This window comes from Hyperolius riggenbachi, unplaced genomic scaffold (assembly GCF_040937935.1).
Source record: "Hyperolius riggenbachi isolate aHypRig1 unplaced genomic scaffold, aHypRig1.pri scaffold_151, whole genome shotgun sequence".
NCBI classification, from domain to species: Eukaryota; Metazoa; Chordata; class Amphibia; order Anura; family Hyperoliidae; genus Hyperolius; species Hyperolius riggenbachi.
In genome coordinates, this window is record NW_027152365.1 from 48,585 (window position 1) to 120,673 (window position 72,089).

The window sequence follows — 72,089 nt, forward strand, 5'->3', positions numbered from 1 at the left end:
CTGTACTGATCCTGCACAAGTACAGCAGAACCTGTGCAGTAAGCCTGAGCTGCTTGTACATCAGTGGCTCCATGCTACTGTGCATGCAGCTCACTGACCCTCCAATGACTTGTCAGTAATCTCATTGGGGCTGTACTGATCCTGCACAAGTACAGCAGAACCTGTGCAGTAAGCCTGAGCTGCTTGTACATCAACGGCTCCATGCTACTGTGCATGCAGCTCGGAGACCCTCCAATGACTTGTCAGTAATATCATTGGGGCTGTACTGATCCTGCACAAGTACAGCAGCACCTGTGCAGTAACCCTGAGCTGCTTGTGCATCAGTGGCTCCATGCTACTGTGCATGCAGCTCGGAGACCCTCCAATGACTTGTCAGTAATCTCATTGGGGCTGTACTGATCCTGCATAAGTACAGCAGAACCTGTGCAGTAACCCTGAGCTGCTTGTGTATCAGCGGCTCCATGCTACTGTGCATGCAGCTCGGAGACCCTCCAATGACTTGTCAGTAATCTCATTGGGGCTGTACTGATCCTGCACAAGTACAGCAGCACCTGTGCAGTAACCCTGAGCTGCTTGTACATCAGTGGCTCCATGCTACTGTGCATGCAGCTCACTGACCCTCCAATGACTTGTCAGTAATCTCATTGGGGCTGTACTGATCCTGCATAAGTACAGCAGCACCTGTGCAGTAAGTCTGAGCTGCTTGTGTATCAGTGGCTCCATGCTACTGTGCATGCAGCTCACTGACCCTCCAATGACTTGTCAGTAATCTCATTGGGGCTGTACTGATCCTGCACAAGTACAGCAGCACCTGTGCAGTAACCCTGAGCTGCTTGTACATCAGCGGCTCCATGCTACTGTGCATGCAGCTCACTGACCCTCCAATGACTTGTCAGTAATATCATTGGGGCTGTACTGATCCTGCATAAGTACAGCAGCACCTGTGCAGTAAGCCTGAGCTGCTTGTACATCAGTGGCTCCATGCTACTGTGCATGCAGCTCACTGACCCTCCAATGACTTGTCAGTAATCTCATTGGGGCTGTACTGATCCTGCACAAGTACAGCAGCACCTGTGCAGTAACCCTGAGCTGCTTGTACATCAACGGCTCCATGCTACTGTGCATGCAGCTCACTGACCCTCCAATGACTTGTCAGTAATATCATTGGGGCTGTACTCAGCCTGCACAAGTACAGCAGCACCTGTGCAGTAAGCCTGAGCTGCTTGTACATCAGTGGCTCCATGCTACTGTGCATGCAGCTCACTGACCCTCCAATGACTTGTCAGTAATCTCATTGGGGCTGTACTGAACCTGCACAAGTACAGCAGCACCTGTGCAGTAAGCCTGAGTGTCTTGTGCATCAGTGGCTCCACGCTACTGTGCATGCAGCTCGGAGACCCTCCAATGACTTGTCAGTAATATCATTGGGGCTGTACTGATCCTGCACAAGTACAGCAGAACCTGGGCAGTAAGCCTGAGCTGCTTGTACATCAGTGGCTCCATGCTACTGTGCATGCAGCTCACTGACCCTCCAATGACTTGTCAGTAATCTCATTGGGGCTGTACTGATCCTGCACAAGTACAGCAGAACCTGTGCAGTAAGCCTGAGCTGCTTGTACATCAACGGCTCCATGCTACTGTGCATGCAGCTCGGAGACCCTCCAATGACTTGTCAGTAATCTCATTAGGGCTGTACTGATCCTGCACAAGTACAGCAGCACCTGTGCAGTAAGTCTGAGCTGCTTGTACATCAACGGCTCCATGCTACTGTGCATGCAGCTCGGAGACCCTCCAATGACTTGTCAGTAATATCATTGGGGCTGTACTGATCCTGCATAAGTACAGCAGCACCTGTGCAGTAAGCCTGAGCTGCTTGTACATCAGTGGCTCCATGCTACTGTGCATGCAGCTCACTGACCCTCCAATGACTTGTCAGTAATCTCATTGGGGCTGTACTGATCCTGCACAAGTACAGCAGCACCTGTGCAGTAACCCTGAGCTGCTTGTACATCAGCGGCTCCATGCTACTGTGCATGCAGCTCACTGACCCTCCAATGACTTGTCAGTAATATCATTGGGGCTGTACTGATCCTGCATAAGTACAGCAGCACCTGTGCAGTAAGCCTGAGCTGCTTGTACATCAGTGGCTCCATGCTACTGTGCATGCAGCTCACTGACCCTCCAATGACTTGTCAGTAATCTCATTGGGGCTGTACTGATCCTGCACAAGTACAGCAGCACCTGTGCAGTAACCCTGAGCTGCTTGTACATCAGTGGCTCCATGCTACTGTGCATGCAGCTCACTGACCCTCCAATGACTTGTCAGTAATCTCATTGGGGCTGTACTGATCCTGCACAAGTACAGCAGCACCTGTGCAGTAACCCTGAGCTGCTTGTACATCAGCGGCTCCATGCTACTGTGCATGCAGCTCGGAGACCCTCCAATGACTTGTCAGTAATATCATTGGGGCTGTACTGATCCTGCACAAGTACAGCAGCACCTGTGCAGTAACCCTGAGCTGCTTGTACATCAGTGGCTCCATGCTACTGTGCATGCAGCTCACTGACCCTCCAATGACTTGTCAGTAATCTCATTGGGGCTGTACTGATCCTGCACAAGTACAGCAGAACCTGTGCAGTAAGCCTGAGCTGCTTGTACATCAGTGGCTCCATGCTACTGTGCATGCAGCTCGGAGACCCTCCAATGACTTGTCAGTAATCTCATTGGGGCTGTACTGATCCTGCATAAGTACAGCAGAACCTGTGCAGTAAGTCTGAGCTGCTTGTACATCAGTGGCTCCATGCTACTGTGCATGCAGCTCGGAGACCCTCCAATGACTTCTCAGTAATCTCATTGGGGCTGTACTGATCCTGCACAAGTACAGCAGCACCTGTGCAGTAACCCTGAGCTGCTTGTACATCAGCGGCTCCATGCTACTGTGCATGCAGCTCGGAGACCCTCCAATGACTTGTCAGTAATATCATTGGGGCTGTACTGATCCTGCACAAGTACAGCAGCACCTGTGCAGTAACCCTGAGCTGCTTGTACATCAGCGGCTCCATGCTACTGTGCATGCAGCTCACTGACCCTCCAAGGACTTGTCAGTAATCTCATTGGGGCTGTACTGATCCTGCACAAGTACAGCAGCACCTGTGCAGTAACCCTGAGCTGCTTGTGTATCAGTGGCTCCATGCTACTGTGCATGCAGCTCACTGACCCTCCAATGACTTGTCAGTAATCTCATTGGGGCTGTACTGATCCTGCACAAGTACAGCAGCACCTGTGCAGTAACCCTGAGCTGCTTGTACATCAGCGGCTCCATGCTACTGTGCATGCAGCTCACTGACCCTCCAATGACTTGTCAGTAATCTCATTGGGGCTGTACTGATCCTGCACAAGTACAGCAGCACCTGTGCAGTAACCCTGAGCTGCTTGTACATCAGTGGCTCCATGCTACTGTGCATGCAGCTCACTGACCCTCCAATGACTTGTCAGTAATCTCATTGGGGCTGTACTGATCCTGCACAAGTACAGCAGCACCTGAGCAGTAAGTCTGAGCTGCTTGTACATCAGCGGCTCCATGCTACTGTGCATGCAGCTCACTGACCCTCCAATGACTTGTCAGTAATCTCATTGGGGCTGTACTGATCCTGCACAAGTACAGCAGCACCTGTGCAGTAAGCCTGAGCTGCTTGTACATCAGTGGCTCCATGCTACTGTGCATGCAGCTCACTGACCCTCCAATGACTTGTCAGTAATCTCATTGGGGCTGTACTGATCCTGCACAAGTACAGCAGCACCTGTGCAGTAACCCTGAGCTGCTTGTACATCAGTGGCTCCATGCTACTGTGCATGCAGCTCACTGACCCTCCAATGACTTGTCAGTAATATCATTGGGGCTGTACTCAGCCTGCACAAGTACAGCAGCACCTGTGCAGTAAGTCTGAGCTGCTTGTACATCAGTGGCTCCATGCTACTGTTCATGCAGCTCGGAGACCCTCCAATGACTTGTCAGTAATATCATTGGGGCTGTACTGATCCTGCACAAGTACAGCAGAACCTGTGCAGTAAGTCTGAGCTGCTTGTACATCAGTGGCTCCATGCTACTGTGCATGCAGCTCACTGACCCTCCAATGACTTGTCAGTAATCTCATTGGGGCTGTACTGATCCTGCACAAGTACAGCAGCACCTGTGCAGTAATCCTGAGCTGCTTGTGCATCAGTGGCTCCATGCTACTGTGCATGCAGCTCACTGACCCTCCAATGACTTGTCAGTAATCTCATTGGGGCTGTACTGATCCTGCACAAGTACAGCAGCACCTGTGCAGTAACCCTGAGCTGCTTGTACATCAGTGGCTCCATGCTACTGTGCATGCAGCTCACTGACCCTCCAATGACTTGTCAGTATTATCATTGGGGCTGTACTGATCCTGCACAAGTACAGCAGCACCTGTGCAGTAACCCTGAGCTGCTTGTGCATCAGTGGCTCCATGCTACTGTGCATGCAGCTCACTGACCCTCCAATGACTTGTCAGTAATCTCATTGGGGCTGTACTAATCCTGCACAAGTACAGCAGCACCTGTGCAGTAAGCCTGAGCTGCTTGTACATCAGTGGCTCCATGCTACTGTGCATGCAGCTCACTGACCCTCCAATGACTTGTCAGTAATCTCATTGGGGCTGTACTGATCCTGCACAAGTACAGCAGCACCTGTGCAGTAACCCTGAGCTGCTTGTGCATCAGTGGCTCCATGCTACTGTGCATGCAGCTCACTGACCCTCCAATGACTTGTCAGTAATCTCATTGGGGCTGTACTGATCCTGCACAAGTACAGCAGCACCTGTGCAGTAACCCTGAGCTGCTTGTACATCAGTGGCTCCATGCTACTGTGCATGCAGCTCGGAGACCCTCCAATGACTTGTCAGTAATCTCATTGGGGCTGTACTGAACCTGCACAAGTACAGCAGCACCTGTGCAGTAAGCCTGAGCTGCTTGTACATCAGTGGCTCCATGCTACTGTGCATGCAGCTCGGAGACCCTCCAATGACTTGTCAGTAATCTCATTGGGGCTGTACTGAACCTGCACAAGTACAGCAGCACCTGTGCAGTAAGCCTGAGCTGCTTGTACATCAGTGGCTCCATGCTACTGTGCATGCAGCTAGGAGACCCTCTAATGACTTGTCAGTAATCTCATTGGGGCTGTACTGATCCTGCACAAGTACAGCAGCACCTGTGCAGTAAGCCTGAGCTGCTTGTACATCAGTGGCTCCATGCTACTGTGCATGCAGCTCGGAGACCCTCCAATGACTTGTCAGTAATCTCATTGGGGCTGTACTGATCCTGCACAAGTACAGCAGCACCTGTGCAGTAACCCTGAGCTGCTTGTGCATCAGTGGCTCCATGCTACTGTGCATGCAGCTCGGAGACCCTCCAATGACTTGTCAGTAATATCATTGGGGCTGTACTGATCCTGCACAAGTACAGCAGCATCTGTGCAGTAAGCCTGAGCTGCTTGTACATCAGTGGCTCCATGCTACTGTGCATGCAGCTCGGAGACCCTCCAATGACTTGTCAGTAATCTCATTGGGGCTGTACTGATCCTGCACAAGTACAGCAGCACCTGTGCAGTAACCCTGAGCTGCTTGTACATCAGCGGCTCCATGCTACTGTGCATGCAGCTCACTGACCCTCCAATGACTTGTCAGTAATCTCATTGGGGCTGTACTGATCCTGCACAAGTACAGCAGCACCTGTGCAGTAACCCTGAGCTGCTTGTACATCAACGGCTCCATGCTACTGTGCATGCAGCTCACTGACCCTCCAATGACTTGTCAGTAATATCATTGGGGCTGTACTCAGCCTGCACAAGTACAGCAGCACCTGTGCAGTAAGCCTGAGCTGCTTGTACATCAGTGGCTCCATGCTACTGTGCATGCAGCTCACTGACCCTCCAATGACTTGTCAGTAATCTCATTGGGGCTGTACTGATCCTGCACAAGTACAGCAGCACCTGTGCAGTAAGCCTGAGTGTCTTGTGCATCAGTGGCTCCACGCTACTGTGCATGCAGCTCGGAGACCCTCCAATGACTTGTCAGTAATATCATTGGGGCTGTACTGATCCTGCACAAGTACAGCAGAACCTGGGCAGTAAGCCTGAGCTGCTTGTACATCAGTGGCTCCATGCTACTGTGCATGCAGCTCACTGACCCTCCAATGACTTGTCAGTAATCTCATTGGGGCTGTACTGATCCTGCACAAGTACAGCAGAACCTGTGCAGTAAGCCTGAGCTGCTTGTACATCAACGGCTCCATGCTACTGTGCATGCAGCTCGGAGACCCTCCAATGACTTGTCAGTAATCTCATTAGGGCTGTACTGAACCTGCACAAGTACAGCAGCACCTGTGCAGTAAGCCTGAGTGTCTTGTGCATCAGTGGCTCCACGCTACTGTGCATGCAGCTCGGAGACCCTCCAATGACTTGTCAGTAATATCATTGGGGCTGTACTGATCCTGCATAAGTACAGCAGAACCTGTGCAGTAACCCTGAGCTGCTTGTGTATCAGCGGCTCCATGCTACTGTACATGCAGCTCACTGACCCTCCAATGACTTGTCAGTAATCTCATTGGGGCTGTACTGATCCTGCACAAGTACAGCAGCACCTGTGCAGTAACCCTGAGCTGCTTGTACATCAGTGGCTCCATGCTACTGTGCATGCAGCTCGGAGACCCTCCAATGACTTGTCAGTAATCTCATTGGGGCTGTACTGATCCTGCACAAGTACAGCAGCACCTGTGCAGTAACCCTGAGCTGCTTGTACATCAGTGGCTCCATGCTACTGTGCATGCAGCTCACTGACCCTCCAATGACTTGTCAGTAATCTCATTGGGGCTGTACTGATCCTGCACAAGTACAGCAGAACCTGTGCAGTAAGCCTGAGCTGCTTGTACATCAACGGCTCCATGCTACTGTGCATGCAGCTCGGAGACCCTCCAATGACTTGTCAGTAATCTCATTAGGGCTGTACTGAACCTGCACAAGTACAGCAGCACCTGTGCAGTAAGCCTGAGTGTCTTGTGCATCAGTGGCTCCACGCTACTGTGCATGCAGCTCGGAGACCCTCCAATGACTTGTCAGTAATCTCATTAGGGCTGTACTGAACCTGCACAAGTACAGCAGCACCTGTGCAGTAAGCCTGAGTGTCTTGTGTATCAGTGGCTCCATGCTACTGTGCATGCAGCTCGGAGACCCTCCAATGACTTGTCAGTAATATCATTGGGGCTGTACTGATCCTGCATAAGTACAGCAGAACCTGTGCAGTAACCCTGAGCTGCTTGTGTATCAGCGGCTCCATGCTACTGTGCATGCAGCTCACTGACCCTCCAATGACTTGTCAGTAATCTCATTGGGGCTGTACTGATCCTGCACAAGTACAGCAGCACCTGTGCAGTAAGCCTGAGCTGCTTGTACATCAGTGGCTCCATGCTACTGTGCATGCAGCTCACTGACCCTCCAATGACTTGTCAGTAATATCATTGGGGCTGTACTGATCCTGCACAAGTACAGCAGCACCTGTGCAGTAACCCTGAGTGTCTTGTGCATCAGCGGCTCCATGCTACTGTGCATGCAGCTCACTGACCCTCCAATGACTTGTCAGTAATCTCATTGGGGCTGTACTGATCCTGCACAAGTACAGCAGCACCTGTGCAGTAACCCTGAGCTGCTTGTACATCAGTGGCTCCATGCTACTGTGCATGCAGCTCACTGACCCTCCAATGACTTGTCAGTAATCTCATTGGGGCTGTACTGATCCTGCACAAGTACAGCAGCACCTGTGCAGTAAGCCTGAGCTGCTTGTGCATCAGTGGCTCCATGCTACTGTGCATGCAGCTCGGAGACCCTCCAATGACTTGTCAGTAATCTCATTGGGGCTGTACTGATCCTGCACAAGTACAGCAGCACCTGTGCAGTAAGCCTGAGCTGCTTGTACATCAGTGGCTCCATGCTACTGTGCATGCAGCTCACTGACCCTCCAATGACTTGTCAGTAATCTCATTGGGGCTGTACTGATCCTGCACAAGTACAGCAGAACCTGTGCAGTAAGTCTGAGCTGCTTGTACATCAGTGGCTCCATGCTACTGTGCATGCAGCTCGGAGACCCTCCAATGACTTGTCAGTAATCTCATTGGGGCTGTACTGATCCTGCACAAGTACAGCAGAACCTGTGCAGTAAGTCTGAGCTGCTTGTACATCAGTGGCTCCATGCTACTGTGCATGCAGCTCACTGACCCTCCAATGACTTGTCAGTAATCTCATTGGGGCTGTACTGATCCTGCACAAGTACAGCAGAACCTGTGCAGTAACCCTGAGCTGCTTGTACATCAGTGGCTCCATGCTACTGTGCATGCAGCTCGGAGACCCTCCAATGACTTGTCAGTAATCTCATTGGGGCTGTACTGATCCTGCACAAGTACAGCAGAACCTGTGCAGTAACCCTGAGCTGCTTGTGCATCAGTGGCTCCATGCTACTGTGCATGCAGCTCAGAGACCCTCCAATGACTTGTCAGTAATCTCATTGGGGCTGTACTGATCCTGCACAAGTACAGCAGCACCTGTGCAGTAACCCTGAGCTGCTTGTGTATCAGTGGCTCCATGCTACTGTGCATGCAGCTCACTGACCCTCCAATGACTTGTCAGTAATCTCATTGGGGCTGTACTGATCCTGCACAAGTACAGCAGCACCTGTGCAGTAAGTCTGAGCTGCTTGTGTATCAGTGGCTCCATGCTACTGTGCATGCAGCTCGGAGACCCTCCAATGACTTGTCAGTAATCTCATTGGGGCTGTACTGATCCTGCACAAGTACAGCAGCACCTGTGCAGTAAGTCTGAGCTGCTTGTACATCAGCGGCTCCATGCTACTGTGCATGCAGCTCGGAGACCCTCCAATGACTTGTCAGTAATCTCATTGGGGCTGTACTGATCCTGCACAAGTACAGCAGAACCTGTGCAGTAACCCTGAGCTGCTTGTACATCAGTGGCTCCATGCTACTGTGCATGCAGCTCACTGACCCTCCAATGACTTGTCAGTAATCTCATTGGGGCTGTACTGATCCTGCACAAGTACAGCAGCACCTGTGCAGTAAGTCTGAGCTGCTTGTGTGTCAGTGGCTCCATGCTACTGTGCATGCAGCTCACTGACCCTCCAATGACTTGTCAGTAATCTCATTGGGGCTGTACTGATCCTGCACAAGTACAGCAGCACCTGTGCAGTAACCCTGAGCTGCTTGTGCATCAGTGGCTCCATGCTACTGTGCATGCAGCTCGGAGACCCTCCAATGACTTGTCAGTAATCTCATTGGGGCTGTACTGAACCTGCACAAGTACAGCAGCACCTGTGCAGTAAGTCTGAGCTGCTTGTGTGTCAGTGGCTCCATGCTACTGTGCATGCAGCTCACTGACCCTCCAATGACTTGTCAGTAATCTCATTGGGGCTGTACTGATCCTGCACAAGTACAGCAGAACCTGTGCAGTAAGTCTGAGCTGCTTGTGCATCAGTGGCTCCATGCTACTGTGCATGCAGCTCACTGACCCTCCAATGACTTGTCAGTAATCTCATTGGGGCTGTACTGATCCTGCACAAGTACAGCAGCACCTGTGCAGTAAGCCTGAGCTGCTTGTACATCAGTGGCTCCATGCTACTGTGCATGCAGCTTGGAGACCCTCCAATGACTTGTCAGTAATCTCATTGGGGCTGTACTGATCCTGCACAAGTACAGCAGCACCTGTGCAGTAAGTCTGAGCTGCTTGTGTATCAGCGGCTCCATGCTACTGTGCATGCAGCTCACGCAGCACGGTCCAGAAGAGGTGCGCGGACTGATCAATTTGAGGGTCCATGGCAGCGGCAGAGGACAGCGTGAGAAGTCTCATTAGGATCCAAAAGCTTCCTTCTCCTTATGTTACCGATGTCACATATGTGTTTCTGAACCTGAGCTTTGGCTCCGCCTCTCTTTAAAGGGGAACTCCAGGCATTCTACCGAAAATCTGTTAGAGGACATGCACAGGAACAGTGCCTGGTCCATATTCTCCAGCCACCTCTTCCACCATAGCTGCCATACATCACTCCTGACAGCTGTCATTATGGGAAGGTATGAGGAGCACCTTAGATTAGCAGGTCTGCTACTCATTGATTGTTCCATAGGCTGGAGGTTACCGGGTAACCCTAAGGAGGGAGTGGCCACTGCGGTGTGACAGCATCCCTTCTCTTTAACGCAGGTTTACATTATATTAATATGAATCCACATTCCTTATTTAACATTGAAGTATACTTGAGAGCCCACTGGGTGGAGACTTCATACAAACTTGTTGGTTGTAGATGTTATCTGCATTTGTGTTGTTGATCTTCATGGTGGTCCTTGTACTGAATAAAAACTTGAAGTTAACAAATCATTTCACTTTTATAACATATCTGATATGATAAGCTTTATATTGAAGAAGCAAAGAATCCAGGAGCATCTCGCCATTATATACAAAAAAAAAACTTTGATGCTTTAATTCAGACAAAAGAAATACAGAGAGCCCAATATAGTGTAGTATGCAAAACAAGGGGTTGTAAATGATAAGTATATACTCACAAACGTGGGTTACTGCCTAGGTAACCACTGTATCGGCAGGATTAAAAGTCGCTCTCTATAGATAAGGAAAAATTGGTGATCAACACCCCCCCCCCCCCCCACAAGGGGTGGATATAAGTAATGTAAGAGTGAACAGCAGCGCCAGCAGGATAAAAGGTTCTAAAAGGATTAAATTCCTTAGGAGGTGGTGGTGGACTCACCTCCCTGAAGCAGACAAGTACAGACTAACCAGCAAGCTCATGGTGACCCAGAACTCATTGGAGTGTGTAAGGGACTACAATGGTCCTAAAAGCCCCCTTACTAAGATGTTAAGAAAAACAAAAATTTGCTTTCCTAAAACAGAAAGAATTTGCGATAATTCAGGTTGGAGTGAGCTCGAGATGTCTCCCAGGCACCACTGCTGAATATATGCAAATTAACCATTGTACCCTTAGAAGCTAAACACACCTCCAGAACCGCTGGAATGCAATGATGTGTCAGCTTGTTAAATTGTACAGAGCCATAATAATCCAACATGCATACAGCAGACAAGATACCGTCAGTTTTATGACAACAGGTTTATTAATATACCCCAAAACAAACAGTGCAACGTGTTTCACAGCTATGTTCCCGCTTCCTCAGGCAACTAACAGATAGGAGTACACAGTATAGGCTCAAGGTCACGAATAGCGCCTCTGTGTCTGTGAAACAGAGGTGCTATTTGTGACCTTGAGACTATACTGTGTACTCCTATCTCTTAGTTCCCTGAGGAAGTGGGAACATACCTGTGAAACGCGTTGCACTGTTTGTTTTGGAGTATATTAATACATCCTTGTGGAATATTTGTTTTACAAGTAGTTCTTTGACCTGTGACTGAAAACATAGCGTGCTCTTGTTTTTGCCACATTTACTTGGCCACATGGGGTGTGGCTCTAACAAGTGCTTCAAACTGAGGCCTTACTAAATGTTTGCTGTATAACAGGCAATACGTAAGCACCGTGGTTATAGTCTACCTTGTGCAATATACGGTATGTAACCTTATGTTTTGTTGTTTACAGAAGTCTAAGTAAAGAATTATCTATAGACCAATCTATCAGATGGAAAATTGCATGGTGTATTTCCAGCATAACAGCAATCCATTCAGCCCAGGTTTGCTGTCCTATTATGTTCTGTCATTTTCAGTAGAGATAGTTAATGAGATGTAAATTATTCTGCTTTGCATGCTGCTTGAAAATGGCCCAATCAGATTCAGCAGGAAGTGAATGTGATTGGTTCAATTCCAACCTGCATACAATTCAGAATGATTTGCATTTGAAATGTCCATAGTCTTGGACTACAGGAATGCAAAAGCTATGAAAAATGGAGTGCAAGGCTTAATTTAAATCATGTTCAATCCAGCTAAGTTCTGAGTGACAAACACAATTCTTGGAGGATAGAAGTACTTTGCTTCCAGCTGTCCAAGTAAAATATAAGTCACCAAACTTCAGCCATAGACCCTGAGCAAGTATGCAGATCAGGTGCTCTGACTGGTTATGCTGCAGGCTTGTTTCCAGTGTGTGATTCACACACTACTGAGGTCAGAAAGATCATCAGAGCAGCCAGGAAACTGGTGGTGTTAAAAATAAAATATGGCAGCCTCTCTTCTTGAGACTTGTGTAAAGGGACAAAATCAAGTAGAAATAGTTGATTGGCACTAGATCACAAGGCAATGTTGGGAGAAGCAGGTGCCTTGATTGTGCCTCGAGACATCATAGTACGTATTGAGTGGAAGAGCAAAAGATCCTGGGCACCAACCACAAGGATAATTTCAATGTCACCTTTACTCCATTCCCAACAATCCCGACATAAATTGCAGTCTATATGGCCTGATAGCCGTTTCACAGGTGAAAATCTGCTTTATCTGAGGCAAAAAAAATAAAAAATAAAATTGATATGCCTCTGATGAAGTGGGTTTTCACCTGTGAAACACTTTACAAGCCATATACACTGCAACTTGTCAGGATTGTTGGTAATGGAATAAAGGTCACGTTGAACTTGTGGTTGGTGCCCAGAATCTTTTTGCTTTTCCACTCTCACTTGGATAGAGGGGACTATGTGTAGCTTTCCTGTACTTCACCCTTACATTGGTACTAATATACCAGAGCTAAAGAACAATTCTCTATCTCAACTAGGAAGTAGGTAATAGAGATGGTCAGTGAAATGCAAGTAATTCTAACTTGCATGAAAATTGTATGCACCTTAGAAGTGGGCCAATTAAATGCACTTCCTATGGATTGGCCCTTTTTCAAGTTGTACTGTACAATTTGCCTGATATGTGCATGCAAGCAGAAATCCTTTCCATCTCACTGCCCTCTTGTGGTTACTTTGTTATTAAAGAGGAACTCCAGTGAAAATAATGTAATGAAAAAAAGTGCATAATTTTTACAATAATTATGTATAAATGATTTAGTCAGTGTTTGTTGGAAACAGCTGTTATTTCCCACAATGCAACAAGGCTCCCACAGTGTGATGTCATCTCCATGGTCCTGGCATCACACTGTGGGAGGGGTTTCACCACAATATCAGCCATACAGATCTGTTTGAGAAAAGGAAAGGATTTCTCATGGGAAAGGGGGTATCACCTACTGATTGGGATGAAGTTTAATCCTTGGTTGCGGCTTCTTTTTACATACATTCATTGTTGCCCACAGGGGTGAAGAGTTGATCCTTTGGAAGACAGTTTAGACTCAATACTGTAGTAATGTGTTGCTAGCCTGGAGGTGTGTTCTGTTGCTATACAGGGTGGGAAGAAATTGAGTGGTGTAATATAGCGTTATAGTGTACACAATAGATTCTTGGCAGAGTAGTTATTTACTGACCATCTCAGCCAACTTTAAAGCCAGTGTTTACCAATCTAAAAATAGAAAAGTCAGATACTCACCTAAGGAGAGGGAAGGCTCGGTCCTAATGAGCCTTCCCTCTCCTCTCCCGGTGCCCTCGGTGCTGCGCTGGCTCCCCAGTTCGCGTCCGCCGCCGCAGGGACTTCGGAGGTATTCGGGAGCACTCGGGCTTCCGAAGACGGGCCGCTCCATACTACGTACGCGCGAGAGCATCATAGAAGGCGCTCGCGCATGTGTACTATGGAGCGGCCCCATCCTCGGGAGCCCAAGTGCTCCCGAAGGCTTCCGAAAGCTCCCGAAGGCATGCGGAAGTGGCAGTATTTGACCGAACTGGTCGAATACTGCCACGGGGGATCCTGCGCGGGACCGGGCACCGGGAGAGGGAAGGCTCATTAGGACCGAGCCTTCCCTCTCCTTAGGTGAGTATCTGACTTTTCTATTTTTAGATTGGTAAACATTCACTTTAATCTCATGTGTATGAACCTTAATGTGTAGCAGAGCTGAAAACATCAAAAGATTTTATACATACCTGGGGCTTCCTCCAGCCCCATCTGCCTGGATCGCTCCCACGCCGCTGTCCTCCTCTTACTGCAGCTACGAGGACCGGGTTCCCGCTCTGCCGTCAGTCGGACTCAGTCTAACATAAGAGAAATATGCTGCTGCTGTAGAGGGCGCACTTCTGCATAGACTGGCTGTGATGATGGAATTGCGGGGATCCGGTTCCTGAAGCTGCAGGCATTGGCTGCAGCTTGGGAGTGATCCAGGGAGATGGAATCAATAAAGATTAACTTCGGACGTGCCAGCTTTTTACCTTGTGATGAAATATGGCATGTATGGTATAAGTTTTACCATGGCAACACACGTTACCCCGATAACAGGACGCTATAGCGGGTGACAACGCATACAAAGATGTGTGACGCCGCTATAGCGTCCTGTTACCGGGGTAACGCATGCAATGACGTTTGGTGGCCCACCGACTCCGAAACAGAAAAGACAAAACTAGCTGAAGGCGGGGGACCAGAGGATCCAGGAGTGACTACGAGGGCACATGATGGCTGCAGGGGGGCTGGTAAAAGCCCCAGGCAGGTGAAACTTTTTTTTTTTTCATTGGGTTTAGATTCCCATAAAATTGAAGTATTGTGGTGAAAGCGTTTTCCCCCCTCTATAGAACTAAAAAAAAAAAAAGCTATCTCTGTATTTCTTAAAGTACCTCTGAATTGGGGGAAAATACTGAATGAAGACCAATTGTGAACTAAAAATAAAAACTTTATTGTGTCACAGGAAAAAAAAGAAAACTAAACAATTTCCATATTTGGAATATTTGGCATCTCCAAACCTACAAAAAGGAAAGAGAAACAAAATAAGAAGTTGTATTTTCATACTAAAGAAGTCTCAAAGCAAAATGTAAGCTTGCCGCACTACTAAAATCATACTTGTACAGAGTAACAAGCAATAGGATGGACAAGGGGGACATGACATCACTGTGACAGGTCCCCAGGTACCGGATCTATATATAGATGGGTATACATCTGGGCCCTGTAGAGCCGGGGTCAGGAACCATTTTGGCTGAGAGCACCATAAACGCCACAGATTTAAAAATATGTCTGTGAGAGCCATACAATAGGTTTCAAACTGGGACAGTGCGCATGCGCAGCAGAGGGTTCATGTTCCTGTTGCCATGGTGATGTGTATACAGTTGATCCGCCGGGCAGCGAAAGTTTCAGCTTCTCTTGGGTTTCAGCATCATCAGCAATCTCCCAGAGAGCCAAATAGGAGAAATACAGACTAACAGCTTGTACAATTAGCTAGCTGACTTGGGGATTGATTCACTCTGTAGGATGAGATCCCCGCACTTTGGCCCAATAGGCTGCCTGTTAAGTGACAGACAGCCTATTGGGCCAATCAAAGTGCAGGGATCTCGTCCTACAAAGTCACTGGACCTGGCAGGGTCCAGACTGGGACAATTGGAGTAACTGTTCATTTTTTTATTTTTTATTTTTTTTGGGGGGGGGGGGGGGAATTGCAATTAAGTTACAGCAGTAGTGTGCCTAATTTGAAAATGTTACTTGCGCTGCCACACTGAGCTGTGCTGCTTGAGCAGTGCAGCTCAGTGAATCAACCCCTATTGATTTGTCTGTGAGCCAGATGTAGCCATCAGAAGAGCCACATCTGGCCCCCGAGCCATAGCTTCCCTACCCCTGCTGTAGAGGGTGTACAGAAGTGCACCAGGAAAAGACATACATGCAGAGTGGTGACCAGCCTTGGGCTAAGCCAGGCACTGTACATCATGGCAACATGTAAAAAGGACCAGGGCTCAAAACTCACATAGCAAGTGGCTAACACAACATCCCAAAATAAAACGGGATTGCTGGTTCCATATATCCAACAGGCATGTAGGTTAAGCAGGGTACACCGTGGGCAGGTGTAACAGGCAATCTTTTCTGGATAAAGTAGGGGGAGGCATGGGGGGCCAATACCACTGTAGAAACTTGATCTAGGAGGACCAACTGATAATTCCCCTTTACATGCCCATTGCAGGAAGACACGGATGCCCTGAAGAGGCGGTGCTGATACAGCGGGACACTGAGGTGTAACCTTTCCTATGGCCTAATGCCTGGTACACACAATGAGATTTTCTGGCAGATTCACTGCCAGATCGATTACTTCCAACATGTCCGATCGATTTTCCATAGAAGTGAATGAAAAACCAATCAGATTGGACGTGTTGGAAATAATCGATTTGGCAGTAAATCTGCCAGATAATCTTGTAATGTGTACCTCAGTGACCAATACAGACAGCTGGAATTACACAACAAACATACATATACTTACACAATCCTCTCGCTATGGCAACACGTTTATTCACGGTGCTGGGATGTTTCTATTATCTCCTATAGATGACAAATGAATATGGACATTACAATCTGCTTCATTACCTATGTAATATCCTGAATAGAGCAGCTCCATACAAATGCTCAGTCAGCGAGCTGTATTCAGGTTTCCTATTCATACAGGAAAGCATTCAGGGACCGGCACACTCACCTGGCTAATGGGGGTTCCAAGTATTCCCCCAATAGTGAGGATATAAGACAGCCAAGGCAACCACTATCACAGTAACCAATCAGGATCACTCTAATGCTCACACTCTCCCTGGGAAACTGCATCATCTAAAACAAAATAGTCTCCATCCGACAGGAAATATCCAATCTCCAATCTTCACCTCCCACCCGCTCACAACAAACTCCTCCTCCACCACCCTATTCTCCCCTCACCTCCTTCACTCCTACTACCACCGAGGAAGTCATCCACCTACTGCAGACTTCCCATACCACTACTTCCCCCCTTGACTCCATCCCTTCTGATCTACTTCAGCCTCACTTCACGGAATTGGCCCCAGTCCTCACTACCCTATTTAACCTCTCCCTATCCACAGGCACCTTCCCCTCAGACTTCAAGCAGGCCACTGTACTACCCCTGCTCAAGAAACCCTCCCTCGACCCTCGCTACCCTCCAACTACCGCCCGATCTCCCTCCTCCCCTTCGCCTCAAAACTCCTTGAGCGTCTGGTTTACAAACACCTGACCCAGTACCTCAATGCCAACTAGACCCACTGCAATCTGGATTTCGGCCTGCCCACTCAACCGAAACGGCTCTCACCAAAGTGTTCAATGACCTTGCCTTAGCTAAAGCTGAAGGTAAATACTCCATTCTCCTCCCTTGACCTTTCAGCAGCTTTTGATACAGTAGATCATCCCCTACTCCTCCAGTCCCTCCAGTCCATGGGCATTCACAATCTCAGCCTGTCCTGGCTTTCATCCTACCTCTCCAACCGCTCCTTCACGACCTCCTTCAATGAGTCCTCGTCCACCCCCAACCACTTCTCAGTGGGAGTCCACCAAGGCTCGGTCCTTGGCCCTCTGCTGTTCTCCCTATACATATCCTCCATTGGCAAGGTTATCTCCTCCATGGGTTTTAACTACCATCTGTATGCAGATGACACCCAAATCTACCTCCACACCCCTGACATATCCACCACTACCGTGGACGAGGTCTCCTCCTGCCTATCTGCCATCTCCTCCTGGATGTCCGCTAGGTTCCTGAAACTAAATCTAGACAAAACAGAATTTATGATCTTCCCACCCCAGTCAACCCTGGACCTCCCAGATGTGCAGGTCACTGTTAACCACACTACCATTCGCCCTACCTCTCAAGCCCGCTGTCTGGGTGTCACCCTGGACTCCGCACTCTCCTTCACTCCCCACATCCAAAACCTCACAAAGTCCTGCAACTTCCACCTTCATAACATCTGTAAGATTCGCCCTTTCCTGACCCCTGCCACCACCAAACTCCTCATCCATGCCCTCATAATTTCCCGCCTCGACTACTGCAATGCCCTTCTGTCTGGTCTCCCTATGACCCGAATAGCCCCACTGCAGTCCATCATGAATGCGGCAGCCATAATTATCCACTCCTCCCATCGCTCCACCAGGGCGGCTCCCCTCCATGAATCCCTCCACTGGTTTCCTATCCAGTCCAAAATCAGATTCAAGATACTGTGTCTGACCTACAAATCCGTCCACAAAACCTGTCCAACCTACATTTCCAAACTTACTCAGACGTAAACACCTAGCCGCTCACTCCGCTCTTCCAATGAACTTCGCTTAACCGCCCCCCGCATCACCCAGTCCCATGCACGCCTCCAGGACTTTTCAAGAGCTGCTCCAACACTATGGAACTCCCTACCTCCACCCATTAGGGCAGCCCCCTCCTTCAACACCTTCAAGAAGGCCCTCAAAACACACCTTTTCACTCTGGCCTACCACCCCTCACAAGTGCTCTAAACCCACAGCCGAACTCTGGTCCCTTACCTCTCGTGTCCCTACCTCTCCCTCTAGATTGCAAGCCTTTGGGCAGGGTCCTCCTCCTTTTGTGTCCTACCTGATCATGCACCTCCATTACTGTGCACCCATGCTATGCATTTGAGTGAACCTAACTTGCCTAATCTCCATGCTCCATCCAGTGACTGACTAAGCTTTAGCTTGTACTCATACTGTGCTGTGTGATCTCCATGCTCCCATCCAGTGACTAAGCATTACCTTGTCCTCATACTGTGCTGTGTGATCTCCATGCCCCATCCAGTGACTAAGCATTACCTTGTCCTCATACTGTGCTGTGTGATCTCCATGCCCCATCCCGTGACTAAGCATTACCTTGTACTCATACTGTGCTGTGTGATCTCCATGCCCCATCCAGTGACTAAGCATTACCTTGTACTCATACCGTGCTGTGTGATCTCCATGTCCCATCCAGTGACTAAGCATTACCTTGTACTCATACTATGCTGTGTGATCTCCATGCTCCCCTCCAGTGACTAAGCATTACCTTGTACTCATACTGTGCTGTGTGATCTCCATGCTCCATCCAGTGACTAAGCATTACCTTGTACTCATACTATGGTGTGTGATCTCCATGCTCCTTCCAGTGACTAAGCATTACCTTGAACTCATACTGTGCTGTGTGATCTCCATGCTCCCACCCAGTGACTAAGCATTACCTTGTACTCATACTGTGCTGTGTGATCTCCATGCTCCCATCCAGCGACTAAGCATTACCTTGTACTCATACTGTGCTGTGTGATCTCCATGCTCCCATCCAGTGACTAAGCATTACCTTGTACTCATACTGTGCTGTGTGATCTCCATGCTCCATCCAGTGACTAAGCATTACCTTGTACTCATACTGTGCTGTGTGATCTCCATGCTCCCCTCCAGTGACTAAGCATTACCTTGTACTCATACTGTGCTGTGTGATCTCCATGCTCCATCCAGTGACTAAGCATTACCTTGTACTCATACTATGGTGTGTGATCTCCATGCTCCATCCAGTGACTAAGCATTACCTTGAACTCATACTGTGCTGTGTGATCTCCATGCTCCCATCCAGTGACTAAGCATTACCTTGTACTCATACTGTGCTGTGTGATCTCCATGCTCCCATCCAGTGACTGACTAAGCATTACCTTGTCCTCATACTGTGCTGTGTGATCTCCATGCCCCATCCAGTGACTAAGCATTACCTCGTACTCATACTGTGCTGTGTGATCTCCATGCTCCCATCCAGCGACTAAGCATTACCTTGTACTCATACTGTGCTGTGTGATCTCCATGCTCCCATCCAGTGACTAAGCATTACCTTGTACTCATACTATGGTGTGTGATCTCCATGCTCCATCCAGTGACTAAGCATTACCTTGTACTCATACTGTGCTGTGTGATCTCCATCCTCCCCTCCAGTGACTAAGCATTACCTCGTACTCATACTGTGCTGTGCGATCTCCATGCTCCATCCAGTGACTAAGCATTATCTTGTACTCATACTGTGCTGTGTGATCTCCATGCTCCCCTCCAGTGACTAAGCATTACCTTGTACTCATACTGTACTGTGTGATCTCCATGCTCCCATCCAGTGACTAAGCATTACCTTGTACTCATACTGTGCTGTGTGATCTCCATGCTCCATCCAATGACTAAGCATTACCTTGTACTAATACTGTGCTGTGTAATCTCCATGCTCCCATCCAGTGACTAAGCATTACCTTGTACTCATACTGTGCTGTGTGATCTCCATGCTCCATCCAGTGACTAAGCATTACCTTGTACTCATACTGTGCTGTGTGATCTCCATGCTCCATCCAGTGACTAAGCATTACCTTGTACTCATACTGTGCTGTGTGATCTCCATGCTCCATTCAGTGACTAAGCATTACCTTGTACTCATACTGTGCTGCGTGATCTCCATGCTCCATCCAGTGACTAAGCATTACCTTGTACTCATACTGTGCTGTGTAATCTCCATGCTCCCATCCAGTGACTAAGCATTAGCTTGTACTCATACTGTGCTGTGTAATCTCCATGCTCCCCTCCAGTGACTAAGCATTACCTTGTACTCATACTGTGCTGTGTGATCTCCATGCTGCATCCAGTGACTAAGCATTACCTTGTACTCCTACTGTGCTGTGTGATCTCCATGCTCTATCCAGTGTCTGACTAAGCATTACCTTGTACCCATACTGTGCTGTGTGATCTCCATGCTCCCCTCCAGTGACTAAGCATTACCTTGTACTCATACTGTGCTGTGTGATCTCCATGCTGCATCCAGTGACTAAGCATTACCTGGTACTCATACTGTGCTGTGTGATCTCCATGCTCCCCCCCCAGTGACTAAGCATTACCTTGTACTCATACTGTGCTGTGTGATCTTCATGCTCCATCCAGTGACTAAGCATTACCTTGTACTCATACTGTGCTGTGTGATCTCCATGCTCCATCCAGTGACTAAGCATTACCTTGTACTAATACTGTGCTGTGTAATCTCCATGCTCCCATCCAGTGACTAAGCATTACCTTGTACTCATACTGTGCTGTGTGATCTCCATGCTCCATCCAGTGACTAAGCATTACCTTGTACTCATACTGTGCTGTGTGATCTCCATGCTCCATCCAGTGACTAAGCATTAGCTTGTACTCATACTGTGCTGTGTAATCTCCATGCTCCCCTCCAGTGACTAAGCATTACCTTGTACTCATACTGTGCTGTATGATCTCCATGCTCCATCCAGTGACTAAGCATTACCTTGTACTCATACTGTGCTGTGTGATCTCCATGCTCCCATTCAGTGACTAAGCATTACCGTGTACTCATACTGTGCTGTGTAATCTCCATGCTCCCATCCAGTGACTAAGCATTACCTTGTACTCATACTGTGCTGTGTGATCTCCATGCTCCCCTCCAGTGACTAAGCATTACCTTGTACTCATACTGTGCTGTGTGATCTCCATGCCCCATCCAGTGACTAAGCATTACCTTGTACTCATACTGTGCTGTGTGATCTCCATGCTCCATCCAGTGACTAAGCATTACCTGGTACTCATACTGTGCTGTGTGATCTCCATGCTCCCATCCAGTGACTAAGCATTACCTTGTACTCATACTGTGCTGTGTGATCTCCATGCTCCATCCAGTGACTAAGCATTACCTTGTACTCATACTGTGCTGTGTGATCCCCATGCTCCATCCAGTGACTACGCATTACCTTGTACTCATACTGTGCTGCGTGATCTCCATGCTCCCCTCCAGTGACTAAGCATTACCTTGTACTCATACTGTGCTGTGTGATCTCCATGCTCCCCTCCAGTGACTGACTAAGCATTACCTGGTACTCATACTGTGCTGTGTGATCTCCATGCTCCATTCAGTGACTAAGCATTACCTTGTACTCATACTGTGCTGCGTGATCTCCATGCTCCATCCAGTGACTAAGCATTACCTTGTACTCATACTGTGCTGTGTAATCTCCATGCTCCCATCCAGTGACTAAGCATTAGCTTGTACTCATACTGTGCTGTGTAATCTCCATGCTCCCCTCCAGTGACTAAGCATTACCTTGTACTCACACTGTGCTGTGTGATCTCCATGCTGCATCCAGTGACTAAGCATTACCTTGTACTCCTACTGTGCTGTGTGATCTCCATGCTCTATCCAGTGTCTGACTAAGCATTACCTTGTACCCATACTGTGCTGTGTGATCTCCATGCTCCCCTCCAGTGACTAAGCATTACCTTGTACTCATACTGTGCTGTGTGATCTCCATGCTGCATCCAGTGACTAAGCATTACCTGGTACTCATACTGTGCTGTGTGATCTCCATGCTCCCCCCCCAGTGACTAAGCATTACCTTGTACTCATACTGTGCTGTGTGATCTTCATGCTCCATCCAGTGACTAAGCATTACCTTGTACTCATACTGTTCTGTGTGATCTCCATGCTCCATCCAGTGACTAAGCATTACCTTGTACTCATACTGTGCTGTGTGATCTCCATGCTCCCCCCCAGTGACTAAGCATTACCTTGTACTCATACTGTGCTGTGTGATCTCCATGCTCCCATCCAGTGACTAAGCATTACCTTGTACTCATACTGTGCTGTGTGATCTCCATGCTCCCCTCCAGTGACTAAGCATTACCTTGTACTCATACTGTGCTGTGTGATCTCCATGCTCCATCCAGTGACTAAGCATTACCTTGTACTCATACTGAGCTGTGTAATCTCCATGCTCCATCCAGTGACTAAGCATTACCTTGTACTCATACTGTGCTGTGTGATCTCCATGCTCCATCCAGTGACTAAGCATTACCTTGTACTCATACTGTGCTGTGTGATCTCCATGCTCCATCCAGTGACTAAGCATTACCTGGTACTCATACTGTGCTGTGTGATCTCCATGCTCCCCTCCAGTGACTAAGCATTACCTTGTACTCATACTGTGCTGTGTGATCTCCATGCTCCCATCCAGTGACTAAGCATTACCTTGTACTCATACTGTGCTGTGTAATCTCCATGCTCCATCCAGTGACTAAGCATTACCTTGTACTCATACTGTGCTGTGTGATCTCCATGCTCCATCCAGTGACTAAGCATTACCTTGTACTCATACTGTGCTGTGTGATCTCCATGCTCCCATCCAGTGACTAAGCATTACCTTGTACTCATACTGTGCTGTGTGATCTCCATGCTCCTTCCAGTGACTAAGCATTACCTTGTACTCATACTGTGCTGTGTGATCTGGTTTTCTTGTCTTCCTGTATTGTCATATTGCTGTATGTCACCCCTAAATATTGTCTGTAACCTAAACTAATGTCCAGCGCTGCGTAATATGTTGGCGCTTTATAAATACAATAATAATAATAATAATAATAATAATAATAATACACATGTGCAAATTAATGTACAACCAACCACACGACTTGTTTGCAAGACCATTGCATACACAGCGCTGACCAACTGAACAACCAACTCATTTAAATACTGTGCACACACCATAACCCGCATTCAAAAAAACAAAAAACAAGCCGTCCAAATGACTTGTACACACGTGGCCAACCTGCCAAATAGTTGGTGAGTAGATTCGCCAGTCGGATCAGGCCAACTGCCCCGTTATCAGTGGGTAGCCTAGTCGTTTATTGCCTGCACATACGTCCAACCTATTGTCCAACAGACAACTTGGAACGATACTTGGGCAGATTGTCTGCACATGTGTACTAGCCTTAGAGGTTTTCTATCTTCTGGGTTTTTTTTTTTTAGAAAGCAAACCTGTAAACTTTCTACTTATAACACATGCTGCTGATACCTATAGTCCGTTATGCAGGCCATGTAACAAATCTGAAACAAGCTGATGAAATGAGAGAGTAATGCTAGGTACCTCCGGCAACACTGAATCACTGGAAACTGCCAATGAGCGATCTTTCTACTAAACATCTTTAGCAATGATATGTAGACAATAGCAATAGACCACAAGAAGATTACCAACGGTAGGATTGTTGAATGAAGAAGGATGCATGGGGAAATCCCGGAGAGTTTAGCAGAAAGATCATTGAAAGATCCGTACACACACGGGAGACACAGCATTGTCGTACATTGGTCATCTGTAACCACAGTTTACTGCTTTTGCCTTTAAAGATCTTTAATAGATAATTACACAATGGCCTTGATTCATAAAAGTTAGTGCGGTTCAGAGACAAATTACTACTTACTAATCAGCCCTAAACATCCTTCTGTTTAAATCACCAGAAGGGTATATACTTCCCCACAGGAAGCACGTTATAACCAATTAGGTAGAGGAAACTAGGGTCCTAGACCCACATGACAATTCTAAGAAACAAAAAAGAATAATGTAGTTCCTCATACTAGAGTATATATAAATAAATAAATAAAAAACACTTTAGAATCACCACTGCATCTTCCAAATAGGATCATCTTTATTATAAACAAAATAGGAATTCAATTAAAATCATTTAAAAAACACACACTAGGCCATCATACCCGTAATAAAGAATTATAGTCCCAGAGCAACAGCACAAAGGTCCCAGCAATTGTGTCCCACCCAATAATATGTAACCTGGTGGGACAAGGGATCAAAGGACCGCCGCTCAGACAAAAAGGGGACCACTAAGTAATACAGCAGCTCAAATTCAATCACAGCATCAGATGGAAGCAGTGACAGTGCAAACTATATATACATAGAAGTAAATAAGACCTTAGTTTCAAATGTCAATGAAAGACCACAGCAATAAAGTGACAGTGCAGGAACATTACTGAATATATGTAAACTGGTATATAACACACAACGCTGAATACCAATTAATGCCAGAAGAGGGTCAAGCATCCTAAAGTCCTGGGAAAAGTGACCTATACCAAGTAAAGACTCCCATCTGTGTAAGAAACCAGAGAACAACTCACCGTGGAAAAGGAAAAGACATAATCACTATCCAGAGTGAAGACAATGAATGGCAAGACTCAATATAAAAGACACCAGGTGTTTGCAAGTATCAGAAAGCCAACCACAATACCAGTGCAATATAAAGATAAATAGAGCGTTCCGTATAAAGAGACCTGGGGCTTACCAATAGGTAGTAGGTGCGGGCTGGGGTGGCCTGGTTCCTAAATGTTTGCAAGTATCAGAAAGCCAACCACAATACCAGTGCAATATAAAGATAAATAGAGCGTTCCGTATAAAGAGACCTGGGGCTTACCAATAGGTAGTAGGTGCGGGCTGGGGTGGCCTGGTTCCTAAATGTTTGCAAGTATCAGAAAGCCAACCACAATACCAGTGCAATATAAAGATAGAGCGTTCCGTATAAAGAGACCTGGGGCTTACCAATAGGTAGTAGGTGCGGGCTGGGGTGGCCTGGTTCCTAAATGTTTGCAAGTATCAGAAAGCCAACCACAACACCAGTGCAATATAAAGATAGAGCGTTCCGTATAAAGAGACCTGGGGCTTACCAATAGGTAGTAGGTGCGGGCTGGGGTGGCCTGGTTCCTAAATGTTTGCAAGTATCAGAAAGCCAACCACAATACCAGTGCAATATAAAGATAGAGCGTTCCGTATAAAGAGACCTGGGGCTTACCAATAGGTAGTAGGTGCGGGCTGGGGTGGCCTGGTTCCTAAATGTTTGCAAGTATCAGAAAGCCAACCACAATACCAGTGCAATATAAAGATAGAGCGTTCCGTATAAAGAGACCTGGGGCTTACCAATAGGTAGTAGGTGCGGGCTGGGGTGGCCTGGTTCCTAAATGTTTGCAAGTATCAGAAAGCCAACCACAATACCAGTGCAATATAAAGATAAATAGAGCGTTCCGTATAAAGAGACCTGGGGCTTACCAATAGGTAGTAGGTGCGGGCTGGGGTGGCCTGGTTCCTAAATGTTTGCAAGTATCAGAAAGCCAACCACAATACCAGTGCAATATAAAGATAGAGCGTTCCGTATAAAGAGACCTGGGGCTTACCAATAGGTAGTAGGTGCGGGCTGGGGTGGCCTGGTTCCTAAATGTTTGCAAGTATCAGAAAGCCAACCACAATACCAGTGCAATATAAAGATAAATAGAGCGTTCCGTATAAAGAGACCTGGGGCTTACCAATAGGTAGTAGGTGCGGGCTGGGGTGGCCTGGTTCCTAAATGTTTGCAAGTATCAGAAAGCCAACCACAATACCAGTGCAATATAAAGATAAATAGAGCGTTCCGTATAAAGAGACCTGGGGCTTACCAATAGGTAGTAGGTGCGGGCTGGGGTGGCCTGGTTCCTAAATGTTTGCAAGTATCAGAAAGCCAACCACAATACCAGTGCAATATAAAGATAAATAGAGCGTTCCGTATAAAGAGACCTGGGGCTTACCAATAGGTAGTAGGTGCGGGCTGGGGTGGCCTGGTTCCTAAATGTTTGCAAGTATCAGAAAGCCAACCACAATACCAGTGCAATATAAAGATAGAGAGCGTTCCGTATAAAGAGACCTGGGGCTTACCAATAGGTAGTAGGTGCGGGCTGGGGTGGCCTGGTTCCTAAATGTTTGCAAGTATCAGAAAGCCAACCACAATACCAGTGCAATATAAAGATAGAGCGTTCCGTATAAAGAGACCTGGGGCTTACCAATAGGTAGTAGGTGCGGGCTGGGGTGGCCTGGTTCCTAAATGTTTGCAAGTATCAGAAAGTAAACCACAATACCAGTGCAATGTAAAGATAAATAGAGCGTTCCGTATAAAGAGACCTGGGGCTTACCAATAGGTAGTAGGTGCGGGCTGGGGTGGCCTGGTTCCTAAATGTTTGCAAGTATCAGAAAGCCAACCACAATACCAGTGCAATATAAAGATAGAGAGCGTTCCATATAAAGAGACCTGGGGCTTACCAATAGGTAGTAGGTGCGGGATGGGGTGGCCTGGTTCCTAAATGTTTGCAAGTATCAGAAAGCCAACCACAATACCAGTGCAATATAAAGATAAATAGAGCGTTCCGTATAAAGAGACCTGGGGCTTACCAATAGGTAGTAGGTGCGGGCTGGGGTGGCCTGGTTCCTAAATGTTTGCAAGTATCAGAAAGCCAACCACAATACCAGTGCAATATAAAGATAGAGCGTTCCGTATAAAGAGACCTGGGGCTTACCAATAGGTAGTAGGTGCGGGCTGGGGTGGCCTGGTTCCTAAATGTTTGCAAGTATCAGAAAGCCAACCACAATACCAGTGCAATATAAAGATAAATAGAGCGTTCCGTATAAAGAGACCTGGGGCTTACCAATAGGTAGTAGGTGCGGGCTGGGTTGGCCTGGTTCCTAAATGTTTGCAAGTATCAGAAAGCCAACCACAATACCAGTGCAATATAAAGATAAATAGAGCGTTCCGTATAAAGAGACCTGGGGCTTACCAATAGGTAGTAGGTGCGGGCTGGGGTGGCCTGGTTCCTAAATGTTTGCAAGTATCAGAAAGTAAACCACAATACCAGTGCAATATAAAGATAGAGCGTTCCGTATAAAGAGACCTGGGGCTTACCAATAGGTAGTAGGTGCGGGCTGGGGTGGCCTGGTTCCTAAATGTTTGCAAGTATCAGAAAGCCAACCACAATACCAGTGCAATATAAAGATAGAGCGTTCCGTATAAAGAGACCTGGGGCTTACCAATAGGTAGTAGGTGCGGGCTGGGGTGGCCTGGTTCCTAAATGTTTGCAAGTATCAGAAAGCCAACCACAATACCAGTGCAATATAAAGATAGAGAGCGTTCCGTATAAAGAGACTTGGGGCTTACCAATAGGTAGTAGGTGCGGGCTGGGGTGGCCTGGTTCCTAAATGTTTGCAAGTATCAGAAAGCCAACCACAATACCAGTGCAATATAAAGATAGAGAGCGTTCCGTATAAAGAGACCTGGGGCTTACCAATAGGTAGTAGGTGCGGGCTGGGGTGGCCTGGTTCCTAAATGTTTGCAAGTATCAGAAAGCCAACCACAATACCAGTGCAATATAAAGATAAATAGAGCGTTCCGTATAAAGAGACCTGGGGCTTACCAATAGGTAGTAGGTGCGGGCTGGGGTGGCCTGGTTCCTAAATGTTTGCAAGTATCAGAAAGCCAACCACAATACCAGTGCAATATAGAGCGTTCCGTATAAAGAGACCTGGGGCTTACCAATAGGTAGTAGGTGCGGGCTGGGGTGGCCTGGTTCCTAAATGTTTGCAAGTATCAGAAAGCCAACCACAATACCAGTGCAATATAAAGATAGAGCGTTCCGTATAAAGAGACCTGGGGCTTACCAATAGGTAGTAGGTGCGGGCTGGGGTGGCCTGGTTCCTAAATGTTTGCAAGTATCAGAAAGCCAACCACAATACCAGTGCAATATAAAGATAAATAGAGCGTTCCGTATAAAGAGACCTGGGGCTTACCAATAGGTAGTAGGTGCGGGCTGGGGTGGCCTGGTTCCTAAATGTTTGCAAGTATCAGAAAGCCAACCACAATACCAGTGCAATATAAAGATAGAGCGTTCCGTATAAAGAGACCTGGGGCTTACCAATAGGTAGTAGGTGCGGGCTGGGGTGGCCTGGTTCCTAAATGTTTGCAAGTATCAGAAAGCCAACCACAATACCAGTGCAATATAAAGATAAATAGAGCGTTCCGTATAAAGAGACCTGGGGCTTACCAATAGGTAGTAGGTGCGGGCTGGGGTGGCCTGGTTCCTAAATGTTTGCAAGTATCAGAAAGCCAACCACAATACCAGTGCAATGTAAAGATAGAGCGTTCCGTATAAAGAGACCTGGGGCTTACCAATAGGTAGTAGGTGCGGGCTGGGGTGGCCTGGTTCCTAAATGTTTGCAAGTATCAGAAAGCCAACCACAATACCAGTGCAATATAAAGATAAATAGAGCGTTCCGTATAAAGAGACCTGGGGCTTACCAATAGGTAGTAGGTGCGGGCTGGGGTGGCCTGGTTCCTAAATGTTTGCAAGTATCAGAAAGCCAACCACAATACCAGTGCAATATAAAGATAAATAGAGCGTTCCGTATAAAGAGACCTGGGGCTTACCAATAGGTAGTAGGTGCGGGCTGGGGTGGCCTGGTTCCTAAATGTTTGCAAGTATCAGAAAGCCAACCACAATACCAGTGCAATATAAAGATAAATAGAGCGTTCCGTATAAAGAGACCTGGGGCTTACCAATAGGTAGTAGGTGCGGGCTGGGGTGGCCTGGTTCCTAAATGTTTGCAAGTATCAGAAAGTAAACCACAATACCAGTGCAATATAAAGATAGAGCGTTCCGTATAAAGAGACCTGGGGCTTACCAATAGGTAGTAGGTGCGGGCTGGGGTGGCCTGGTTCCTAAATGTTTGCAAGTATCAGAAAGCCAACCACAATACCAGTGCAATATAAAGATAGAGCGTTCCGTATAAAGAGACCTGGGGCTTACCAATAGGTAGTAGGTGCGGGCTGGGGTGGCCTGGTTCCTAAATGTTTGCAAGTATCAGAAAGCCAACCACAATACCAGTGCAATATAAAGATAGAGCGTTCCGTATAAAGAGACCTGGGGCTTACCAATAGGTAGTAGGTGCGGGCTGGGGTGGCCTGGTTCCTAAATGTTTGCAAGTATCAGAAAGCCAACCACAATACCAGTGCAATATAAAGATAGAGCGTTCCGTATAAAGAGACCTGGGGCTTACCAATAGGTAGTAGGTGCGGGCTGGGGTGGCCTGGTTCCTAAATGTTTGCAAGTATCAGAAAGCCAACCACAATACCAGTGCAATATAAAGATAAATAGAGCGTTCCGTATAAAGAGACCTGGGGCTTACCAATAGGTAGTAGGTGCGGGCTGGGGTGGCCTGGTTCCTAAATGTTTGCAAGTATCAGAAAGCCAACCACAATACCAGTGCAATATAAAGATAGAGCGTTCCGTATAAAGAGACCTGGGGCTTACCAATAGGTAGTAGGTGCGGGCTGGGGTGGCCTGGTTCCTAAATGTTTGCAAGTATCAGAAAGCCAACCACAATACCAGTGCAATATAAAGATAAATAGAGCGTTCCGTATAAAGAGACCTGGGGCTTACCAATAGGTAGTAGGTGCGGGCTGGGGTGGCCTGGTTCCTAAATGTTTGCAAGTATCAGAAAGCCAACCACAATACCAGTGCAATATAAAGATAGAGAGCGTTCCGTATAAAGAGACCTGGGGCTTACCAATAGGTAGTAGGTGCGGGCTGGGGTGGCCTGGTTCCTAAATGTTTGCAAGTATCAGAAAGCCAACCACAATACCAGTGCAATATAAAGATAGAGCGTTCCGTATAAAGAGACCTGGGGCTTACCAATAGGTAGTAGGTGCGGGCTGGGGTGGCCTGGTTCCTAAATGTTTGCAAGTATCAGAAAGCCAACCACAATACCAGTGCAATATAAAGATAAATAGAGCGTTCCGTATAAAGAGACCTGGGGCTTACCAATAGGTAGTAGGTGCGGGCTGGGGTGGCCTGGTTCCTAAATGTTTGCAAGTATCAGAAAGCCAACCACAATACCAGTGCAATATAAAGATAAATAGAGCGTTCCGTATAAAGAGACCTGGGGCTTACCAATAGGTAGTAGGTGCGGGCTGGGGTGGCCTGGTTCCTAAATGTTTGCAAGTATCAGAAAGCCAACCACAATACCAGTGCAATATAAAGATAAATAGAGCGTTCCGTATAAAGAGACCTGGGGCTTACCAATAGGTAGTAGGTGCGGGCTGGGGTGGCCTGGTTCCTAAATGTTTGCAAGTATCAGAAAGCCAACCACAATACCAGTGCAATATAAAGATAAATAGAGCGTTCCGTATAAAGAGACCTGGGGCTTACCAATAGGTAGTAGGTGCGGGCTGGGGTGGCCTGGTTCCTAAATGTTTGCAAGTATCAGAAAGCCAACCACAATACCAGTGCAATATAAAGATAAATAGAGCGTTCCGTATAAAGAGACCTGGGGCTTACCAATAGGTAGTAGGTGCGGGCTGGGGTGGCCTGGTTCCTACCGCTTACGCCGAAGCTACATCAGGGAATGGCGTATGAGCGGGACGACGCTGTTTAATTACTGTCTAAATGTTTGTAATACGCGGCCGCGTAATCAGCAATGGGAACAAGATTGGGCAAAGGGCGAATGGGATACTGATATTAGTGACATCTAGTGGTGGAATGGACTCAAAGAGAAATTGGGAAATATGCTGACATCTTGTGGTAAGATAATAAATTACAGAGACTTACAATTTCAATGCAAAGAGCATACCTATACAAAATACAGGAAAAGTAATTTGCCAAAATACACCTGATTAAAAGAAGATGACAACTGTTGATAGACATGATAACCAACATACACAAATCCCAAACATCACAACATTTATCAGTCAAATAATTAGTTTGGATTAGCAGTAATAGCAATAACACTAATAAACATAGGTAAGGTTCTTCTTCTGCTCTTGAGGAGTCAGAAGGCCTCATCTTGCAGTAAAATGTTAATTCCAAGCGCTGGGTGGTATATTATTATTATTATTATTTAGTATTTATATAGCGCCAACATATTATGCAGCGCTGTACAATGTATATATATATATATATATATATATATATATATATATATATATATATATATATATATATATATATATATATATATATATCTTGTCACTAACTGTCCCTCAAAGGAGCTCACAATCTAATCCCTACCATTGCCATATGTCTATATTATGTAGTGTAAGTACTGCAGTCTAGGGCCAATTTTTTTTTTTTTTTTTAGGGGGAGCCAATTAACTTATCCGAATGTTTTTGGAACGTGGGAGGAAACCGGAGTGCCCCAGAGGAAACCCACGCAGACACGGAGAGAACATACAAACTCTTTGCAGATAGTGCCCTGGCTGGGATTCGAACCAGGGACCCAGCGCTGCAAGGCGAGAGAGCTAACCACTACGCCACCGTGCTGCCCTATATTCAGGTCTTATAGACGCCATGTCTAATCTAAAAACATTTCCAAATAATAGGCGTATCAATGGAAAGAATTATCACAATATTATGTCACCCAACCAAACAAGTTCCACGGGTGAATATAAAGTGAAGGTCTCCTTACCTCAAGGCCCTTAACCTTCCTGGCGGTAAGCCCAAGCTGAGCTCAGGCTATGCCGCGCAGGAGGATTTTTAAGGCCCTGCTGGGCAGATTCGCATAATTTTTTTTTCGCAACACGCAGCTAGCACTTTGCTAGCTGCGTGTGCATTCCGATCGCCGCCGCTACCTGCTGATCGCCACCCCCCCCCCCCCCGCCCCAGACCCCGTGCGCTGCCTGGCCAATCAGGGCCAGGCAGCGCTGAGGGGTGGATCGGGACTCCCTTTGACGTCACGACGTCGATGACGTCATCCCGCCCCGTCGACATGGCGACGAGGGAAGCCCTTCAGGAAATCCCATTCTTTGAACGGGATTTCCTGATCAAAGATTGCCGGAGGCGATCGAAGCGGGGGGATGCCGCTGCACAGCGGCTATCATGTAGTGAGCCCTAGGCGGTGCGGAAGGCTGTCGGTATCATTTGCTGAGTGTGGAAGTTTGCCGCCGACTTCCTAATGACTGGGAAGCCTCGTAGCACTTCCTGCAAGGCAGGTCGCATTAAAAAAAAAAATTTACTGTGGCCATCTTGTGGCCAAATAGTAAAACTACACCCTAATGCATTTTTCACATACAAATACATTAGTTTTACACAAAAAATTAACTCATTACCTCCCACACCCCCCATTTTTTTTTGGTAATTAAAAAAAATAAAAAATGTACAATTAAAAAAAAAATACATAGTTAACTTAGGAACTGAACCTTTTAAATATTTATGTCAGGAGGGTACAACACTGTTACTTTATAAACTATGGGCTTGTAATTAGGGATGGACGCAAAACTGAAAAAAAGCACCTTTATTTCCAAATAAAATATTTGCGCCAAACATTGTGATAGGGACATAATTTAAATGGTTTTATAACCGGGACAAATGGGCAAATACATTTAATGGGTTTTAATTACAGTAGCATGCATTATTTAAAAACTATAATGGCCGAAAACTGAAAAATAATGAATTTTTCCCCACATTTTTTTCCTATTTTCCCATTAAAACATATTTAGAATAAAATAATTCTTGGCATAATGTCCCACCTAAAGAAAGCCTGATTGGTGGCGGAAAAAAACAAGATATAGTTCATTTCATTGTGATAAGTAATGATAAAGTTATGGACGAATGAATGGAAGGAGCGCTGAAAGGTGAACATTGCTCTGGTGGTCAAAGGGTAAAACCCCTTAGTGGTGAAGTGGTTAAAATGGCATCTGCTTTTGGGAACAAAACAATTCTCCTGGGCAAGAAGCTGACACTCTACCCTGTTATTGCCAACCTGAATTCCCTGCACGTCATCTGTGTAATACATTTTCCCGGTGCCCTATATCAGCTGGGTGCTGGCATGTAGCCCCTCCACCTCGCAGAAAGAGGCCTCTACCTTTTTTTATATCTGATAAATAGAAAAAGCCAGGGCCATTTTCTGCACGGAGCAGATCTGTGCACCAGAACCCAGATGATATGGGGTTCAGGGAATTTTATTAAATAGGCAATGTGTTTCACTTTCAAGCAGTAGTGCACCTCTGTGTTCGTTATGTAGATGCACTTAAACTTAGGCTATAGCTGCAGAGTAGCTGTTCAATTGAAATCTAAACTAGTCCTTGGTAAGAATACCTGTAAAGGGTCCAGGCAGGAAGAAAGAATAGCTATCAGGCCCTAGGCAATGTAAGTGTGGGTACATGTAAGAGTGATGTGCAGGTACTCTGCAGGGGAATGAGGAGATTCTTCCTCTATTACACATTCTTCATGCACAATCTGAGCATGGATCAGGCCCTAGGCAATGTAAGTGTGGGTACAGCTAAGAATGATGTGCAGGTACTCTGCAGGGGAATGAGGAGATTCTTCCTCTATTACACATTCTTCATGCACAATCTGAGCATGGATCAGGCCCTAGGCAATGTAAGTGTGGGTACAGCTAAGAATGATGTGCAGGTACTCTGCAGGAGAATGAGGAGATTCTTCCTCTATTACACATTCTTCATGCACAATCTGAGCATGGATCAGGCCCTAGGCAATGTAACTGTGGATACAGCTAAGAATGATGTGCAGGTACTCTGCAGGGGAATGAGGAGATTCTTCCTCTATTACACATTCTTCATGCACAATCTGAGCATGGATCAGGCCCTAGGCAATGTAAGTGTGGGTACAGCTAAGAATGATGTGCAGGTACTCTGCAGGGGAATGAGGAGATTCTTCCTCTATTACACATTCTTCATGCACAATCTGAGCATGGATCAGGCCCTAGGCAATGTAAGTGTGGGTACAGCTAAGAATGATGTGCAGGTACTCTGCAGGGGAATGAGGCGATTCTTCCTCTATTACACATTCTTCATGCACAATCTGAGCATGGATCAGGCCCTAGGCAATGTAACTGTGGATACAGCTTAGAATGATGTGCAGGTACTCTGCAGGGGAATGAGGAGATTCTTCCTCTATTACACATTCTTCATGCACAATCTGAGCATGGATCAGGCCCTAGGCAATGTAAGTGTGGGTACAGCTAAGAATGATGTGCAGGTACTCTGCAGGGGAATGAGGAGATTCTTCCTCTATTACACATTCTTCATGCACAATCTGAGCATGGATCAGGCCTTAGGCAATGTAAGTGTGGGTACAGCTAAGAATGATGTGCAGGTACTCTGCAGGGGAATGAGGAGATTCTTCCTCTATTACACATTCTTCATGCACAATCTGAGCATGGATCAGGCCCTAGGCAATGTAAGTGTGGGTACAGCTAAGAATGATGTGCAGGTACTCTGCAGGGGAATGAGGAGATTCTTCCTCTATTACACATTCTTCATGCACAATCTGAGCATGGATCAGGCCCTAGGCAATGTAAGTGTGGGTACAGCTAAGAATGATGTGCAGGTACTCTGCAGGGGAATGAGGCGATTCTTCCTCTATTACACATTCTTCATGCACAATCTGAGCATGGATCAGGCCCTAGGCAATGTAACTGTGGGTACAGCTAAGAATGATGTGCAGGTACTCTGCAGGGGAATGAGGAGATTCTTCCTCTATTACACATTCTTCATGCACAATCTGAGCATGGATCAGGCCCTAGGCAATGTAAGTGTGGGTACAGCTAAGAATGATGTGCAGGTACTCTGCAGGGGAATGAGGAGATTCTTCCTCTATTACACATTCTTCATGCACAATCTGAGCATGGATCAGGCCCTAGGCAATGTAAGTGTGGGTACAGCTAAGAATGATGTGCAGGTACTCTGCAGGGGAATGAGGAGATTCTTCCTCTATTACACATTCTTCATGCACAATCTGAGCATGGATCAGGCCCTAGGCAATGTAAGTGTGGGTACAGCTAAGAATGATGTGCAGGTACTCTGCAGGGGAATGAGGCGATTCTTCCTCTATTACACATTCTTCATGCACAATCTGAGCATGGATCAGGCCCTAGGCAATGTAACTGTGGATACAGCTAAGAATGATGTGCAGGTACTCTGCAGGGGAATGAGGAGATTCTTCCTCTATTACACATTCTTCATGCACAATCTGAGCATGGATCAGGCCCTAGGCAATGTAAGTGTGGGTACAGCTAAGAATGATGTGCAGGTACTCTGCAGGGGAATGAGGAGATTCTTCCTCTATTACACATTCTTCATGCACAATCTGAGCATGGATCAGGCCCTAGGCAATGTAACTGTGGATACAGCTAAGAATGATGTGCAGGTACTCTGCAGGGGAATGAGGAGATTCTTCCTCTATTACACATTCTTCATGCACAATCTGAGCATGGATCAGGCCCTAGGCAATGTAAGTGTGGGTACAGCTAAGAATGATGTGCAGGTACTCTGCAGGGGAATGAGGAGATTCTTCCTCTATTACACATTCTTCATGCACAATCTGAGCATGGATCAGGCCCTAGGCAATGTAACTGTGGATACAGCTAAGAATGATGTGCAGGTACTCTGCAGGGGAATGAGGAGATTCTTCCTCTACTAGACATTCCTTATGCAAGATCTGAACTAGGTTTACAGGCAACAGACAATACCTTTGTGGTGAATGTGCACAAGTTTAGGGCCAGTGCACACCAAAAAGCGTTAGAATAAATTGCAAACGCTCAGCACTTTCTAAAGTGATTTCTCAGAACAATTCTAGGCATGTGCCTAGCGATTTTCTAATCAGGTCTAGTGATTTTGAGCGTTTTGGGGTCGCTGTTTTTATTTTTGGTTACATTAGAGCTGTAACTGAACAGCTTCTGTAAGAAAACAGCTTGGTAAATCACTCTGATCTAGCGCTTTTCCACTTTCCTCTACTTAACATTGAGGCTAAATTGCCGCAGAAAAACGCAGAAATGCTGCACTAGAAAAAGCACATTGCTCTGGTGTGATTCATCCCATCCAAACCCATTAGCCAAGAGCTGGCATTTATAAAGCGCTCAGAAGCGTGCACTAGCCCTAAGTAACATATCCAATTAATTAAATTAGCAAAACAAAACATTTTCTTTTAATTGCAGTTTGAATTTATTAGGAGCCAGTGCATTCTTTTTTAAACAGTGGGCAGCAAAGTGGCATAGGGATTAGTGCTCTCGCCTTGCAGCGCTGGGTCCCTGGTTCTAAGTCCAGCCAGAGCAACATCTGCCAGGAGTTTGTATGTTCTCCCCATGTCTGTGTGGGTTTCCTCCAAGCACTCAGGTTTCTTCCCACATCCCAAAAACATACAGATAAGTTATTTGGCTTCCCCCTAAAATTGGCCCTAGACTATGACACATACTCTACATGATACATGCATAGACATAGGACTATGGTAGGGATTAGAGTGTGAGCCCCTCTGAGGGACCGTTTAATGAGAAGACAATATACTCTGTATAGTTTTGATGAGCCCCCGGCTGTCATATGCTGTAAGCAGAGTCACACACAGAAGCACTGGCCCTGCATTCCCTCATATAGCTCCACCTCCTCTCCCCCCCGGCTAGTTTTTCATGCCACCGGCTGGAAACATTTTCGGGGAGTACACACAGATTCCTGGACACCACAGCCCTGTTTAAGAGGAACATAGATTTGAGAGATGTAGTAGGAACCATTGCCGACTTGCACTCGAATATTTACTGGTCTGGCTGTTGTGCTGATCATTTGCCTGCCATCTTTTACAATCACTGATCCAGGACAAGTAGGCCAGGGGCTCAAATTACCAAAGCAAACATATCAGCATAAAAGACAGACAATTAGTATTTTTAACAAGAAAAACAATGTAGCAGCCTTCACACTCATTTTAGCTCAGGTAAGGCAAACTCGGCCCTCTAGCTGTTACGGAACTACAAGTCCCACAATGCATTTGCCTTATGAGTCATGACTGTGGCTGTCAGACTCCTGCAATGCATTGTGGGACTTGTAAACAGCTGGAGGGCCAGGTTTGCCCACCCTGCATCAGATTCCTGCCATGCATGGTACAGGGGATCCACTGTCATAGTGAACAAGACAAAGTTCTCAGTTGTGTGTTACACATGTCATGCATGGCATGCTTAATACGACCAGGTTCGCTGTCTGGAATCATTGTGCAGTCCACTTATTGGAACGGAATGGGACAGAAGCAATGCATTCACTGGCAACAGTCATGTATGAACAGATCCTATGCTTTGGACAGAGTCCACCACCCTGTCTGTTGCTTTCTGATAAATGGTCCATTTCAGTGCCAATGTGAACCTAGCCCTAAAGGACACCTGAACTGAGAGAGATATAGAGGCTGCTAGGTTTATTTCCTTTGAAAGAATACCAGGTGCCTGGTGTCCTGCTGATCTCTTTGGCTGCAGTAATGTCTGAATCACACAGCTTAAACAAGCATGCAGCTAATCCAGATAGATTTCAGTCAAAAACACCTGATCTGCTGCATGCTTGTTCAGGTTCGATAGCTAAATGTACTGGAAGCAGAGGATCAGCAGGACAGCCATACAATCTGTAAGGTGTACAACAGACAGGGAATTCCGCACTTGTCAAACTGGAGACTTTTATTCAGGACGTATCCCACATCAAAAGAAAGCTGACATGTTTCGGGCCATGGCCCTTCATCATAGCTTACAAGAAAACACTTATACCCTCCTACACAGGAAGGCTGTGGTAACGTCAAAACCTCCCACAAAGTGATGACATCATTAACCTCATCAAGGGACGGAGTCTTACCACCCAATGTTGTTGGTTAAAAACCTACAAACCCTTGATAAAACATATATAACAACATCTACAACATGACAAATATACAAACTAGAGGAACATCTGTAAGGTCTGTTCATTCCTGAACATTTGGCTTACCAAGTCCTCAGGGAATGATGTGGCTGCTGGTTTATCTGCCAGCAGCCGGTCGGCTACTTCATTCCCTAGCTTTGCTGCCTGGAGAATAAGTTTTAAGTCCAGGGCAGCCTCTCTGGGACTGGACACTGAAAATATAAAGATAAAAGGATTACTGTTTACAGATGTGAAAATCCAAGTTAGACTTACCAGTAAGGTAACTAGAGGTAAAGGTTTGCAGAACTCTGTATATGATAAAGCAGGGATTCTCAAACTGGGTGCTGTGGTACCCTAGTGCCCTTCCCAGGGTCGTCTCAGTATTCACCACCCATCCTTTGTGCATTGCCATCAGGTAATGCAGCTGCTCATTGATATACAATGGGGGGTGGGGGGGGGGGGTCACCGACTACTTGGAGGGGGGGGGATGTGCCCTAATAAGCATTGCTAGCTACTTGGAGGGGGGCAGCCTGATAAGGGGGGTCATGGACTTCTTGGAGGGGGGGGGGGGTGAGCCTTAATAAGCATTGGTAGCTACTTGGAGGGGGGCAGCCTATTAAGGGGGGTCATGGACTTCTTGGAGGGGGGGGATGTGCCCTAATAAGCATTGGTAGCTACTTGGAGGGGGGCAGCCTAATAAGGGGGGTCATGGACTTCTTGGAGGGGGGGGATGTGCCCTAATAAGCATTGGTAGCTACTTGGAGGGGGGCAGCCTGATAAGGGGGGTCATGGACTTCTTGGAGGGGGGGGGGGGTGAGCCTTAATAAGCATTGGTAGCTACTTGGAGGGGGGCAGCCTAATAAGGGGGGTCATGGACTTCTTGGAGGGGGGGGGGTGAGCCTTAATAAGCATTGCTAGCTACTTGGAGGGGGGCAGCCTAATAAGGGGGGTCATGGACTTCTTGGAGGGGGGGGGGATGTGCCTTAATAAGCATTGCTAGCTACTTGGAGGGGGGCAGCCTAATAAGGGGGGTCATGGACTTCTTGGAGGGGGGGGATGTGCCCTAATAAGCATTGCTAGCTACTTGGAGGGGGGCAGCCTAATAAGGGGGGGGGGGGTCATGGACTTCTTGGAGGGGGGGGGGATGTGCCCTAATAAGCATTGCTAGCTACTTGGAGGGGGGCAGCCTAATAAGGGGGGTCATGGACTTCTTGGAGGGGGGGGATGTGCCCTAATAAGCATTGCTAGCTACTTGGAGGGGGGCAGCTTAATAAGGGGGGGGGGGGGGGTCATGGACTTCTTGGAGGGGGGGGATGTGCCCTAATAAGCATTGCTAGCTACTTGGAGGGGGGCAGCCTAATAAGGGGGGTCATGGACTTCTTGGAGGGGGGGGGGGGGGTGAGCCTTAATAAGCATTGCTAGCTACTTGGAGGGGGGCAGCTTAATAAGGGGGGGAGGGGTCATGGACTACTTGGAGGGGGATGATGTGCCCTAATAAGCATTGCTAGCTACTTGGAGGGGGGCAGCTTAATAAGGGGGGTCATGGACTTCTTGGAGGGGGGGGATGTGCCCTAATAAGCATTGCTAGCTACTTGGAGGGGGGCAGCCTGATAAGGGGGGTCATGGACTTCTTGGAGGGGGGGGGGGGTGAGCCTTAATAAGCATTGGTAGCTACTTGGAGGGGGGCAGCCTAATAAGGGGGGGGGGGGTCATGGACTTCTTGGAGGGGGGGGGGGTGAGCCTTAATAAGCATTGGTAGCTACTTGGAGGGGGGCAGCCTAATAAGGGGGGGGGGGGTCATGGACTTCTTGGAGGGGGGGGATGTGCCCTAATAAGCATTGCTAGCTACTTGGAGGGGGGCAGCCTAATAAGGGGGGGGGGGGGGTCACCGACTACTTGGAGGGGGGGGGGATGTGCCCTAATAAGCATTGCTAGCTACTTGGAGGGGGGCAGCCTAATAAGGGGGGGGGGGGTCATGGACTTCTTGGAGGGGGGGGATGTGCCCTAATAAGCATTGCTAGCTACTTGGAGGGGGGCAGCCTAATAAGGGGGGGGGGGTCACCGACTACTTGGAGGGGGGGGGATGTGCCCTAATAAGCATTGCTAGCTACTTGGAGGGGGGCAGCTTAATAAGGGGGGGGGGGGTCATGGACTTCTTGGAGGGGGGGGGGGGTGAGCCTTAATAAGCATTGGTAGCTACTTGGAGGGGGGCAGCCTAATAAGGGGGGTCATGGACTACTTGGAGGGGGGGGATGTGCCCTAATAAGCATTGCTAGCTACTTGGAGGGGGGCAGCTTAATAAGGGGGGGGGGGTCATGGACTTCTTGGAGGGGGGGGGTGAGCCTTAATAAGCATTGGTAGCTACTTGGAGGGGGGCAGCCTAATAAGGGGGGTCATGGACTTCTTGGAGGGGGATGATGCCTAATAAGCATTGCTAGCTACTTGGAGGGGGGGCAGCTTAATAAGGGGGGGGGGGGGGTCATGGACTTCTTGGAGGGGGGGGTGAGCCTTAATAAGCATTGCTAGCTACTTGGAGGGGGGCAGCCTAATAAGGGGGGTCATGGACTACTTGGAGGGGGGGGATGTGCCCTAATAAGCATTGCTAGCTACTTGGAGGGGGGCAGCCTAATAAGGGGGGTCATGGACTTCTTGGAGGGGGGCAGCTTAATAAGGGGGGGGGGTCATGGACTTCTTGGAGGGGGGGGATGTGCCCTAATAAGCATTGCTAGCTACTTGGAGGGGGGCAGCCTAATAAGGGGGGTCATGGACTTCTTGGAGGGGGATGATGCCTAATAAGCATTGCTAGCTACTTGGAGGGGGGGCAGCTTAATAAGGGGGGGGTCATGGACTTCTTGGAGGGGGGGGTGAGCCTTAATAAGCATTGCTAGCTACTTGGAGGGGGGCAGCCTAATAAGGGGGGTCATGGACTACTTGGAGGGGGGGGATGTGCCCTAATAAGCATTGCTAGCTACTTGGAGGGGGGCAGCCTAATAAGGGGGGTCATGGACTTCTTGGAGGGGGATGATGCCTAATAAGCATTGCTAGCTACTTGGAGGGGGGCAGCCTAATAAGGGGGGTCATGGACTTCTTGGAGGGGGATGATGCCTAATAAGCATTGCTAGCTACTTGGAGGGGGGCAGCCTAATAAGGGGGGTCATGGACTTCTTGGAGGGGGATGATGCCTAATAATCACTAGACCCCTCACTTCCATCCAGCTACCGTCCCATCTCCTTACTCCCTTTTGCATCTAAACTCCTGGAGCGTTTAGTCCACCAACGCATGACCCATTACCTTGACTCCAACTCCCTGTTTGATCCCCTACAATCAGGATTTCGGCCAGGCCACTCCACCGAGACTGCCCTCACCAAGGTCGTCAATGACCTCACGCTTGCCAAGGCCGAAGGAAAATACACTATCCTTCTCCTCCTAGACCTCTCATCAGCATTCGACACTGTCGATCAATCCCTGCTTCTCCAGTCCCTGCAATCTGTGGGTATCCAAGACCTTGCCCTAGCATGGTTCTCCTCCTACCTCTCAAATCGCTCCTTCAAGACCTCCTTCAATGGTTCCTCCTCAACCTCCTTCCCACTTTCAGTTGGGGTCCCCCAAGGCTCTGTTCTTGGTCCCCTGCTGTTCTCCATTTACACCGCCTCCATCGGAAAACTCATCTCCTCTCTGGGTTTCAACTTACACCTATATGCAGATGACACCCAGATTTACCTCCATACCACTGACCTCTCCACCACCACCATGGAGAAGGTATCCTCTGGCCTCTCAGCTATTTCATCGTGGATGTCTGCCAGGTTCCTAAAATTAAACCTGGATAAGACTGAGCTCCTAATCTTCCCGCCCCGTGCTGCTTCATCCCCCACTGACCTCTATGTCACTGTCAATGGCACAATCATTCATCCAACCACACAAGCCCGCTGCCTGGGTGTCACCCTGGACTCGGCCCTCTCCTTCACCTCCCACATCCAAACCGTAGCTAGGGCCTGCTATTTCCACTTACGCAACATCTCCAAGATCCGGCCTTTCCTGACCCCAGACACTACCAAACTCCTTGTCCATGCCCTCATCTCCCGCCTGGACTACTGCAACTCCCTCTTGTCAGGCCTTCCTCAAAACCGCATCGCCCCCCTAAAATCCATCATGAACGCAGCAGCCAGACTCATCTACTCCTCCCACCGCTCTGTCTCCACAACTCCCCTACGCAAATCCCTTCATTGGCTTCCAATTCACTTCAGAATCAGCTTCAAGATCCTATGTTTGGCATACAAATCCATACACAAGTCCTGCCCATCCTATATCTCTGACCTGGTCAGCAGATATACACCTGGCCGCCCACTTCGCTCCTCCAACTACCTCCTCTTAACCACCCCACGCATCTCGCACTCCCATGCCAGACTGCAGGACTTCACTAGAGCTGCCCCTATCCTGTGGAACTCTCTCCCACTGCCCATCAGGCTCGCTCCCACCTTCAACACCTTCAAAAAAGCACTCAAAACTCACTTCTTCAAGGAGGCCTACATCAACTCAACACTACCCTAATCCTTTCTGCCAATAACTTCTTGATGCACCCCCTCCTTTTGTGTCACCAGCCCCTCCCTCTAGATTGTAAGCCTTTAGCAGGGCCCTCTTCCCTTGTGTATCATACTTTACCCAGAATTTGGAACTGGTAATTTTTACCACTACCATTCCAGTTTATGATCTGGCATTGTACTATTATCTGCATTGTGTTGTGTATCTTATTGCTATTACCTGTATTGTTGTATCTATGGTCTGTTACCTGTATTGTTCTGTCACCCCTGTTATTGTCTGTAATCCTATTTATTGTACAGCGCTGCGTAATATGTTGGCGCTATATAAATCCAATAAATAATAATAATAATAATAATAATAATAAGCATTGCTAGCTACTTGGAGGGGGGAGGGGCCTAATAAAAAGGTCAGAACAGCATTTCAGTAGTTGTTTTTGCCTAGGGGTGCCTTGAAAATGTTTTATAGTCATCAAGGCGCCCTCACCCCAAAAAGGTTTGAGAACTGTATTAACCACTTAAGGACCAGTCTTTTCGCCCCTTAAGGACCAGAGCCTTTTTTTCCCATTCAGACCACTGCAGCTTTCACGTTTTATTGCTCGGTCATACAACCTACCACCTAAATGAATTTTACCTCCTTTTCTTGTCACTAATACAGCTTTCTTTTGGTGCTATTTGATTGCTGCTGCGAGTTTTAGTTTTTATTATATTAATCAAAAAAGACATGAATTTTGTCAAAAAAATGATTTTTTTTTTACTTTCTGTGCTGACATTTTTCAAATAAAGTAAAATTTCGATATACATTTTTGTCCAAATTTATTGTGCTACATGTCTTTGATAATAAAAAAAAAAAAACAACATTCAGTGTATATTTATTGGTTTGGGTAAAAGTTATAGCATTTACAAACTATGGTGCAAAAAGTGAATTTTCCCATTTTGAAGCATCTCTGACTTTTCTGAGCACCTGTCGGGTTTCATGAGGTGCTAAAATTCCAGGATAGTATAAATACCCCCCAAATGACCCCATTTTGGAAAGAAGACATCCCAAAGTATTCACTGAGAGGCATGGTGAGTTCATAGAAGAGTTTATTTTTTGTCACAAGTTAGCGGAAAATGACACTTTGTGACAAAAAAAAAAAAAAAAAAAGGAAATCTGCCACGGACTCACTATGCTCCTCTCTGAATACCTCAAAGTGTCTACTTTCCAAGATGGGGTCATTTGTGGGGTGTGTTTACTGTCCTGGCATTTTGGGGGGGTGCCTAATTGTAAGCACCCCTGTAAAGCCTAAAGGTGCTCATTGGACTTTGGGCCCCTTAGCGCAGTTAGGCTGGAATAAAGTGCCACACATGTGGTATTGCCATACTCAGAAGTAGTATAGTGTGTTTTGGGGGGTGTTTTTACACATACCCATGCTGGGTGGGAGAAATCTCTCTGTAAATGACAATTTTTTTTTATTATTATTTTTTTTTTTTTTTAACACACACAATTGTCCATTTACAGAGAGATTTCTCCCACCCAGCATGGGTATGTGTAAAAATACACCCCAAAACACATTATACTACTTCTGAGTACGGCGATACCACGTGTGACACTTTTTTGCAGCCTGGGTGCGCTAAGGGGCCTAACGTCCAATTCACAGGTCATTTTGAGGCATTTGTTTTCTAGACTACTCCTCACGGTTTAGGGCCCCTAAAATGCCAGGGCAGTATAGGAACTCCACAAGTGACCCCATTGTAGAAAGAAGGCACCCCAAGGTATTCTGTTAGGAGTATGGCGAGTTAATAGAAGATTTTATTTTTGTCACAAGTTAGCGGAAATTGACACTTTGTGAACAAAAAACAATAAAAATCAATTTCTGCTAACTTGTGACAAAAAATAAAATCTTCTATGAACTCGTCATACACCTAATGGAATACCTTGGGGTGTCTTCTTTCTAAAATGGGGTCACTTGTGGGGTTTCTATACCGCCCTGGCATTTTATGGGCCCAAAACTGTGAGTAGTCTGGAAACCAAATGTCTCAAAATGACTATTCAGGGGTATAAGCATCTGCAAATTTTGATGACAGGTGGTCTACGAGGGGGCGAATTTTGTGGAACCGGTCATAAGCAGGGTGGCCTCTTAGATGACAGGTTGTATTGGGCCTGATGTGATGGATAGGAGTGCTAGGGAGGGGGGGGGGGTGACAGGAGATGATTGATGGGTGTCTCAGGGGGCGGTTAGAGGGGAAAATAGATGCAATTAATGCACTGGGGAGGTGATCGGAAGGGGGTCTGAGGGGTATCTGAGGGTTTGGCCAAGTGATCAGGAGCCCACACGGGGCAAATTAGGGCCTGATCTGATGGGTAGGTGTGCTAGGGGGTGACAGGAGGTGATTGATGGGTGTCTCAAGGTGTGATTACAGGGGGGCAACAGATGCAAGCAATGCACTGGCGAGGTGATCAGGGCTGGGGTCTGAAGTCGTTCTGAGGGTGTGGGCGGGTGATGGGTGCCCTAGGGGCAGATAGGGGTTTGATCTGATGGGTAGCAGTGACAGGTGGTGACAGGGGGTGATTGATGAGTGATCAGTGGGTAATTAGATGGCAAAACAGATGTAAACAATGCACTTTGGAGGTGATCTGAGGGTAGGTCTGCAGGCGATCTGATGGTGTGGGAGGGTGATCAGATGCCAGTAAGAGGCAGGTTAGGGTCTGATCTGATAAATGGCAGTGGCAGGTGGTGATTGACGGGTGATTGACAGGTGATTACAGGGGAGGATAGATGTATACAGTATGCAGGGGGGGGGGGGGGGGCTGGGGAGGATCTGAGAGTGGGGGGGGTGATCAGGAGCCCCCAGCGTGCAGTTTAGGGACTAGTTAGAAAAATAGCGCTGACAGATAGTGACAGGGAGTGATTGATGGGTGATTGGGTGCAAACAGGGGTCTGAGGGGTAGGCAGGGGGGGGGGGGTCTGAAGGGTGCTGTGGACGATCAGAGGGAAGGTGGGGGGAGATCAGTGCGCTTGGGTGCTTACCTGGGGGGCTGCAGCCTGCCCTGGTGGTCCCTCGATCACTGGGACCACCAAGGCAGGAGGCAGCCTTTATAATACGCTTTGTATACATTACAAAGTGTATTATACACTTTGTATGCGGCGATCCGTTCGCCAATAACCCGCCGGCGCTTCTGAACGGCTGGCGGGTTACAGCGCGAGGGGGGCGGAGCCTGTCGCCGGTGGCTGATGGCGTCACAAATGATGCGATTGCCGCACAGCCACACCTGCTGCCGCCACCGATGGGTGTATTACGGTCGTTTGGGCCCATTGGCTTAAGGCGGTCGGCAAGTGGTTAAAGCAAAATGTCAATTAAAAAAAAAAAATTCAAATCTATGTTCTCAAAAACTACAAGGTCTTTTTGAAAAAAAAAATGTTTTGGCTTGTTCTGACTTGTTTTTGGTTTTCACAATTTACACAAAATCCTGTGTGAGACTCAGTGCACACCGAGCAGATCCGCCGGCCGCCTGCCTACTGCTGCACATTTGCGGTTTGCTAAAAACCTCAAACCGCCGGTGTCCACCAGCCCATTGAAATACAATAGCCGAGCGGCTTTATAGGTGTGTGTAGGGGTGTGTGTGTGTGTAGGTGTGTGTGCGTAGGTGTGTGTGTGTGTGTAGGTGTGTGTGTGTGTAGGTGTGTGTAGGTGTGTTAGTAGGTGTGTGTGTGTGTGTGTGTGTAGGTGTGTGTATGTGTGTGTAGGTGTGTGTGTGTGTGTGCGTAGGTGTGTGTGTGTGCGCGTAGGTGTGTGTGTAGGTGTGTGTGTAGGTGTGTGTAGGTGTGTGTGTGTGTGTAGGTGTGTGTGTGTGTGTGTGTGTAGGTGTGTGTGTGTGTGTAGGTGTGTGTGTGTGTGTGTGTGTAGGTGTGTGTGTGTAGGTGTGTGTGTAGGTGTGTGTGTGTGTGTGCGTAGGTGTGTGTGTGTGCGTAGGTGTGTGTGTGTGTGTGTAGGTGTGTGTGCGTAGGTGTGTGTGTGTGTGTAGGTGTGTGTAGGTGTGTTAGTAGGTGTGTGTGTGTGTGTGTGTGTAGGTGTGTGTGTGTAGGTTTGTGTGTGTAGGTGTGTGTGTGTGTGTGTGTAGGTGTGTGTGTAGGTGTGTGTGTGTGTGTGTAGGTGTGTGCGCGCGTAGGTGTGTGTGTAGGTGTGTGTGTGTGTGTGTGTGTGTGTGTGTGTGTGTGTGTGTGTGTGTGTAGGTGTGTGTGTGTGTGTGTGTGCGTAGGTGTGTGTGTGTGTGCGTAGGTGTGTGTGTGTGTGTGTAGGTGTGTGTAGGTGTGTGTGTGTGTGTGTGTGTGTAGGTGTGTGTGTGTGTAGGTGTGTGTGTGTGTGTGTGTGTAGGTGTGTGTGTGTGTGTGTGTGTAGGTGTGTGTGTGTGTAGGTGTGTGTGTAGGTGTGTGTAGGTGTGTGTGTAGGTGTGCGTAGGTGTGTGTGTAGGTGTGCGTAGGTGTGTGTGTGTGTAGGTGTGTGTGTGTGTAGGTGTGTGTGCGTAGGTGTGTGTGTGTGTGTAGGTGTGTGTGTAGGTGTGTGTAGGTGTGTTAGTAGGTGTGTGTGTGTGTGTGTAGGTGTGTGTGTGTAGGTGTGTGTGTGTGTTTGTGTAGGTGTGTGTGTGTGTGTGTAGGTGTGTGTGTGTGCGTAGGTGTGTGTGTGTGCGCGTAGGTGTGTGTGTGTGTGTGTGTGTAGGTGTGTGTGTGTGTGTAGGTGTGTGTGTGTAGGTGTGTGTGTAGGTGTGTGTGTAGGTGTGTAGGTGTGTGTGTGTGCGTAGGTGTGTGTGCGTAGGTGTGTGTGTAGGTGTGTGTGTGTGTAGGTGTGTGTGTGCGTAGGTGTGTGTGTGTGCGTAGGTGTGTGTGTAGGTGTGTGGGTGTGTGTGTAGGTGTGTGTGTGTGTGTGTGTGTGTGTAGGTGTGTGTGTGTGCGTAGGTGTGTGTGTGTGTAGGTGTGTGTGTGTGTGTGTGTGTGTAGGTGTGTGTGTGTAGGTGTGTGTGTACACACCACGTGGGACACTGAATGCATGGGGAAAACAAATATGACTAAGAGGGGGACGCTGGAGGCACAGGGCAACATAGAGGAGGTACGGGGCAGAAATGGCAAGGTTTCTACTTCTTGACACTTTCAGGTTAAAAAAACACCTAAAGTGAAAGGGATATGGAGCCTGTTACATGTATTTCCTGTTAAACAATACCAGTTGCCTGGCAATCCTGTTGGTCTATTTGGCTGCAGTAGTGTCTGAATAACACCAGAAACAAGCATGCAGCTAATCTTGTCAGATCTGACAATGATATCAGAAACTCCTGATCTGCTGCATGCTTGTTCAGAGGCTATGGCTAAAAGTATCAGAGGCAGAGGATCAGCAGGATGGCCAGGCAACTAGTATTGTTTAAAAGGAAATAAATATGGTAGCCTCCATATCCCTCTCGTGTTACAGTTGTCCTTAAGGAACAGACCTACTATACCTATCTTGTTCCTTAACCAGGGACTACCTATATTTAAAACACCCTATAGTGTGGGCAGAGGTCTGTTTGTGGAGTGCGGCAGTCACAGCTGCTTACATGCAGCTAGATCCCAGTCCAGAATAACACAAATGATTAGGAAGCAAATTCTGTGAAGGAACGTGCAAGCTGCCATGGCTGCTTCACCCCCCCCCCCCCCCCCTTCATTTCTTAAATAATACAGAAGAGAATGAGAATACATACTAGTAGCATCCCACTTGTGTACTATTGGCTTGCCAGAAATACTGAGACGCACCACATTGAGGGTTTTGTTTGGTAGGGCAGGAATGAGGTTGACATGATTGTCAGGAGATAAAACATGTCAGCTCTGTGTGGTGTAAGATGACTGGAGAAGAGGTCATTGGGTCTTATGACACACAGAGGGTGAGCAGAGCAATAGTAATGAGTTCCACCCATCTGGTCACTTACCTTTTCTAAAAAGCTCATTGGCCTTCAGGAGGGTGTCCGTGAGCCGCTCGCTCTGGGAGCTCATCAGCTCTTCTCGATTGTCTGCACATAAAAAGCAGTTGGTTGTCTCGCTTAGTGAAAGCAATTCTTACACATTCATTTTACTCAAAGCAAAACTAAGCACTTGTGGTATGTGGTTTCAGAATGATTATCTACATCCCACAGAACTTTCCTTCCTGCCCAAGGATGTAGATCATCAATCGTCTATTGTGGCAAAGGACCACGGTCTGTGTTGGTTGCCGCCCGTCAGTGGGGTGATCAATGAATGTGAATGCAGTCCCCATTCATTGATCTAAGACACCATTTCAATGATCACCGGCATCAATGAGATGCCTAAGGTCATTGTAACAACGAAAATTACACATACACTCATATCTTCCTGTTCACGTACTAATAGTACGCTCAGGAAGATAATGCACAAAGACATCTTGTGGCCAAATAATGAATTACATCTACATACATTTTAATAAAAAGAACCATGCATACATTTAAAATTAACCCCTTACCCCCTGAACTCTTCCAGAATTACCTAAATAAAACATTTGCATACAAAAAAAAAATTACAATCAAAAAATACAGGGACTGAACTTTTTTAAATATGTATGTTGAGGGTATATTCCTGGTAATTTTGAAAATATGGGCTAGTTGTAACTAGTGATGGATGCAAAACTGAAAAAAAATGCACCTTTATTTCCAAATAAAATATTGCCGTCATACATTGTACTAGGGAAACATTCTAAATGTTGCAATAATCAGGACAAACAGGCAAATACAATGAGTGGGTTTGTATGTATCATTTTAAAACTAAAATGGCAGAAATCTGAGAAGTAATGATTTTTTTTTTACCATTTTTTTCCCGTTACAATGCATTTAGAAAAAAATAATTCTTAGCAAAATATATCACCCAAACAAAGCCTAATTGGTTGTGGGAAAAAAAAAAACTAGATAGATATAGATCATTTCATTGTGATAAGTAGTAATACATTTATAGGCAAATGAATGGAAGGAGCGCTGACAGGTGACAATTGCTCTGCTACAGATGGGGAAAAAACCCTCAGTAGGGAAATGGTTAAAACCTAAACTAAATATTCATTCACTTGATCTCATCTTGCTGCCATGTTCTACATAGCTAAATAAAGCTACTTTCACTGCTGGCTGAACTGTCCACTCGTCAAGTAGTTTCCTGTCCGGGTACCGAAGAGCTGTAATCCCACATGTCAAGTGTTTTACACGCAGTGTGGTGGCAGAAAAGATTTGCCTTGTGTCTGAGTGTGGAGATGTGACTCCATGCAACAGACAGCTCTCTACTGCCCAGCTGGAGCACAGGAGCAGCTGACAGGTGGTGAATGCACCAACATCACCTGATCATGTCTATGGCTATCATTCATAAAAGTGCTGTTGGTAAATTAAATCTGTGCGGGGAAACACAGCTGTCGGTATTTCAGCCTTCTGGGTGGTCATTCATAAAAATGTTGCCTGTTGCGATAGGAGTGCAGAGATATCCCGCTGTAGGCTGGCGGTGAGCTTGCGGAAACAGGAGAAGCTGTCCGAGTCCCTCCGTGCGGTGTTCTCTCTGCAGCTGCTTGGGAGGTCTGTCCCATTCACTTACATGTACTCTGCATGCTTCTCGCTACATCCAGGGGAGCGGTAATCCCCCGCCGCATACCGCCTGCTTAAAGTTTTATGAATTAACATTTTGTTACATTTCCGCATGGAATCACCGCACAAGGCGGTAATTTACCGCTCTGCTCGGAAAGTCAGCTCCGCATGCGGAAACAGCCTTTATGAATACACATTTTGCTTGGTGGTCGGTAAAGTCGGCTGTTTTTAGCATTTCCGCATGCGGGAACGCTTTATGAATGATAGCCAAAGATTCTGAAAATGGCTTAACTGCATCTGATTTTTTGGTACTTATCCGTTAGCCGGGCGCATCCGGCAGGTGGCGCTAATTACTATTCCCCCTCCAGGCCGACATGGATAGTAGGGAAAGATGTAACTCTGGTGGAGTTTTGTCGCCACCTAGAGGATGCGCCCGGCTAACGGATAAGTACCTATTTTTTTTTTCAGACTCAGTTTCTCTGAAATAAAAGAGTTTACATTAAAAGACAAGAGGAAGCGGGAGAGACTCAGAGGCCATCGAAGCAGGTGGATTCAGTGCCATGTGGTGCCTGAGTTGGGCACCACTATAGCACAGTATTCTCCCCAGGGCTAATTAGGTGGGCGGGTGTTTTTAAACCCCGTCCGGCTGCTAAAAGTCTGTGCTGATTGGCTTGCACGTCATCGGCAGGCGTAAGCGTGCTCCGGCCACGAGCAGTGTGGAGTAGGCTAGCCTGACCATCACCCCACTAGCCTGACCACCACCCCACTAGTCCACCAGCCTGACCACTAGCCCACCGCTAGAGCACCAGCCAGCCGTCTGATCCCCGCTGTCTCCCCTCTCCGATGCTGCGCACACTAAAACAGGAAGTAGTATGTGCAGCATCGGAGGGGGGAGACAGCGGGGATCAGGCGGCTGGCTGGTACTCTAGCGTTAGAGACAGCGCAGAGCCGGTGACGCTGAATCTACTGCCGGAGGAGCTGGTTGAGCGCGGGAAGAGGGAGGGGGGGGGGGGAGGAATAGAGGTCAGACTCCAGCTTCTGCACTTGTTGCCCCAGTCAGAGAAGCAGTCTGGAGTTGTCATGGAGACGGGGGCGGGGCTTTTACTCCGATTTTGAGTGGCGTCTAGTGATATTTAAAGCGGAATATAACCCTGCATTTCAACTTTGCTCTAAAACATTATTTACAGTATATTATATGCAACCAGAATTTTTTTTTTTTTACTAGACCAGCATTGGAAGGGTTACACAGAGCTTTAAAGTTCCTGGAGATTTCTGCAGACGCATCCGAAGCTGAAATAGATACATTTTGTTTACATAAATGTATCTAAGTGTTGAATGTGACTCACTGTCTCTCATGGAGAAGGAGCTTGGAGGACAGCCAAAAGGTGCCCATACACTCGTCAGATTGGCAGCAGATAGATAAGAAATGCATCTGATGATCTATCTGATGCGTTTTTAGAACATTTTTTACCAGGATAGAATTCCAATATATTTCAGTTTGAAATCTATTGAAATTCGATCTGATGGCATTTTTTTGCCATCAGATTTCCATTAAGGCCAATGCAAACTGATAAGCAATCTCATCAGATCGACCTACATTTTCCACCCTGCCAGTTCGATGGAAATCCATCGAAATCGATCGAAATCGGCCATCGATCGGTCGATTGGCCAACCGATTTGCAATCGATTGATCGATCGATCGGGATCGATCGGTCGGCCAGAAAATCGGCTGAGTGTATGGGCTGCTAAAGAGTGTGTAACTGTTTATCAATAGATACATTCAACTAAATAGAATGTATCTATCTGAACTTCTGCATATCTCTCCACGGAACTTTAATCCTCTGTGTAACCAGGGGCGTAGCAATAGGGGGTGCAGCGGTAGCGACCGCATCGGGGCCCTTGGGCCAGAGGGGCCCCGAAGGGCCCTCCCTTAACTACAGTATTAGTTCTCTATTGGTCCTGTGTTCATAATAATCACTTCTATAGATGCTTTGAATAGTGGTAATCATTAACAAGCTCTTCCCCATCCCCTTCTTGCACCTCTGACACTGTAGTTGCCATTGGCAGGTTTTGGTGCGCCGTATCAATTGTTATGTATAGAGTGCCTGGGGGGCCCCATTGTAAAACTCGCATCGGGGCCCACAGCTCCTTAGCTACGCCACTGTGTGTAACCCTTCCAATGCTGGTCTAGTAAAATTCTGGTTGCATATAATATACTGTAAATAATGTTTTAGAGCAAAGTTGAAATGCAGGGTTATATTCCGCTTTCATGAATGAAGAGGCGGTGTGGGCCAGTGATTCTACTAACAAGGGGTATATCACTTTCCATGTATGCTAGTTAGTTGGGCTGCCCCTCCTGCTCTCACCCTGTAGCTCCTCCATGAGTCTCCTATACTTGGCACGGATGTCCCGGCGCTCCTCAGTGTCACGTGTAGGGATGGTGAATGAGGCTCCCGCCTGCTCCTCCGCCTCCTTCTCCTCTCCGGAATCTGCACGCCTTCTCCTTCTCTCAGCCATTGCTGCAGCCACAACGCGTCCCACTCTCTCGTGTCTCTCTCACCACCAGCGTCTGACCTGCGTCTGACCTGCGTCTGAGCCTTCTAGGCGGGCTGCCGCGCATGCGCACTATCACACGCGCGCCTCATGTGACCTCAGCCCTGATGGAATGTCTGATACACGCTGCGTCACAGACGCCCGCGCGCTTCCTCCAGGGGCACGTGGCTGTGTTGTTGTCCTCCATTGTCCCGCCCAGCCACTGCCTAGCTGCTGCCAATCAGCGCCGGGCGGGAGTAGCAGGGAGCGCCTGATTGGCCGACCATCAGGCTAGAGGGAAAGTGTTAGGCACGCCCCCTCCCTCCCTCCGTCCTCCGCGTCATGGCTGCTGCTGCTGCTCCCGTGATGAAGTGGCGCAGGACGGCAATACTGGGCTACCGGGGCGTCGGTGAGGAGTCAGGACATATAATGCAACGTGATATAGATATATATATATGTACATAGTGCAGCCATGCAGCGTGCCTCTTATGTCTGGGGAATCACACGTGTCTGTCTATGGGGACTATCAGGGAGCTGGTTACACTTATATACTCTGCAACAATTCATTGTATCCATTCTGTGATGTCACATCACTTACACCACTGACAAGCTGAATTGCTGCTGTGTCTATTTTCTATCCACAGAGGACACCATCCGCGCCCTGTGCCCCCGCTCTGTATACGGCCCCCCGTATCCACGCCCTCTGTATACTTCCGCAGGATCCCCGCCCAGTTACCCCCCCACATCTGCGCCCTGTGCCCCCGCTCTGTATACGGCCCCCCGTATCCACGCCCTCTGTATACTTCCGCAGGATCCCCGCCCAGTTACCCCCCCACATCCGCGCCCTGTGCCCCCGCTCTGTATACGGCCCCCCGTATCCACGCCCTCTGTATACTTCCGCTGGGTCCCCGCCCAGTTACCCCCCCACATCCGCGCCCTGTGCCCCCGCTCTGTATACGGCCCCCCGTATCCACGCCCTCTGTATACTTCCGCTGGGTCCCCGCCCAGTTACCCCCCCCACATCCGCGCCCTGTGCCCCCGCTCTGTATACGGCCCCCCGTATCCACGCCCTCTGTATACTTCCGCAGGATCCCCGCCCAGTTACCCCCCCACATCCGCGCCCTGTGCCCCCGCTCTGTATACGGCCCCCCGTATCCACGCCCTCTGTATACTTCCGCAGGATCCCCGCCCAGTTACCCCCCCACATCCACGCCCTGTGCCCCCGCTCTGTATACGCCCCCCCCCCGTATCCACGCCCTCTGTATACTTCCGCTGGGTCCCCGCCCAGTTAACCCCCCACATCCACGCCCTGTGCCCCCGCTCTGTATACGCCCCCCGTATCCACGCCCTCTGTACATAGTGCAGCCATGCAGCGTGCCTCTTATGTCTGGGGAATCACACGTGTCTGTCTATGGGGACTATCAGGGAGCTGGTTACACTTATATACTCTACAACAATTCATTGTATCCATTCTGTGATGTCACATCACTTACACCACTGACAAGCTGAATTGCTGCTGTGTCTATTTTCTATCCACAGAGGACACCATCCGCGCCCTGTGCCCCCGCTCTGTATACGGCCCCCCGTATCCACGCCCTCTGTATACTTCCGCAGGATCCCCGCCCAGTTACCCCCCCACATCTGCGCCCTGTGCCCCCGCTCTGTATACGGCCCCCCGTATCCACGCCCTCTGTATACTTCCGCAGGATCCCCGCCCAGTTACCCCCCCACATCCGCGCCCTGTGCCCCCGCTCTGTATACGGCCCCCCGTATCCACGCCCTCTGTATACTTCCGCAGGATCCCCGCCCAGTTACCCCCCCACATCCACGCCCTGTGCCCCCGCTCTGTATACGCCCCCCCCCCGTATCCACGCCCTCTGTATACTTCCGCTGGGTCCCCGCCCAGTTAACCCCCCACATCCACGCCCTGTGCCCCCGCTCTGTATACGCCCCCCGTATCCACGCCCTCTGTACATAGTGCAGCCATGCAGCGTGCCTCTTATGTCTGGGGAATCACACGTGTCTGTCTATGGGGACTATCAGGGAGCTGGTTACACTTATATACTCTACAACAATTCATTGTATCCATTCTGTGATGTCACATCACTTACACCACTGACAAGCTGAATTGCTGCTGTGTCTATTTTCTATCCACAGAGGACACCATCCGCGCCCTGTGCCCCCGCTCTGTATACGGCCCCCCGTATCCACGCCCTCTGTATACTTCCGCAGGATCCCCGCCCAGTTACCCCCCCACATCTGCGCCCTGTGCGCCCGCTCTGTATACGGCCCCCCGTATCCACGCCCTCTGTATACTTCCGCTGGGTCCCCGCCCAGTTACCCCCCCACATCCGCGCCCTGTGCCCCCGCTCTGTATACGGCCCCCCGTATCCACGCCCTCTGTATACTTCCGCAGGATCCCCGCCCAGTTACCCCCCCACATCCACGCCCTGTGCCCCCGCTCTGTATACGCCCCCCCCCCCGTATCCACGCCCTCTGTATACTTCCGCTGGGTCCCCGCCCAGTTAACCCCCCACATCCACGCCCTGTGCCCCCGCTCTGTATACGCCCCCCGTATCCACGCCCTCTGTACATAGTGCAGCCATGCAGCGTGCCTCTTATGTCTGGGGAATCACACGTGTCTGTCTATGGGGACTATCAGGGAGCTGGTTACACTTATATACTCTACAACAATTCATTGTATCCATTCTGTGATGTCACATCACTTACACCACTGACAAGCTGAATTGCTGCTGTGTCTATTTTCTATCCACAGAGGACACCATCCGCGCCCTGTGCCCCCGCTCTGTATACGGCCCCCCGTATCCACGCCCTCTGTATACTTCCGCAGGATCCCCGCCCAGTTACCCCCCCACATCCGCGCCCTGTGCCCCCGCTCTGTATACGGCCCCCCGTATCCACGCCCTCTGTATACTTCCGCTGGGTCCCCGCCCAGTTACCCCCCCACATCCGCGCCCTGTGCCCCCGCTCTGTATACGGCCCCCCGTATCCACGCCCTCTGTATACTTCCGCAGGATCCCCGCCCAGTTACCCCCCCACATCTGCGCCCTGTGCCCCCGCTCTGTATACGGCCCCCCGTATCCACGCCCTCTGTATACTTCCGCTGGGTCCCCGCCCAGTTACCCCCCCACATCTGCGCCCTGTGCCCCCGCTCTGTATACGGCCCCCCGTATCCACGCCCTCTGTATACTTCCGCAGGATCCCCGCCCAGTTACCCCCCCACATCCGCGCCCTGTGCCCCCGCTCTGTATACGGCCCCCCGTATCCACGCCCTCTGTATACTTCCGCTGGGTCCCCGCCCAGTTACCCCCCCACATCTGCGCCCTGTGCCCCCGCTCTGTATACGGCCCCCCGTATCCACGCCCTCTGTATACTTCCGCAGGATCCCCGCCCAGTTACCCCCCCACATCCACGCCCTGTGCCCCCGCTCTGTATACGCCCCCCGTATCCACGCCCTCTGTACATAGTGCAGCCATGCAGCGTGCCTCTTATGTCTGGGGAATCACACGTGTCTGTCTATGGGGACTATCAGGGAGCTGGTTACACTTATATACTCTGCAACAATTCATTGTATCCATTCTGTGATGTCACATCACTTACACCACTGACAAGCTGAATTGCTGCTGTGTCTATTTTCTATCCACAGAGGACACCATCCGCGCCCTGTGCCCCCGCTCTGTATACGGCCCCCCGTATCCACGCCCTCTGTATACTTCCGCAGGATCCCCGCCCAGTTACCCCCCCACATCTGCGCCCTGTGCCCCCGCTCTGTATACGGCCCCCCGTATCCACGCCCTCTGTATACTTCCGCTGGGTCCCCGCCCAGTTACCCCCCCACATCCGCGCCCTGTGCCCCCGCTCTGTATACGGCCCCCCGTATCCACGCCCTCTGTATACTTCCGCAGGATCCCCGCCCAGTTACCCCCCCACATCTGCGCCCTGTGCCCCCGCTCTGTATACGGCCCCCCGTATCCACGCCCTCTGTATACTTCCGCTGGGTCCCCGCCCAGTTACCCCCCCACATCTGCGCCCTGTGCCCCCGCTCTGTATACGGCCCCCCGTATCCACGCCCTCTGTATACTTCCGCAGGATCCCCGCCCAGTTACCCCCCCACATCCGCGCCCTGTGCCCCCGCTCTGTATACGGCCCCCCGTATCCACGCCCTCTGTATACTTCCGCTGGGTCCCCGCCCAGTTACCCCCCCACATCTGCGCCCTGTGCCCCCGCTCTGTATACGGCCCCCCGTGTCCACGCCCTCTGTATACTTCCGCAGGATCCCCGCCCAGTTACCCCCCCACATCCACGCCCTGTGCCCCCGCTCTGTATTCGCCCCCCGTATCCACGCCCTCTGTACATAGTGCAGCCATGCAGCGTGCCTCTTATGTCTGGGGAATCACACGTGTCTGTCTATGGGGACTATCAGGGAGCTGGTTACACTTATATACTCTGCAACAATTCATTGTATCCATTCTGTGATGTCACATCACTTACACCACTGACAAGCTGAATTGCTGCTGTGTCTATTTTCTATCCACAGAGGACACCATCCGCGCCCTGTGCCCCCGCTCTGTATACGGCCCCCCGTATCCACGCCCTCTGTATACTTCCGCAGGATCCCCGCCCAGTTACCCCCCCACATCCGCGCCCTGTGCCCCCGCTCTGTATACGGCCCCCCGTATCCACGCCCTCTGTATACTTCCGCTGGGTCCCCGCCCAGTTACCCCCCCACATCCGCGCCCTGTGCCCCCGCTCTGTATACGGCCCCCCGTATCCACGCCCTCTGTATACTTCCGCAGGATCCCCGCCCAGTTACCCCCCCACATCTGCGCCCTGTGCCCCCGCTCTGTATACGGCCCCCCGTATCCACGCCCTCTGTATACTTCCGCTGGGTCCCCGCCCAGTTACCCCCCCACATCTGCGCCCTGTGCCCCCGCTCTGTATACGGCCCCCCGTATCCACGCCCTCTGTATACTTCCGCAGGATCCCCGCCCAGTTACCCCCCCACATCCGCGCCCTGTGCCCCCGCTCTGTATACGGCCCCCCGTATCCACGCCCTCTGTATACTTCCGCTGGGTCCCCGCCCAGTTACCCCCCCACATCTGCGCCCTGTGCCCCCGCTCTGTATACGGCCCCCCGTATCCACGCCCTCTGTATACTTCCGCAGGATCCCCGCCCAGTTACCCCCCCACATCCACGCCCTGTGCCCCCGCTCTGTATACGGCCCCCCGTATCCACGCCCTCTGTATACTTCCGCTGGGTCCCCGCCCAGTTACCCCCCCACATCTGCGCCCTGTGCCCCCGCTCTGTATACGGCCCCCCGTATCCACGCCCTCTGTATACTTCCGCAGGATCCACGCCCAGTTACCCCCCACATCCACGCCCTGTGCCCCCGCTCTGTATACGGCCCCCCGTATCCACGCCCTCTGTATACTTCCGCAGGATCCCCGCCCAGTTACCCCCCCACATCTGCGCCCTGTGCCCCCGCTCTGTATACGGCCCCCCGTATCCACGCCCTCTGTATACTTCCGCTGGGTCCCCGCCCAGTTACCCCCCCACATCCACGCCCTGTGCCCCCGCTCTGTATACGGCCCCCCGTATCCACGCCCTCTGTATACTTCCGCAGGATCCACGCCCAGTTACCCCCCACATCCACGCCCTGTGCCCCCGCTCTGTATACGGCCCCCCGTATCCACGCCCTCTGTATACTTCCGCAGGGTCCCCGCCCAGTTACCCCCCCACATCCACGCCCTGTGCCCCCGCTCTGTATACGGCCCCCCGTATCCACGCCCTCTGTATACTTCCGCAGGGTCCCCGCCCAGTTACCCCCCCACATCCACGCCCTGTGCCCCCGCTCTGTATACGCCCCCCGTATCCACGCCCTCTGTATACTTCCGCTGCGTCCCCGCCCAGTTACCCCCCACATCCACGCCCTGTGCCCCCGCTCTGTATACGGCCCCCCGTATCCACGCCCTCTGTATACTTCCGCAGGGTCCCCGCCCAGTTACCCCCCCACATCCACGCCCTGTGCCCCCGCTCTGTATACGCCCCCCGTATCCACGCCCTCTGTATACTTCCGCTGCGTCCCCGCCCAGTTACCCCCCACACCCACGCCCTGTGCCCCCGCTCTGTATACGGCCCCCCGTATCCACGCCCTCTGTATACTTCCGCAGGGTCCCCGCCCAGTTACCCCCCCACATCCGCGCCCTGTGCCCCCGCTCTGTATACGGCCCCCCGTATCCACGCCCTCTGTATACTTCCGCAGGGTCCCCGCCCAGTTACCCCCCCCACATCCACGCCCTGTGCCCCCGCTCTGTATACGCCCCCCGTATCCACGCCCTCTGTATACTTCCGCTGCGTCCCCGCCCAGTTACCCCCCACATCCACGCCCTGTGCCCCCGCTCTGTATACGGCCCCCCGTATCCACGCCCTCTGTATACTTCCGCAGGGTCCCCGCCCAGTTACCCCCCCACATCCACGCCCTGTGCCCCCGCTCTGTATACGGCCCCCCGTATCCACGCCCTCTGTATACTTCCGCAGGATCCACGCCCAGTTACCCCCCACATCCACGCCCTGTGCCCCCGCTCTGTATACGGCCCCCCGTATCCACGCCCTCTGTATACTTCCGCAGGGTCCCCGCCCAGTTACCCCCCCACATCCACGCCCTGTGCCCCCGCTCTGTATACGGCCCCCCGTATCCACGCCCTCTGTATACTTCCGCAGGGTCCCCGCCCAGTTACCCCCCCACATCCACGCCCTGTGCCCCCGCTCTGTATACGCCCCCCGTATCCACGCCCTCTGTATACTTCCGCAGGATCCACGCCCAGTTACCCCCCACATCCACGCCCTGTGCCCCCGCTCTGTATACGGCCCCCCGTATCCACGCCCTCTGTATACTTCCGCAGGATCCCCGCCCAGTTACCCCCCCACATCCGCGCCCTGTGCCCCCGCTCTGTATACGGCCCCCCGTATCCACGCCCTCTGTATACTTCCGCTGGGTCCCCGCCCAGTTACCCCCCACATCCGCGCCCTGTGCCCCCGCTCTGTATACGGCCCCCCGTATCCACGCCCTCTGTATACTTCCGCAGGATCCACGCCCAGTTACCCCCCACATCCACGCCCTGTGCCCCCGCTCTGTATACGGCCCCCCGTATCCACGCCCTCTGTATACTTCCGCAGGGTCCCCGCCCAGTTACCCCCCCACATCCACGCCCTGTGCCCCCGCTCTGTATACGCCCCCCGTATCCACGCCCTCTGTATACTTCCGCAGGATCCACGCCCAGTTACCCCCCCACATCCACGCCCTGTGCCCCCGCTCTGTATACGGCCCCCCGTATCCACGCCCTCTGTATACTTCCGCAGGATCCCCGCCCAGTTACCCCTCCACATCCGCGCCCTGTGCCCCCGCTCTGTATACGGCCCCCCGTATCCACGCCCTCTGTATACTTCCGCTGGGTCCCCGCCCAGTTACCCCCCCACATCCGCGCCCTGTGCCCCCGCTCTGTATACGGCCCCCCGTATCCACGCCCTCTGTATACTTCCGCAGGATCCACGCCCAGTTACCCCCCACATCCACGCCCTGTGCCCCCGCTCTGTATACGGCCCCCCGTATCCACGCCCTCTGTATACTTCCGCAGGGTCCCCGCCCAGTTACCCCCCCACATCCACGCCCTGTGCCCCCGCTCTGTATACGGCCCCCCGTATCCACGCCCTCTGTATACTTCCGCAGGATCCACGCCCAGTTACCCCCCACATCCACGCCCTGTGCCCCCGCTCTGTATACGGCTCCCCGTATCCACGCCCTCTGTATACTTCTGCAGGATCCACGCCCAGTTACCCCCCCACATCCGCGCCCTGTGCCCCCGCTCTGTATACGGCCCCCCGTATCCACGCCCTCTGTATACTTCCGCAGGATCCACGCCCAGTTACCCCCCACATCCACGCCCTGTGCCCCCGCTCTGTATACGGCCCCCCGTATCCACGCCCTCTGTATACTTCCGCAGGATCCCCGCCCAGTTACCCCCCCACATCCGCGCCCTGTGCCCCCGCTCTGTATACGGCCCCCCGTATCCACGCCCTCTGTATACTTCCGCAGGATCCCCGCCCAGTTACCCCCCCACATCCGCGCCCTGTGCCCCCGCTCTGTATACGGCCCCCCGTATCCACGCCCTCTGTATACTTCCGCTGGGTCCCCGCCCAGTTACCCCCCCACATCCACGCCCTGTGCCCCCGCTCTGTATACGCCCCCCGTATCCACGCCCTCTGTATACTTCCGCAGGATCCACGCCCAGTTACCCCCCACATCCACGCCCTGTGCCCCCGCTCTGTATACGGCCCCCCGTATCCACGCCCTCTGTATACTTCCGCAGGATCCCCGCCCAGTTACCCCCCCACATCCGCGCCCTGTGCCCCCGCTCTGTATACGGCCCCCCGTATCCACGCCCTCTGTATACTTCCGCTGGGTCCCCGCCCAGTTACCCCCCCACATCCGCGCCCTGTGCCCCCGCTCTGTATACGGCCCCCCGTATCCACGCCCTCTGTATACTTCCGCAGGATCCACGCCCAGTTACCCCCCACATCCACGCCCTGTGCCCCCGCTCTGTATACGGCCCCCCGTATCCACGCCCTCTGTATACTTCCGCAGGGTCCCCACCCAGTTACCCCCCCACATCCACGCCCTGTGCCCCCGCTCTGTATACGGCCCCCCGTATCCACGCCCTCTGTATACTTCCGCAGGATCCACGCCCAGTTACCCCCCACATCCACGCCCTGTGCCCCCGCTCTGTATACGGCCCCCCGTATCCACGCCCTCTGTATACTTCCGCAGGATCCCCGCCCAGTTACCCCCCCACATCCGCGCCCTGTGCCCCCGCTCTGTATACGGCCCCCCGTATCCACGCCCTCTGTATACTTCCGCAGGATCCACGCCCAGTTACCCCCCACATCCACGCCCTGTGCCCCCGCTCTGTATACGGCCCCCCGTATCCACGCCCTCTGTATACTTCCGCAGGATCCCCGCCCAGTTACCCCCCCACATCCGCGCCCTGTGCCCCCGCTCTGTATACGGCCCCCCGTATCCACGCCCTCTGTATACTTCCGCAGGATCCCCGCCCAGTTACCCCCCCACATCCACGCCCTGTGCCCCCGCTCTGTATACGGCCCCCCGTATCCACGCCCTCTGTATACTTCCGCAGGATCCACGCCCAGTTACCCCCCACATCCACGCCCTGTGCCCCCGCTCTGTATACGGCCCCCCGTATCCACGCCCTCTGTATACTTCCGCAGGATCCCCGCCCAGTTACCCCCCCACATCCGCGCCCTGTGCCCCCGCTCTGTATACGGCCCCCCGTATCCACGCCCTCTGTATACTTCCGCAGGATCCACGCCCAGTTACCCCCCACATCCACGCCCTGTGCCCCCGCTCTGTATACGGCCCCCCGTATCCACGCCCTCTGTATACTTCCGCAGGATCCCCGCCCAGTTACCCCCCCACATCCGCGCCCTGTGCCCCCGCTCTGTATACGGCCCCCCGTATCCACGCCCTCTGTATACTTCCGCAGGATCCACGCCCAGTTACCCCCCACATCCACGCCCTGTGCCCCCGCTCTGTATACGGCCCCCCGTATCCACGCCCTCTGTATACTTCCGCAGGATCCCCGCCCAGTTACCCCCCCACATCCGCGTCCTGTGCCCCCGCTCTGTATACGGCCCCCCGTATCCACGCCCTCTGTATACTTCCGCTGGGTCCCCGCCCAGTTACCCCCCACATCCACGCCCTGTGCCCCCGCTCTGTATACGGCCCCCCGTATCCACGCCCTCTGTATACTTCCGCTGGGTCCCCGCCCAGTTACCCCCCCACATCCGCGCCCTGTGCCCCCGCTCTGTATACGGCCCCCCGTATCCACGCCCTCTGTATACTTCCGCTGGGTCCCCGCCCAGTTACCCCCCCACATCCGCGCCCTGTGCCCCCGCTCTGTATACGCCCCCCGTATCCACGCCCTCTGTATACTTCCGCAGGGTCCCCGCCCAGTTACCCCCCACATCCGCGCCCTGTGCCCCCGCTCTGTATACGGCCCCCGTATCCACGCCCTCTGTATACTTCCGCAGGATCCCCGCCCAGTTACCCCCCCACATCCGCGCCCTGTGCCCCCGCTCTGTATACGCCCCCCGTATCCACGCCCTCTGTATACTTCCGCTGGGTCCCCGCCCAGTTACCCCCCCACATCCGCGCCCTATGCCCCCGCTCTGTATACGGCCCCCCGTATCCACGCCCTCTGTATACTTCCGCTGGGTCCCCGCCCAGTTACCCCCCCACATCCGCGCCCTGTGCCCCCGCTCTGTATACGCCCCCCGTATCCACGCCCTCTGTATACTTCCGCAGGGTCCCCGCCCAGTTACCCCCCCACATCCGCGCCCTGTGCCTCCGCTCTGTATACGGCCCCCCGTATCCACGCCCTCTGTATACTTCCGCTGCGTCCCCGCCCAGTTACCCCCCACATCCACGTCCTGTGCCCCCGCTCTGTATACGGCCCCCCGTATCCACGCCCTCTGTATACTTCCGCAGGATCCCCGCCCAGTTACCCCCCCACATCCGCGCCCTGTGCCCCCGCTCTGTATACGGCTCCCCGTATCCACGCCCTCTGTATACTTCCGCTGGGTCCCCGCCCAGTTACCCCCCACATCCGCGCCCTGTGCCCCCGCTCTGTATACGGCCCCCCGTATCCACGCCCTCTGTATACTTCCGCTGGGTCCCCGCCCAGTTACCCCCCACATCCACGCCCTGTGCCCCCGCTCTGTATACGGCCCCCCGTATCCACGCCCTCTGTATACTTCCGCTGGGTCCCCGCCCAGTTACCCCCCCACATCCGCGCCCTGTGCCCCCGCTCTGTATACGGCCCCCCGTATCCACGCCCTCTGTATACTTCCGCTGGGTCCCCGCCCAGTTACCCCCCCACATCCGCGCCCTGTGCCCCCGCTCTGTATACGGCCCCCCGTATCCACGCCCTCTGTATACTTCCGCTGGGTCCCCGCCCAGTTACCCCCCCACATCCGCGCCCTGTGCCCCCGCTCTGTATACGGCCCCCCGTATCCACGCCCTCTGTATACTTCCGCAGGGTCCCCGCCCAGTTACCCCCCCACATCCGCGCCCTGTGCCCCCGCTCTGTATACGGCCCCCCGTATCCACGCCCTCTGTATACTTCCGCTGGGTCCCCGCCCAGTTACCCCCCACATCCGCGCCCTGTGCCCCCGCTCTGTATACGGCCCCCCGTATCCACGCCCTCTGTATACTTCCGCTGGGTCCCCGCCCAGTTACCCCCCACATCCACGCCCTGTGCCCCCGCTCTGTATACGGCCCCCTGTATCCACGCCCTCTGTATACTTCCGCTGGGTCCCCGCCCAGTTACCCCCCCACATCCGCGCCCTGTGCCCCCGCTCTGTATACGGCCCCCCGTATCCACGCCCTCTGTATACTTCCGCTGGGTCCCCGCCCAGTTACCCCCCCACATCCGCGCCCTGTGCCCCCGCTCTGTATACGGCCCCCCGTATCCACGCCCTCTGTATACTTCCGCTGGGTCCCCGCCCAGTTACCCCCCCACATCCACGCCCTGTGCCCCCGCTCTGTATACGGCCCCCCGTATCCACGCCCTCTGTATACTTCCGCAGGATCCCCGCCCAGTTACCCCCCCACATCCACGCCCTGTGCCCCCGCTCTGTATACGGCCCCCTGTATCCACGCCCTCTGTATACTTCCGCTGGGTCCCCGCCCAGTTACCCCCCCACATCCGCGCCCTGTGCCCCCGCTCTGTATACGCCCTCCCGTATCCACGCCCTCTGTATACTTCCGCTGGGTCCCCGCCCAGTTACCCCCCCACATCCGCGCCCTGTGCCCCCGCTCTGTATACGGCCCCCCGTATCCACGCCCTCTGTATACTTCCGCTGGGTCCCCGCCCAGTTACCCCCCACATCCACGCCCTGTGCCCCCGCTCTGTATACGGCCCCCCGTATCCACGCCCTCTGTATACTTCCACAGGATCCCCGCCCAGTTACCCCCCCACATCCACGCCCTGTGCCCCCGCTCTGTATACGGCCCCCCGTATCCACGCCCTCTGTATACTTCCGCAGGATCCCCGCCCAGTTACCCCCCCACATCCACGCCCTGTGCCCCCGCTCTGTATACGCCCCCCTGTATCCACGCCCTCTGTATACTTCCGCTGGGTCCCCGCCCAGTTACCCCCCCACATCCACGCCCTGTGCCCCCGCTCTGTATACGGCCCCCCGTATCCACACCCTCTGTATACTTCCGCAGGATCCCCGCCCAGTTACCCCCCCACATCCACGCCCTGTGCCCCCGCTCTGTATACGGCCCCCCGTATCCACGCCCTCTGTATACTTCCGCAGGATCCCCGCCCAGTTACCCCCCCACATCCGCGCCCTGTGCCCCCGCTCTGTATACGGCCCCCCGTATCCACGCCCTCTGTATACTTCCGCTGGGTCCCCGCCCAGTTACCTCCCCACATCCGCGCCCTGTGCCCCCGCTCTCTATACGGCCCCCCGTATCCACGCCCTCTGTATACTTCCGCTGGGTCCCCGCCCAGTTACCCCCCCACATCCGCGCCCTGTGCCCCCGCTCTGTATACGGCCCCCCGTTTCCACGCCCTCTGTATACTTCCGCAGGATCCCCGCCCAGTTACCCCCCGACATCCACGCCCTTTGCCCCCGCTCTGTATACGCCCCCCCGTATCCACGCCCTCTGTATACTTCCGCTGGGTCCCCGCCCAGTTAACCCCCCACATCCACGCCCTGTGCCCCCGCTCTGTATACGGCCCCCCATATCCACGCCCTCTGTATACTTCCGCAGGATCCCCGCCCAGTTACCCCCCCACATCCACGCCCTGTGCCCCCGCTCTGTATACGGCCCCCCGTATCCACGCCCTCTGTATACTTCCGCAGGATCCCCGCCCAGTTACCCCCCCACATCCGCGCCCTGTGCCCCCGCTCTGTATACGGCCCCCCGTATCCACGCCCTCTGTATACTTCCGCTGGGTCCCCGCCCAGTTACCCCCCCACATCCGCGTCCTGTGCCCCCGCTCTGTATACGGCCCCCCGTATCCACGCCCTCTGTATACTTCCGCTGGGCCCCGCCCAGTTACCCCCCCACATCCGCGCCCTGTGCCCCCGCTCTGTATACGGACCCCCGTATCCACGCCCTCTGTATACTTCCGCAGGATCCCCGCCCAGTTACCCCCCCACATCCGCGCCCTATGCCCCCGCTCTGTATACGGCCCCCCGTATCCACGCCCTCTGTATACTTCCGCAGGATCCCCGCCCAGTTACCCCCCCACATCCGCGCCCTGTGCCCCCGCTCTGTATACGGCCCCCCGTATCCACGCCCTCTGTATACTTCCGCTGGGTCCCCGCCCAGTTACCCCCCCACATCCACGCCCTGTGCCCCCGCTCTGTATACGGCCCCCCGTATCCACGCCCTCTGTATACTTCCGCAGGATCCCCGCCCAGTTACCCCCCCACATCCACGCCCTGTGCCCCCGCTCTGTATACGGCCCCCCGTATCCACGCCCTCTGTATACTTCCGCTGGGTCCCCGCCCAGTTACCCCCCCACATCCGCGCCCTGTGCCCCCGCTCTGTATACGGCCCCCCGTATCCACGCCCTCTGTATACTTCCGCTGGGTCCCCGCCCAGTTACCCCCCCACATCCGCGCCCTGTGCCCCTGCTCTGTATACGGCCCCCCCGTATCCACGCCCTCTGTATACTTCCGCAGGATCCCCGCCCAGTTACCCCCCCACATCCACGCCCTGTGCCCCCGCTCTGTATACGGCCCCCCGTATCCACGCCCTCTGTATACTTCCGCAGGATCCCCGCCCAGTTACCCCCCACATCCACGCCCTGTGCCCCCGCTCTGTATATACGGCCCCCCGTATCCACGCCCTCTGTATACTTCCGCTGGGTCCCCGCCCAGTTACCCCCCCACATCCGCGCCCTGTGCCCCCGCTCTGTATACGGCCCCCCGTATCCACGCCCTCTGTATACTTCCGCTGGGTCCCCGCCCAGTTACCCCCCCACATCCGCGCCCTGTGCCCCCGCTCTGTATACGGCCCCCCGTATCCACGCCCTCTGTATACTTCCGCAGGATCCCCGCCCAGTTACCCCCCCACATCCGCGCCCTGTGCCCCCGCTCTGTATACGGCCCCCCGTATCCATGCCCTCTGTATACTTCCGCAGGATCCCCGCCCAGTTACCCCCCCACATCCGCGCCCTGTGCCCCCGCTCTGTATACGCCCCCCCGTATCCACGCCCTCTGTATACTTCCACTGGGTCCCCGCCCAGTTACCCCCCCACATCCACGCCCTGTGCCCCCGCTCTGTATACGGCCCCCCGTATCCACGCCCTCTGTATACTTCCGCTGGGTCCCCGCCCAGTTACCCCCCCACATCCACGCCCTGTGCCCCCGCTCTGTATACGGCCCCCCGTATCCACGCCCTCTGTATACTTCCGCTGGGTCCCCGCCCAGTTACCCCCCCACATCCGCGCCCTGTGCCCCCGCTCTGTATACGGCCCCCCGTATCCATGCCCTCTGTATACTTCCGCAGGATCCCCGCCCAGTTACCCCCCCACACCCGCGCCCTGTGCCCCCGCTCTGTATACGGCCCCCCGTATCCACGCCCTCTGTATACTTCCACAGGATCCCCGCCCAGTTACCCCCCCACATCCGCGCCCTGTGCCCCCGCTCTGTATACGGCCCCCCGTATCCACGCCCTCTGTATACTTCCGCTGGGTCCCCGCCCAGTTACCCCCCCACATCCGCGCCCTGTGCCCCCGCTCTGTATACGGCCCCCCGTATCCACGCCCTCTGTATACTTCCGCTGGGTCCCCGCCCAGTTACCCCCCCACATCTGCGCCCTGTGCCCCCGCTCTGTATACGGCCCCCCGTATCCACGCCCTCTGTATACTTCCGCAGGATCCCCGCCCAGTTACCCCCCCACATCCGCGCCCTGTGCCCCGCTCTGTATACGGCCCCCCGTATCCACGCCCTCTGTATACTTCGGCTGGGTCCCCGCCCAGTTACCCCCCCACATCCGCGCCCCGTGTCCTCCCGCTCTGTATACGCCCCCCCGTATCCACGCCCTCTGTATACTTCCGCATGATCCCCGCCCAGTTACCCCCCCACATCCGCGCCCTGTGCCCCCGCTCTGTATACGGCCCCCCGTATCCACGCCCTCTGTATACTTCCGCAGGGTCCCTGCTCTCTTCCCCCCACCCTTATCCACGCCCTCTGTTTACTTACGCTATGCCCCCCCTCTGTTACCACCCCCCGTATCTACACCCTCTGTATACTTCCTCAGGATCCCTGCTCTCTTCCCCCCACCCTTATCCACGCCCTCTTTTTACTTACGCTATGCCCCCCCTCTGTTACCATCCCCCCGTATCCACTCCCTCTGTATACTTCCGCAGGATCCCTGCTCTCTTCCCCCCACCCTTATCCACGCCCTCTGTATACTTCCGCTGGGTCCCCGCCCAGTTACCCCCCACATCCGCGCCCTGTGCCCCTGCTCTGTATACGGCCCCCGTATCCACGCCCTCTGTATACTTCCGCTGGGTCCCCGCCCAGTTACCCCCCCACATCCGCGCCCTGTGCCCCCGCTCTGTATACAGCCCCCCCGTATCCACGCCCTCTGTATACTTCCGCAGGATCCCCGCCCAGTTACCCCCCCACATCCGCGCCCTGTGCCCCCGCTCTGTATACGGCCCCCCGTATCCACGCCCTCTGTATACTTCCGCAGGGTCCCTGCTCTCTTCCCTGGAACCCTTATCCACGCCCTCTGTTTACTTACGCCATGCCCCCCCTCTGTTACCACCCCCTGGTATCCATGCCCTCTGTTTACTTCCGCAGGGTCCCTGCTCTCTTCCCCCCACCCTTATCCACGCCCTCTGTTTACTTCCGCAGGGTCCCCGCCCTATTACCCCCCACATCTGTGCCCTCTGTTTACTTCTGCTGGGTCCCCGTATACTTCCGCAGGGTCCCTGCTCTCTTCCCCCCACCCTTATCCACGCCCTTTGTTTACTTCCGCTGGGTCCCCGCCCAGTTACCCCCCCCACATCCGCCCCCCGTTGCCCCCGCTCTGTATACGGCCCCCCGTATCCACGCCCTCTGTATACTTCCGCAGGATCCCTGCTCTCTTCCCCCCACCCTTATCCACGCCCTCTGTTTACTTCCGCTGGGTCCCCGCCCAGTTACCCCCCCCCACATCCGCGCCCTGTGCCCCCGCTCTGTATACGGCCCCCCGTATCCACGCCCTCTGTATACTTCCGCAGGATCCCTGCTCTCTTCCCCCCACCCTTATCCACGCCCTCTGTTTACTTCCGCTGGGTCCCCGCCCAGTTACCCCCCCACATCCGCGCCCTGTGCCCCCGCTCTGTATACGGCCCCCCGTATTCACGCCCTCTGTATACTTCCGCTGGGTCCCCGCCCAGTTACCCCCCCACATCCGCGCCCTGTGCCCCCGCTCTGTATACGGCCCCCCCCGTATTCACGCCCTCTGTATACTTCCGCTGGGTCCCCGCCCAGTTACCCCCCCACATCCGCGCCCTGTGCCCCCGCTCTGTACACGGCCCCCCTATCCGCACCCTCTGTATACTTCCGCAGGGTCCCTGCTCTCTTCCCCCCACCCTTATCCACGCCCTCTGTTTACTTCCGCCAAGTCCCCGCCCAGTTACCCCCCCACATCCGCACCCTCTGTATACTTCCGCAGGGTCCCTGCTCTCTTCCCCCCACCCTTATCCACGCCCTCTGTTTACTTCCGCCAAGTCCCCGCCCAGTTACCCCCCCACATCCGCGCCCTCTGTTTACTTCCGCAGGGTCCCTGCTCTCTTCCCCCCACCCTTATCCACGCCCTCTGTTTACTTCCACCAAGTCCCCGCCCAGTTACCCCCCCCCACATCCGCACCCTCTGTTTACTTCCGCAGGGTCCCTGCTCTCTTCCCCCCACCCTTATCCACGCCCTCTGTTTACTTCCGCACGGTCCCCTTCCAGTTACCCCCCCCCCCACATCCGCACCCTCTGTTTACTTCCGCAGGGTCCCTGCTCTCTTCCCCCCACCCTTATCCGCGCCCTCTGTTTACTTCCGCAGGGTCCCCGCCCTATTACCCCCTACATCTGTGCCCTCTGTTTACTTCTGCTGGGTCCCCGTATACTTCCGCAGGGTCCCTGCTCTCTTCCCCCCACCCTTATCCACACCCTCTGTTTACTTCCGCCAAGTCCCCGCCCAGTTACCCCCCCCCCCCATCCGCGCCCTCTGTGTACTTCCGCAGGGTCCCTGCTCTCTTCCCCCCACCCTTATCCGTGCCCTCTGTTTACTTACACCATTCCCCCCCTCTGTTACCCCCCAGGGTTAACTCCCGACCTCACCGCCCAGGTCGAGCATCCACCAACAAAATGCCACCACAGCTTGCCGCGGCTGCTCTAGGGCATCCCCCCGATCCATGCACCAGAGACAGCCTCTAGTGAGGATGCAGCAGGAGGAGCCCTAGAGCTGCACAGTCGCACTCGCATCTATGCGGACTGTGCAGCCGTAGCAAGCTCTGGCAGCCATTTTACTGGTGGAATGAGTGCTCAGGCGGTGGGGTCGGGAGCTTACGGGGGGGGGGAGGCGGTAACAGGGCGGGGACCCGGCGGCGGAAGTAAACGGAGGGCGTGGATGGTGTCTTCCGTGGATACAAAATAGACACAGCTACTACCCTTTTTTGTTTAACAATTCAGCTTGTAAGTCCTTTAAGGTGGCCATGGATGATACAATGAAATAATCCAATTTTATGGAAATTGGATAAAATTGATCAGTTGTACTTTGGGTGACTAAACATCCCGGATTCGGGGACCCCTGTCCCAGGCTTCAGAATGTCCCAGGAAACGTCCCACTTTTGGCCACATGTGTCGCCGCTGCAGAACTCTGGCCACCGTCTGAGTAGGCCCGGCCACATCAGCCCCATCCCCAGTGTGCTGCCCTGCCCGCCCTCCAATTAAAATATCCAGCTCATAATTAAAACGAGACGAATGCTCGCGTTTTGCCGCAATGCTTCATGGGATTGTAGTCTTTCGATACTTTGCTGCATATTGATCTGTGCACTACAATTTCCATTGGGCATTGCAGGGACAGAGGGCGGAGAGTACTATGGGTATAGCGATACTAAACTTGAATGCAGCGGTGGGAAGAGATTCTATCTTTGGAATTGATGGGGTGGGTCACTGTCCCACCCCACTCAGCAGATCCGTCCCACCAGCATCCAGTGGGTGGTAACATTTAAAGAGACTCTGAAGCGAGTCTAACTCCATTTTTTTAATGTTAAGCACTATAACCGCTGCTAAACTGCCGCATCCCAGCGACAAAACGAGGGGTTTATACCCCCCAAATCCCCTCTGCAAATTCCACAATTTTCTTTATCGTGGATTTTGCTGCTCATGGAGGCAGAGCTTTCAGCTGCAGTTCTGCCTCCATGTGTGTCAATCTGCCCAAGGATCTATGCCTCTCCCCGCCCCTCTCAGTGAAGGAAGATTGAGGGGGGCGGGGATTGACGCGCGAAGAGGCAGAGCTATAGCCCTAAGCTCTGCTTCAAGCAGGAATCGCTCCCTGGACTCAGCAGAGGGGATTTGGAGGGATAGATCCCTCGTTTTGCCACGGTGATGCAGCGGTTTAACAGGGCTTATAGTGCTTTACATTAATAAAAGTTAAAACAGTGGATTGAGACTAGCTTCAGAGTCTCTTTAATGCATTGACGTCTGAGGTAACATTTGCTGCACTTCCTATATATGGGGTAATTGTATGTGCATTTTACGTGTGTGTGCGTGGGGTAACATTTAGGGCGCGTTTCCACTTGAGCGGCACACATCTCGCAGGCAGATGAATCCCATCAGCTGTGCCATCAGCCTTCCGCACCGATTTGGATGAAAATGCCAGCCGAATCGCTAGCGGTAGCGATTCGGCCGGCGTTGCCATTACACCCTATGGCAGAGTTTCCCCGCACGATTCGCCTGCGGGGAAACTCTGCGGATTTGCGGCGGTATCCGCTCAAGTGGAAACGCACCATGACAGAATTTTAACACGTGGGAGGTAATGTTTGCCTCATTTCCCTGTTTGCTGCATTTAATTTGTTAGAGGTAATGGTTGTTGCGTATCATGCGTTGGAGGTAATGGTTCTTGTAGCTCATGTGTCAAAGGTAATGGTGGTTGCATGGCATGTGTGGGAGGTAATGGTTCTTGCATTTCATGTGTTGGAGGTAATGGTGGTTGCATTTCATGCATCGGAGGTAATGGTTGTT

General features: G+C 51.6%; 1 protein-coding gene across 1 annotated transcript; it reads right to left on the reverse strand.

The window, feature by feature from the left end:
* Nucleotides 1–14,753: 14,753 nt before the first annotated feature.
* On the reverse strand, nucleotides 14,754–52,750 carry LOC137543666 (EP300-interacting inhibitor of differentiation 3-like). Its single transcript, XM_068264792.1, has 5 exons — nucleotides 52,577–52,750; nucleotides 48,573–48,653; nucleotides 38,193–38,317; nucleotides 16,321–16,379; nucleotides 14,754–14,824 (listed from the first exon to the last, which is right to left on the reverse strand). The coding sequence occupies exons 1-4, from the start codon at nucleotides 52,725–52,727 to the stop codon at nucleotides 16,347–16,349; spliced, it is 390 nt and encodes a 129-aa protein (XP_068120893.1). The 5' UTR covers nucleotides 52,728–52,750; the 3' UTR covers nucleotides 14,754–14,824; nucleotides 16,321–16,346.
* Nucleotides 52,751–72,089: the final 19,339 nt, after the last annotated feature.

Bases quoted from the DNA above. Each gene is read 5' to 3' on its own strand.
- LOC137543666 (XM_068264792.1), bottom strand. From the start codon at position 52,727: ATGGCTGAGAGAAGGAGAAGGCGTGCAGATTCCGGAGAGGAGAAGGAG. The intron at 38,318-48,572 runs GTAAGTGACCAG...TTATATTTTCAG, and splicing joins CAATGAGCTTTTTAGAAAAG to TGTCCAGTCCCAGAGAGGCT. The intron at 16,380-38,192 runs GTAAGCCAAATG...TGTCATCTATAG, and splicing joins CATCATTCCCTGAGGACTTG to GAGATAATAGAAACATCCCA.